Genomic DNA, 72089 nt, shown 5'->3' on the forward strand with positions numbered 1-72089 from the left:
AATCCCCAAAAATAATACAAAATCCAATCTTTTAACCGAGTTGAAAATCCGTAGAAATAGTAAAAATTCCAAAAACATTTCTATTTTGGGTTGAAATTCCCCTAAAATATTCCAAGTTCTATTTTGGGTTGATATTCCCTTGAAATATTCCAAATGCTATCAATGGGTTGAAATTCCCTTGAAATATTCCGAGTTCTATCATGGGTTGAAATCCCCCTAAACTATTACGAGTTCTATCATGGGTTGAAATCCCCCTAAAATATTTCGAGTCCTATTATGGGTTGAAATCCCCCTAAAATATTTCAAGTCCTATTTTGGGTTGAAATCCCCCTAAAATATTCCAAGTCCTATATTGGGTTGAAATTCCCCTGAAATATTCCAAGTCCTATAATGGGTTGAAATTCCCCTGAAATATTCCAAGTCCTATTTTGGGTTGAAATTCCCTTGAAATAATACAAAACCCAATTCCGAATCCAATGGGTTGAAATTCCCCAGAAATACTTCCAACGGGTTGCAAATCCCGGAACAAATATTCCAATTTCTATAAACGGGTTGAAATTCCCCTAAAATATTCCAAGTTCTATAACCAGGTTGAAATACCCCTAAAATATTCCAAGTTCTAATACCGGGTTGAAATTCCCTAGAAATCACACAAGAAGGAAGCCTCGACAAAAGAATGAAGCTCCTTTCAAAAACACTTCCAACGGGTTGTAAATCCTGATACAAGTACAAATTCTTATAAAAAATCCAATAGGTTGAAATCTCCTTTGAAATATTCCCAATGGGTCGCAAATCCCAATACAAGTACAAATTTCCAAAATCCCGAGTCTTTGGAGTGGCACTTAGAGTCAAGTCTAGGTCTCATTCATTGCATGCATATCATACCATATGTCGGGAAGTTCAAGTTCTAAATCCAAATCATGTGTCTAAATAGGTGCTTGGACTCATTCTCTCAAAATAAAATTCAAGATGACCTCATTGGCAACGGCTATGGCCGAGCTCTATGAACGTGTTGAGGAAGCTGAAGCTCGCATTAGGGCTCTCGAAGACAATCAAGAAACTCTTTTCAATGCTGTGGGTCCTTTATAGGTAGAGGGAATCTATTTTACCCCTGTGAGCCATCTCAACAACCTGGAGCTTACACTTGGCCCTGTGCAACCTAATGTGGCAAATGAAGATTCAGTGTCTGGGCTCATTAATGGGTTACCTCAAGAAGACATATGTGGAATATGGGCTAGCAACGATGAAGATGTATACCATTGTCCTCCTATCGAGAACATCTTTGATGATGAATGTCAAGAAATTGTGAACGCCGATTGGTACTTGGGCACTAAAGCAGAAAACAGTGTTCGGGTCATGACTCGATCCGGCCGAATTCAAGAGCCAATCAACAGGGCAATCCCGACAACTAATATCCCTCCTCTCACTAAGGAGAATCCCTTGATCAAACAATTGAAACGTACAAAAGCAGAGGTTAATATATGGCAGCTCATGGCTTCCTCTGTTGAGCATCGCACTCCTCTAATCAATGCTCTAGTCAAGCTGAATGTCACTCGGGAAGTTACTCCTGATGAACTGGTCGGGTTACTAGCAAATCTGGAAGAAGGAATTACCTTTACAAATAAAGACGTCCCACCTGAGTGTTAGGTTATGATACATATGAACAACATAAATCATGCGGATCGAAAAACCTATATGCCAGGATTCAAATTAATTGCACATAACCAATTAATATAGTTTAGGATGCATACTCTTTGTAGCGTGCCCTCCCTTGCTGCGCCCGAACCGAACAAGAACAATTCTTTAGGACTCCAAGTGTCGTCCCTCCGTAGAAACGTCCGGATAGGCCTATTATGGGGCAATTATTTGACTGAATTTTTGTTCTCAAAAAGTCACTTTGAATACTTGAATGTTCTTATTATAAATTGTGAACCAGGGCCACATATTTATAGGGGTATGGAAAGGAAATTGGAATCCTACTAGGAAACTAATTAACTTAATTAGAATTTTATTAAAACTCTTATTAACTAATTTATCCATTAGGATTAGGAATTTAATCTTTAAACGAATCCCATTAGATTCAGGATTTGTATCGGACACAAACACACACACGAGCATGGCCCGCATGCGCGAAGGCCATACCCACGCACAGCCCTTGCAGGCGCTCAGCCCACGCAAGCCTTGCGGCCCACGCGAGCCTCGCAGCCCACGCGAGCAGCCATGCTCGCAGCCCATTGCGCGCGCAGCCATGCTGGAAGCCTTGGCCTGCTGGGCCTGGCCTTGCGCTGAGCCTGGCGTGGCCTTGGTTGTCTTGTGTGGCACGCTGGCTTCGTGCTGGGCCTTCGTCTAGCAAGTCTCGTCCGATGCTAATTCGTGCGACGCGCTTTGATTGATTCCCGATTCCGGAATTCATTCCCGATACGAACAATATTTAACATTTCCGATTCCGGAATTCTTTTCCGTTTCGAACAAATATTTAATATTTCCGTTTCCGGAATTATTTTCCGATTCCAATAATATTTCTGATTCCGCCAATATTTCCGTTTCCGACAATATTTCAGATTCCGGCAATATTTCCGTTTCCGATAATATTTTCCGATACGTACCATGTTTCCGTTTCCGGCAACATCTAGGACTTGGATAATATTTATATTTCCGATACGATCCATATTTCCATTTCCGGTAATATCATCGTTTCCGGTATATTCATTATTTGCCTTTGATGATCTTAGCTCCCACTGAAACCAAGATCCGTCGATTCCGAATATCCATAGATGGAGTATTTAATGTCATTAAATACTTGATCCGTTTACGTACTATTTGTGTGACCCTACGGGTTCAGTCAAGAGTAAGTTGTGGATTAATATCATTAATTCCACTTGAACTGAAGCGGCCTCTAGCTAGGCATACAGTTCACTTGATCTCACTGAATTATTAACTTGTTAATTAATACTGAACCGCATTTATTAGACTTAGGATGGAGCAAGTTCCTTCACAGAAGGAACTCTCTGAACTGATGGCTCCTGGACTAGAGCAGTGGACTTGTTCCAAAACTTAACTACCATGTCAAGTTCCTCCTTCTCAAAGAAAACCGTAACTCCCCTTCCTCCTCTTCTCCTTCACCTTGTTCCACCTGGTAATTGATACCCTCCACAACTACATCATATCCTGTGATGTCCATGTACACAGCACATTAATTCTTGTTCGCTTGACTAGCCACACACATACTCTTTCTCTTTCCCTCTGACATCACAACCCCCTTTTTTCTCACAAGATTTATTATGAACTCGAGAGAGTTTCGCTTTGACAGGGGTGAGTTCCTCTTCCTCCTCCTCATCCTTGTTTTCATCCTTACTGACTCGAATCACCTTCCCTTGCACCACCTTGAGGTTCAATAGGGTCAGCATCTCCAATTGGACAATTTGAGTTGATTTAAGAGGTATGGCCTCATGTTTGATCAAATCGACTGAAAAGCTATTAAAAATAGTGGTGAGAAATGAGGAATAGGAGATTTTGTACTTGGGGATGCAGGTGGACAAGTGTTTAATCATTATGGTCAGAAAATTGATCGGGATTTTTCTTTCTAGACAGTATATGAGACAAACATCAAAGAGACTAGTAATGCTCCTCTTTTGAGTACGAGGAACAATGCCTCTCCACACAATATTAAACAAAAGTTTATGAAGAGGGGAAAATGAGTTTTGTTGTGTATAGGTGGAGATTGAGCTATTTCCCCAATTGAACCTATAATGTCGTCCTCATTCACATTCCCTACCGTCACCTTATTTTCACCTTTCAACCACATATCAAACCCTCTATTGGGGGTACCAATTAAACAACTGTTCTAAATACACAGCATCTAACTTAATTTGAGTTCCATTCACCATACTCGAGAAAACATTATCAACACATTTAAAATTGTTGCAAAAAAATTTCAATGCATCAGGAATTAGTGGCGATTTTGCATAATTACTTAACAAGCTTACCCACTTTTGATACTCAAGAATGTCCATAAGCTTGTCTAATTTCAATGCCTCACACCATGTTGAATTGATGGTGAATCTTCAACCAAATTGTTTGCCTAGCCGCGAGTTTCTTCGATATCCCTTCTTCCCCCTAAGATCGAGGACTCACCACATAGTCCTCTGTTTCCTCGAGTTGGTCGTCGGAATCCTCGATGTCGCGTTTCTTTGTCTTTCGGTGTAAGGATCGTGGTTTGGTGGTTGGAGTCACTATCTCAACATCTTGATCGACCGTTTCCCCTTGAGTGAGAGCTAACACAAGGGTGTGCATCTGTAATGGAGTTGGGGAATGCATGGGTGAGTTATCTTATGGTACGGTAGATGATGAGTTTCTTTTTCATTTGTTGTTGGAGAGATCGGTGTTTTGGCTTATGAGAACCATGGTGGGTGGTTTTATAGGTGGTGGTTGGTTGGGAAGCAGTGGTGAAGGCGTGTAAGGGAGGTGGAGAGATTTAGAAGGAGGAATGAATGGGAATATGATGAGTTCTCTTATTTATGTTTAATTGGAACGGAAAAAAATAAAAATAAACATTGAATTGGGAGATATTTTTGAATTATGAAAATTGATTTTAAGTTCTAACAAATAATTTTGAAAGATAAAAATATATTATAAAAAAAATAAGAATTTACTTGCTTAATTTCATATCTCGTATTACTAATTTATAAGGGAGTTTCTTACCGAGCATGTTTGTTGAGTAAGCTGATCATTTACGATGGTAAACTTCAACTATGTTTTCACACGTAAAATTGTGTTGAAATATGCAGTATCATGCACCATAATTTTTGTCTATACCTTGGAGGAACTTCAAATCGCGCTTATATTAGCTTGATCATTCCGAGTTCCAGTCTCATTTTCTCATGTTTCTCCCTACTTAAAGGCTTAGTCAAAATATCTTCAATTAGGTTATCAGTTTGACAAAAATCTAATTTGATTAAACCTTTTTCAACATTATCCTTAAGAAAGTGATGCCTAATATGGATATGCTTGACCTGGGAATGATGAACCGGGTCTTTTGAAATACAAGTAGCACTTGTATTATCACAAGATATTGGAACACAATCATATATGATGCCAAAGTCTTTTAACTGTTGTTTTATCCATAGTATTTGAGAGCAACAAGCTGCAACAGCTACGTACTCAACTTCAGTTATGAATAGAGTAGAAATATTTTGTTTCTTGCAACCCCAAGAAACCATGCAGGGACCTAAGAATTAAACGATACCCGATGTTCTTTTTCAATTTACTAAGTCACCTACATAATCTGCATATGCATACCCTTTCAATTTGAATGATTCACTTCTTGGATAAAAAAAACATAAGTCGTTTGTTCTTTTGAAATACCTAAGTATCCTCTTCACTGTAGTCAGTTGAGACTCCTTTGGGTTGGACTGAAATCTTGCGCATAGACCTATACTGAAAGATATGTCAGGTCTACTAGCAGTTAAGTATAATAATGATCCAATCATTCCTCTTTACTTCGTTTGATTCACACTCCTGCCAATGGGATCTGCATCTAGTCTTGTGGTAGTTCCCATGGGTATATGATTTACTTTGGCATATTTTATCTTATACTTCCTTAGGAGTTCCTTCACAAATTTTTGTTGGTGGGTCATGATTCCTTCTTCAGTTTGTTTGATTTGCAAACCAAGAAAGAAATTTAGTTCCCCCATCATACTCATTTCGAACTCACTGCTCATTAAATTAGTAAATTCCTTGCACAAATTTTCATTAGTTTCTCCAAACATTATATCATCAACATAAATCTGAACAACTAATAGATCAGTTACTTTAGATTTTAAAAATAAAGTATTATCTATTCTGCCTCTTTTAAAACCATTTTGCAAAAGGAACTTTGATAATCTTTCATACCACGATCTAGGAGCTTGCTTCAACCCATAGAGAGCTTTGTTAAGCTTATAGATGTGACTTGGAAATTCAGGATTTTTTAAACCGGGAGGTTGTTCCTCACAGACGTCCTCTTATAAAAAAACCATTTAAAAATGCACATTTGACGTCCATTTGATACAATTTCAATCCCATAAAGGCTGCAAAAGCGATTAAGATTCTAATGGATTCTAATCTAGCAACATGAGGAAAAGTTTCTTCAAAATTAATACCTTCATGTTCATGGTAACCTTTGACAACTAACCTTGCCTTGTTCCTGAAAATTGTTCCATGTTCATCGACCTTGTTCGGGAACAACCACTTTAAACCAATCACCTTCTGATTCTTTGGCTTGGGTTACAAGTGCCACACCTTGTTCCTTTTGAACTCATTTAATTCATCTTGCATGGCAGTTATCCAATCAGCATCTTCTAGTGCTTCAGTGTGGTTTCTTGGCTCAATTTAGGAGAGGAACGCAAGGAAAGCACATAATTTCCTGAGTTGTGACCTTGTCCGAGTTCCTTTTCTATGTCATTGATGATCAGTTCCATTGGATGGGAACTCTGATGTTTCCATGGCTTAGGTTGAAACTGAGCCACATGAATTATTACAGTTTCCTCAGTTCCTTCTGTTTCCTGAGTTCCTCGTTCCTGTTGATCGAACAATGTGGTGTTCCACAGGTTTAAGAATCTCTTATGGTTCGTCTAGATCAGGAACTCTGGGATCAGTCACTTGTTCCTCTCAATCAGGAACTCCCTGATTTTCTTCCTCTCGGACAAGAACTCCTTGATTATGTTCGATTTCTTGAGCTCCTGGTTAAGCAGTCTCTTTATGTTGTCTAGCTTGAGAATTTTCCTCATCATTATCTGTAACACGAATCAAACCAATTTCGAAATCCTCCTGTTCCTGAACTTCATCAATATTGTTAGTTTTATCAAAAATAATATGTACACTTTCCTCTACGCACATTGATCTTTTATCACTAGTAGAAAAAACCTCAAGTGCTTGGGGGAAAATGCCCTCAAGTGCTGGTGATTATGCCCCCATCACTTGGAGGTGAAGCACTTGATAATATTTCAAGTGCTTGGGGTTGACCCCAAGCACTTGACAAATTAAGTGCTTGGGGTTTTCTTTATAACCCAAGCACTTGACATGTCAAGTGCTTGGTTTATAAGAAAAACCCCAAGCACTTAACATGTCAAGTGCTTGGGTTATAAAGAAAACCCCAAGCACTTGAGTTGTCAAGTGCTTGGGTTCTGATAAAAACCCCAAGCACTTGCGTCAAAGTTTTTATAAAAAAATAATATTATTTTCTCCGATTTTTTAAAACTAAATCGACGCATAAAATTAAATTCAGATTCAAATAAAACTTAATATTACAATATAATAATAAAAACTAGAATATCGATCTTGAATATAAAGTAAACTCAATTCAATTGTAATTCACAAAATATACAAGTAAAGAATTCAATATTTAATATTGTATAACACTATATGTAGAGAACTAACACGAGCATTTTAACAAACTATATACAGAGAGAAAACACATCATAAAGATGGCCAATGCGTTATATCTCTTCAAACATCTCAAATGATTATTATGCTTCCCATGAAGTTAGTTACTTATACACCAAAATCCAAGGAAAAACTCCCCACCGAAATTTTAACCCTTAACGGACCCTTGCTCGGTCCATCCGCACCACAAGGTACAGGCCCGGTCCACAAAACCTTATCTAGTGCTGCTAACCTTTCTAACCTTCTGCCTACCGGCACAGTCCTTGCATTCCAAGCCATCATCCCTCCCTTCTCCCATAATGGCTTATGTCATCCTGTCAACAGATCAGCTTACCTGCAACAATGCATTTTACTGACTCTTTTTTTGAAACATCGGAAGTTAGTATAGAACAGCTTGAAGTATGAGAACCGTTCTTTATAAGTTTCGCAGCAATGAAGTTGCTGTCAAAGAGAACCCCGCAATCCAGGTGCCGAGCAAAAAAAAGAAGCAAAGAAGAAACAACAAAATACAGAGAAGCAGTTGAAGCAAAGCAGAAACAACAACACACAAAGCAGCAGCATAAGCAAATATATCAGGGTCACACACAAAACACACCCAAAACTCGAAAAGGAAAATCGAAAGAAAAAGAAGCTTATTACGGTCTCAATACTAGTTCACTCTTCCCATTAACCAAAGACATGGCATCACCTAAATTAATTTTCAGATGCATCACCTAAATCAGCTAACTTATACCCATTAACCAAACAGGCGAAGATTATGGGCATGAAATTAATTTACTGAAAATCCCTAGTATAAATGAAGAATAGAAGTTCCAACATATTTCATGTTTGCCATTGTCAGGGCTATAACTTCCAGAACCACATTCCTGTAAGTATTAAGTAGAATTCAGAATAGTGCATACTGCATAGCTAAGAATGTCTGAGACCGCACCATGATTTTACAACTTTAGACATCATGGAAATTTAGTGAAAAGTCTAAGAGACCAACCTCCCCGTTTGAACACCATGGACATTATTTGTTTGTTAATGTTTCTTAATCAAGGAAAAGACAAGGTTTGTAAGATGAAAAATCACATGGAGCAACTGAACATAAGATATTCAAGTTGACTTCACTAATGATAAACAAATCAAAGGGAGATAAGTAACAACTGGTTTTCCACATGCGTCTAAGTGCTACGCAGGTAAGTTGGTAAGATAATGCAAACTCACCCAAAAAAATAATATCGGGTACAAGACTCTTTGAAGTTACAAGGGCTAGCATACCGTATCTCCAATGTGTGCAAATGCATCATGATCAATCCTCTGACTGGTTAATGTAACATCCTACAAAATCAGCATAGCTACACAACTACTCATAACATATTTGCTAAAGATGTAATAGCTTTAGAGTTTAAGATCAACCAACATAAAGGCGATGATTCGATTTCAGCAGACATCAACACTTAACTACCTGTTCTGTGACCCCCGTTTTTCTACATACAAATTTCTACAGCTTGAGTGTTATAAGTAATACTCTGACAGCAATTAAGGCAACTCCATGACATTATAATAGGAAAGTTGAAATTTCAGAACTGACGGGACTAGGCATTGATCACCAATATTCTAACCATCTCATCCCGATTCCCAACAGACTAGTCTTTCCGACTACAAAGTTTACAAAAGTATTTGGACAAGGAATGAAAGGAAATATGACCTTTTTCTGTTTATATAACGAACCTAAGCTAACAGAATTTCCTGGCAAACTAGAAAATTAACCAATTTAGCAACTACCCTTCAACTAACCCAACTACCAACTAACACACTCCAACATCAGACATGTCATAAAAAAACCAGTTCCTGCAAACTACAACCAATATAGTCAGGTTTTCGTCACACCAAACCACAATTCACACAAATAAGTTCAGTCAAGCAACTAAATAAGCACCTTAAGGGCACAAAAACAAGTAAGACACAACAAACAAAACCATAGGGAGGAGTTTGAGTTGTAATCACCTAATCGCAAACATTTACTGCCCGATCAAGTTCATCCCCTAATGCATCTTCATCTCTCAACAATTTCTTCTTTAACTCAATCTTGAACTTCTGCGTTCCTGCAATTCCCAATAAAGACAATAAAACAGAAGTACTAAAAACTGGTAAAATTATTACAGAACTTGATAAAATTACAAAAATTCAATTATTTTCATTATAGAAATTCAATTACATAAATCCAATATGAATTAATTTGACAAATTAATATTTATCAAAAAAATATTCTCTAATTCAAAATGGTTAATAATATAATTTGAATTGCAAAAATACATAATATGTAGAAAACCTAGAATACGAGAAGAGAATAGGGTAAGAACTAACCTCTTAGCGGTGTACAGAAGGGGTCAAGTCGGCGGCGGTGGCGGTGCACATTATTCTTTTCCCAGGAGAGGAGGTGGTAGCGGTGCACGTTGGTGGTGTTAAGTGGTAGCAAGTTGGTGTCGGCGATGTTAAGAAGTAGCAAGTCGGCGTCGGCGGTGTTAAGAAGTAGCATGTCGGCGTCCTGACTGTTGGAGAGGAGAGAAGATGGGACGCAGGAGAGGAGAGGGCAACGACGACGACGGTGAGTTTGGTGTGGGTTGTCGTGGGAAAGAATGGAGGAGATGCAGAGGGGAAGAAGCCAGGGGTTTAATTTCAAAGTTCATCTCACCGAAAATCAAATTAACCTAAGAATAAGGTGCAAAGTGCTTGGGGTAAATACTAAAACCCAAGCCCTTATAAAATTTGCAATTAAGTGCTTGGGGTGAATACTAAAACCCAAGCCCTTATAAAATTTGCAATTAAGTGCTTGGGTGAATAGGTAAACCCAAGCATTTGACTCAAAGCACATAAGGTTTTTTCTACTAGTAGACTCTGTAAGCTTTGATGTTTAAGGCATATCCTAGGAATACTGCCTCATCACTCATTTCGTCAAATTTCCCTAAGTTTCTTTTTTCATTATAGTGGACAAAAAATTTGCACCCAAAAGCTCTAAAATACGAGATGTTGGGTTTAATTCCTTTTAACAGTTCATAGGGAGTTTTGTTTAATATGGCACGAATCATTACTCTATTAATTATATAACAAGTTGTGTTTACTGCTTCTGACCAGATGTTCTTTGGTAAGGAACTGGCAATTAACATGGTTTTAGCCATTTTTTCCAAGGTTCTTTTTTTCCTCTCAACGACTCCATTTCGTTGAGGAGTCCTAGGAGCAGAAAAGTTATGATCCATGCCTTGTTCCTGCATTACTCGTCGAACTTGTGATTTTCAAATTTTGTTCCGTGATCCAATCTTATGTGTACCAGTTGATGACATGTGGTTCTTTAATTTGTATTTTCTTAGAGAAAGCAACAAATTCATTAAACGTTTCATCCTTACTGGCTAAGAAAATAAGCCAAGTAAAACGAGAATAATCATCAACAATTACCAAAAACATATCTTTTTCCTATTCTACTTTGAATTCTCATTGGTCCACACAAGTCCATATGGATGAGTTCCAATGGTTTCGTTTTGCTAACCATTTGCTTAGGCTTGAAAGAGATCCTGACATGCTTGCCTTTAGCACAGGCATCATAAACTCTATCAGTTAGGAACTTGATTGAAGGTAAATCTCGAACCAGTTCCTTTGATCTCAGTTTGTCAAGTAGTGAAAAGCTAGCATGTCCGAATACTTATGCCATAATAGTGGATCATCTTCAATAGCACTTAGGCAGGTTAAGTTGTTCTTTAGAACTTTATTGAGATCCACAATATATGTGTTCCTTTTACGAGTTCATTCCAAAATAACCTTCCCAATGTCATTGTTAATAATTTGACAATTTTCAGAAGTAAAACTTACAGACTTTCCCTTGTCACAAAATTGGGAAATACTTAGTAGACTGTGCATGAGACCCTCGACCAAAAATACATTGTCAATAGCATGGGAACTTCACCTTCCAACTTTTCCAATGGAAACAATTTATTCTTTCTTGTTGTCTCCAAAGGTCACAGTTCCTCCATTGTAGGCTTATAGTGAGAGAAACTTTGATTTGTCCCTTGTCATGTGTTTGGAACACCTGTTATCGAGATACCACGAGCTGTTCCCCCTCACTAGAACCTGTATAAAAATTAATGATTAGTTACAGGAACTCGGGTTTCCTCACTTCCTCTTCCACTACAACATCTGACTTTTTAACCCATATTTGTTTCACATAATTTTCATTTTTCTCATCTCGTTCCTTTTTCTTGGAACACTCAGTACTGACATGATTACCATTCCCGCAAAAGAAACAGAATTTCACACTAGGAAGTTCCACATACTTTTTAAACTTATTGTGCCCCTTTTTATATGAGAACCCTAAGCCTTCTGTCCGTTTAGATTGAGCATTTTCAATCCATTTGGGAGGGTCCTTATGTGGTTGATTCTGAGCCTTGGCCTTAGCTAATTCCTTTCCAACTTTTCATTCTGTTCCTTCAATGTAATCAAGTCACTGTTTAATTTTTCTAATTCGATATTAAAAATTCCCATAATAATTTCCATGGATCAAGTAGGGTCTAGACTCAAATTAAACGTCTTATATTGACTGAGTCCCACCTAGAGTAGAAAGTTCTCATTTTTAACCTTTTCAAATGACTCAGTAATGGTGGTGTTCCTCTCAAGCAATTCAAAGAACATACCCTGTACAACAGATCTAAAATTGTTTTGGTAGGTCATATGTCCCTTACTAAGTTCCAAGGCCTTATCACTTTGGCCTTTTAATATACTAAGATTTTTGTAATATTCTAGTGTTTCCAGCAACAATTCAATTAATTTAGACTTTGAAAGGCATCGAAGAGAGGAGGAACTTACTTCATTTAATGGAACTTATTCAGTTCCATCTATCTTAGTCATAAGATAGAGATTGACAGTCTCTTCACTTGGTTGTTCCTCATCATCTTCAGAATCAGTTGTTTCACCCCACGCAGCTATATATCATGGCCTTCTTGAAGTTATGCTTGATAAAAGTTAATTTGTTGTATCATTCTTTGGACTGTTCCTTGCCTTTGCATTTTCCTTTATCATTTTCCCACTGAGGGCAGTCACGAATCTGATGATCAGATTCCCCACACTTGAAACAACCTTGTTTGGTTTTGGAATTGTTTGATTTTCTCACAAAGTTCCTTCCCTTCTGGTTTCATGGCTTGAAGTTCCTGTAGAGCCTTTTGATCCTCCTTACTAGCATGACAGCTTCCTCTTCATCTCAGTCTAACTGATCGAGTTCCTCCGCTTTTTGAGCTAACCCTCGGTTTCTGGAACACTCAAGAACAACAGCACCAAGATGCAGTTTGTGGGTCATAAAGGAACCTGCAAGTTGTTCAATGTTAAACTTGGTAAGATCCTTGGTTTCGAACAATGTAGTAACCTTGGTTCTCCAACGGTCATCTTGTGGCATGCTTCTTAGGATTTTACTCACCCGTTCATCATCAGGTATAATTCTTTCTAGAGAAACTAATTCGTTAGTTATGTTAGTGAATCGAGTAAACATTTTCTAAATTGTTTCTTTTGGCAGCATTTCAAATAGTTCATATTTGAACATTAAACGATCATTTTTGAAACGCTTGACTTCATTGGTTCCTTCGTGGGTTATTTGAAGGAGATCCCATATCTTCTTTGCACTCTTGCACCTCATGACCCTATTATGTTCATGTGGTCCAAGGCCGCAATGCAAGATCTTAGCAGTCATGGCATTGATTTCATATTTTTCAAAATCTTCTCTTGCAAAATCAGACATTGGTTTAGGAACTACCTCGTTTTCTGCTTTGGTTGTTGTTATCTCGAAGTCCCCAACATCTATGACACGCCAGACTTGGTAGTTCTCTACCTTGATGAATATCTCCATCTGGTTCTTCCAGTATGTGTAGAATTTTCCATTGAACATTGGTGGCCTTTGTGTGGAGTAACCTTACTCTAGTTTCTCTTGTGTGTTCATACTTTCAGGAACTTGACTCAAACAGGGTTTCTTGTATTTTTTGTGAGTAGTGGCTCTAATACCAACTGATATTCCAATAGGAACACGTACAAGAGGGGGGGGATTGTAACTCGAACTTTAGTGAAGTTTCTTCCAGAATTTTGAAACAACAAAGGAACTTTGAATCAAAGAGACGAGAGATAACCAATTGAGGAAACTTCTTGATACTAATCAAGAAAGAAAAACCTCAAACACTTTTGTATTAATGCAATACCTCAATTACAATAAACTCTATAACTCGAGTTCCTCTCAAACTCGAGTTCCTCACAGCAATCCCCTTTGATTACTGTGCTGCTCTCCCTCTCTTTAACTTAACTCTAACCCCCACAAGGATCACTGAACCCTTTATCACCCAAAATACAATTCTTGTTTTATACGAAAACACATAGTATTAATAAAGCTTAGATATATTAGAAACTTAGAAACTTGAATTTAAATAAGACACAAACTGGTTTTTATGAAAAATCTTTAAAACTCTTTTAGGCAATAAAATGCTCTTTGTATGTATTTCTTCAAGATTTTGTTATTTTGTTCATCTACCAAAAAGACAATACATGAACTGTTTAAAAAAAAATCATAAATCTTTCTCAAACTTTTCGTGTCTGCAGGACCACATCAGTTTCATGAAAGATATATAGGGTATCTTGACAACAAGATTTAAAAACTATTATAGTTTTCTTGGTCATATTTTCTTGTATTTCTCCAAAAGGTATGCGGGCCTTTAATGGTCAAATGTCCAGACTTAAGTCATGAACCTATATCGACTTGTAACCAAAAGTCAAGGGTATATTTGGATTTCAACCTATAACACCCTTGATAAATAATTTTCTTCACGAAAGAGCAAGACCACATATTTAAGTTTTTCAATATTTCTAGTAATTCTATTATAAATTCTTTACTTGTTTCAATAGACCAATACCCTTTTTCTCCACAACGGTAACATACATTGGTCACATTTTCTTTTTATCTCTCTCTTATTTGTTACCATCTTTGTCCCACTTCTGGTGGGAATATGAGTTCTTGAGAGAACCACCTCGGCCTCGACCACGACCATATTCGTATCCACGCCCAAGTCAATGACCACGTCCTCGACCACTTTTGTTGTGTGGTATTTTCTTTGCCATATCATTATGGTGTCACATTCGCTTCAAGGAATGGAGAAAAACAAGTTGGATGCATTCTTAATTTTTTTCATCAATAACTCGTTATTTTTTATCAACCACAAGGAGAGAAGATATAAGTTCGGAACATTTCTTAAATCTCTTTTCACTATATTGTGTCCGCATGACAACATTATTTGCGTGAAAGGTAGAATATGTTTTCTCCAGCATTTTTACATCAGTGATTTTCTCTCTATATAATTTCAACTGTAAAGTAATTATGATCATAGCTGAGTCATATTCACTTATAGACTTAAAAGTCTAGTAGTATTAAATGTAACCAATCATAACGAGTTCTGGGTAATATAAAAGTTTTCTGCTGGTCATACTTGTGGATCTTTTACGGTCAAATACTCAATCTTAAGATTTTCGGGGAGGTGATGACGAAGAAATATCATAACCTTTATCTTATTTTGACTGGTTTCTTTACTTATTTCTTTAACTAAATTACCAAGTTCTTTCATATCTAGGTGAATTTCAGCATCTAACACCCAAGACATATAGTACTTTCCACGAATATCAAGGGCCACAAATTTAAGTTTTGTAAGGTTTGACATATTTCACATCCACTACAACTGAATATTGTAAATTAGGACTTAGATAATAAACACATTCATATCAAATTGTAACTCACTATTGTAGTTCAAGTATTCATAAAGTAGGGATAGTAAGAAAATAATTCGAAAAATAATGTTCCTAATATCGCTATACTCATAGTATAATAAGACACTTGTTTTTATCGCAGGAACAAAGAAAAGCAAGTCCAATAGTAACCAAAGTGACGGAGGCTTTCATAAAAACAAGTTTGACATAATATCACCAAGTAGTAAACTAATAAAAGTCAAGCAAAGAAAATAGGTTGCTTAAATGAATAAAGATGGTTTTCGGGTATCAGGTATGTAATCGTCTCTGTAACACGGAGTAGTAGTTTCAAATTGTAATATTATTTTTTGAATTTCCCTGGTTATTGGACCAAAACAACAACATATTGGTCTTGTCAGGTTTTGAAAAGCAAAAACTTTTTGAATAGGAGTATGCTTGTTGCACTAAAACGAATTTTCTACTGAGTTAGCAAGTTAGACTTACTCGTTAGAGATTAAACTATTGTTAGCTGGAGTGTTCTGGTCAAACTTATCTATATTCCCTTTATTTACAAAATGAAATCAAGTGAATCAAGAGCTTTTAGGAATACAGTAACGAAAGTTCTTGTAGGATTATATAGAGGCATAAAGCGGAATTTCAGGAAACAATTTCCTAACATCTATCACAGGATCACATGCATAACAATAGTATAGATCAGATTATGACGAAAGAATAATCACCTTTGTAGCGTGTTCTCGCGTTCGTATGCAAGCTTCGAAGATTTGAGAGCCCCACTTGTTGCTCCTCTACTTAGTCCACAAGCACCAATTGAATCCCACATATGCTCGTACGGAAGAGAACGATCACGATCAATCTCTTGTTTTGTTTGGGAAGAACGGCGTTTCAGAGAATGAGAGTTAGGGTTTTTGTGTTTTCCTTTTTGTGCCAGATATTCAAAATGAACGTGATATCTAGATCCCTGACATTATAACTATTATAATGCGAGATTTTTAGGTTAACACAAAAAACAAAGCCCAACATGCTTTCCCTTAATGGACCGGTTGTCATAGGGCCTTTTGGGCCCATTCCAATTAAAGCTTATATGTGTGACCTTATAGGATTAATATATTTTAGTTGTAGGTCCAATCAGTATTGTCCTACTAATCACATTTATTCTCTAGCAAGAAAATATGATTACTATAATAATTAACTTATTATCTTCATAATTAATTTCCTATTTATATTTAGTAATTTCCGGAAATGTCTAAGGACATAATTCCTTCAATCTCCCACTTGTCCGAAGACAAGAACGCAATGCTAAATTCCTTAAGTCTCTTAATTGTAATACCTCGTATTTTTCTATAATTATAAATATATTTTATTATATTTATAAAGCATTTCGTCGTATTTATAAAGTATTTTTACAAGTTAATTTCATTTAATGAGAATTAAATGCGCTTTTATTTTTAATTAGAACGGAATTTTATTAAATAAATTCAGCGAATTTATTTAAATCGGGAATTGTTGGGTTGTATTTCGAAAACGAATTTAATAAACTTAAAGCCCGGTGGTTTTGTCTTAATCAAACCCAACAAAGCCTGCAAGGCGTAAACTTAAATGAGCCCGGTAATGAGCCCAACTAAAAGTTACCCTAACCTAGCCCACAAGGGAGAGAAAACCTATAAATAGACCTCATATCAAACCCCCAAAATCAAAAATTCCGAAATCTCTCTCTCTCCTCTTTTTCTCTCCTTGCGGCACACTCCACCCACGCCCCTCTCTTCTTCGTGCGCCCTTGCCTGCAGCCCAAGGCACTCGTGCCCAGCCTTTCTTGCGCCCCTCGCTGCCCCTCTCTCTCTTTGTGCCTCGCCCCGCAGCGCAGCCCCATCGTTGCTGTTGTGTCGCGTGTGTCGCGTCCCGCCCAACAGCCTCGCGAGCCTCGTGTCGCACGCCCAGTGCCCCTGTCCCTTTGTGCGCACGCTGTGTCGCGTGTGTGTGTCTCGCCCGAGCCAGCGCCCTCATCGCCTGTCCCTTGCGCGCGCGCGCCCTGCTGTGGTGCGTTGCGCTGCTGCGTGTGTTGTTGTGTTACGTTGGTCGGCACACACACACACGATCAATTAATCGTTGTGTGTGTGTGTGTGTGTTGATCAATTGTTTAAATCAAATTTTTGCTTTAAAAATATTAAATTTCAGTTTTAAATTGATTTAATAATTGTAATTAGTTTAAATTTTTGGGTTGTTTAAATTAATTAAACCGGTTATGAACACCGTATTGGGTTAGTATTATGTTTTAATTAAAGAGATTGGTTTTGATGATTGAGTTTATAATTTTCAGATTTTATAAGGTTATAAAGTGTTGATTTTTGGAGTCAAAACATGTTTTGGAATAAACTATTGTTAGGGTTTTGATTTTAAATTAATTAAGCAATTGATTCACATAATTTAATGACAATTTAAGTTATGGGAATCAAATTAAATTTTCAGATTGTTTATAAGCTTTAAAAAGTCGATTTTTAAGGGTTTTAAAGCTAAAAAGTCAATGTTTTTATCTTAGGACTTGAGTTGACTATTTGAGACTATTAAATCAATGATTAATGATTGATTTCTAATTAAACTAAGAGTTTTAGAATCTTAATAGTTGCTGGAAATTTAGTAAACATGGATAATAATTTAGTTCTCTTGTTTTGTTTATAGGACTTGATTTCTAGTGAGTCGTGATTCGCACAGTGGCCCTCGTACTTAGGTATTCCAGGTACGTACAAGACTAGGGTGACCACCCATTCCTTGAGGAATTTGTGAAGTGAATCGAATGCGAATCATGTGAACTTATGTGTGTTATTATGAATTCATGTTTGATGATAGGGAATGAGTATGCTATTATGAATTCATGTTTGATGTTGAGAATGAGCATCTTATTATTATTGTTGAATCTATATGAACGAGCATGTTATGAATTGAATTATGCTTTATAGATTCTATTGAACTATCATGTTATGGACTTTTATAATCGTTGAATTATGTCAAGCATGTTGTTCAAGTTGGTTTGCATGTATGAGTAATGCGCATGCAAGTTGTTATTATTATTATGCTATAGTACATGATGTCTAGCATAATTTTTGAGCCAGCCGAATATTGCCAGTGAGCAATATATATTCTACCAAGGGGTAGAATATGTTAGAGAGTCTATGTGAATTGATTTAAGGACAATTCGTGCTAAGGGCACACCCCGCTTGTTAATAGGCAATGTCGGGTTATCTCAAACAGTGTTTTTGAGAAGGAACAATGGGAGTAATTTCACTTGAGTCTATGTTTGATCACCAGTCCTAAAGAATTAAAATAATGAAGTGTCATTGTTGAATTGTTTAATTGTTCAATTGTTTGTATGCTGTGTCTTGAGTAGAGTCTTGAGTCGCCTTGAACATAACATATTAATTAACGTAAAGTGTAACCCAAAGAGCTTCAAAACTCTTGGAACGTATATACCTTGAGTATGAACAATGGGGGAGTCTTGCCGGAAAACTTGTACTCCTAGAATGATACAAGACGTTGTTTCATTCTTCTTTTATGCCGTTGTGCATTAGATTCCTGTCGGTATGGCCCGACTGTCGGTAGTATCCCGACTTATTATTTTGGTGTATGGTTGGCTCCCATCACCATTTTCTTTCCTTTTGAGGATACTTTACTTTACCCGTTCGAAGCTACATTTTATTAAACTATGAGTCAAGTGTCGAGTCTTGTCTCCATGTTTATCTGTTTATCATATGGCTTTTGCATGTGGATTGTTTATTCGTCGAGTGAAGCATGTTAGAATAGAACGTTATTCTAGCTTGTTCGTACTCAGCTTTTGCTTACTTCGTGCTTCATGTCTTCTGGTCATGGCCTTTGCCTTAATGACCCTATGATGATCCATCAATTGCATTTGCGTTGTTGGGGAGTAGATTTTCAATAAAGCAGGTTTGTAGAGATAACTTGCGGGAGAAGTTATCATGGAATTTGAGTTGAGAGTTTTATTCTTCCGTAATTTATAAACTCTATTTTTATTTAAATTCATGACTACTATTTTCAGTTAATGGATTTGAAATGGTTTAATACTTTGAATTTGGGCCTCAACAGTTCCAATTTGTTTTAATGACCATTTACTATTTATTTATTATGTTTTGAAAGTTAGTTAATTCCGCTGCGTAATTCTGGTAAATAGCCTTAGTCGTTATCACGGTGGCGGTAATATCTTGGTAATTCCTGTGTTTTAAGTCGGAAAATGTTTTATAAAAAGCAAGGAATAATTCCTGTGACCTTATAGGATTAATATATTTTAGTTGTAGGTCCAATCAGTATTGTCCTACTAATCACATTTATTCTCTAGCAAGCAAATATGATTACTAAAATAATTAACTTATTATCTTCATAATTAATTTCTATTTATATTTAGTAATTGGCGGAAATGTCTAAGGACATAATTTCTTCAATCTCCCACTTGTCCGAAGACAAGAACGCAATGCTAAATTCCTTAAGTCTCTAAATGCCAAAATTTTATAACATAATGTTATTCTTAAATTTTTGTTTCTTGATTGCCGAGTTCAAACTGTTCAAATAAAGATTAACATTTTAACCCATTCCGCATGGCCATGCAATTTTTCAATTCTCGCTCATCAAGAGGCCCATACACCATTCCTATCAAATAGGAGGACTTATTCACTCTTGTATGACCATAACTCCCACTCAATTCTTCGCCCACCTGATCACTGCTTTTATAACCTCCTTTTAAGGCGCGGCATTTAACAGCGTCAAGGTTAAACTAATTGTCTCATGGTTATTACGACATATTCATGTCTAAGGAATCCACTAAATATAGAAGTTTGATTCTACTTTTAGAATCTAGTTAGGTCAAGTCTCAATGCATCAAATATGCATCCATATAATCAATTAGACATCTCTATGTCTCCATAGCCCATGGAACTCTGCTATCAATTAATTACACGCTAGTCTTTACATAAATCACTTATGTCCAATTTAGTGATTTAGACTAGGAACTTTAATAAGTTGTGATTTTGGTTCACTTTATAGGGTTCCATTATCAAAACGTTTTCGATAATCCTATTTAAAAACACAAGTTATTTGGACATTTTATTTAATACTAAACCAAACAATTAAATAAGAATGAACTTTTATTGATAAACATTCAAAGCATAGTAAATGTCTTTACAATTGTAAACATGAAGTAAATAACCTAAAGCCATTCTCCCATATTCCTAATCCCCATAGACCTAGTATGACTCTCATGCTTAGGTTGAGCAAGCGGTTTAGTCAGAGGATTAACATTATCCTTAGTATGAACCTTGCTTACTTTCACATCTCCTCTTTCAACGATCTCTCGAATAAGATGGAATCTCTTGAGCACATGTTTGGATTTTTGGTGTGATTTGGGTTCCTTGGACTGAAAAATGGCACCATTATTGTCACAATACAACTCAATGCCATTTTCAATGCTAGGAACTACACCAAGTTCGCTTTTGCGGCATCACTTGCTGCAATATACTCAGCCTGTGTTGTAGAATCTACGATGGTACTCTACTTAGAACTCTTCCAGCTCACAGCCCCTCCATTGAGACAAAATATGAAACCAGATTGTGATCGGATATCATCTTTGTCACTCTGGAAGCTTGCATCGGTGTATCCAGTGGCAACCAACTCATTATCTCCACCGTAGACCAAGAAATTATCCTTAGTCCTTCTCAAGTACTTAAGGATATTCTTTGCTGCCATCCAGTGCGCCTCTCCTGAGTTTGACTGGTATCTTCTACACATATTCAAAGCATATGCAACATCCGGTCGAGTGCATACCATGGCATACATAATGGACCCTACTGCAGAGGCATAAGGAACATTACTCATGCGCTTGACCTCATCAGGTGTCGAAGGACACTGAGTCTTGTAAAGTGATATGCCATGTTGCATGGGAATGAAACCTCTTTTGGAGTTTTCTAGCGTGAACCTTGCAAGAACCTTATCAATATAAGTCTCTTGGCTAAGTCCAATCAGCCTTTTGGATCTATCTCTATGGATCCTTATTCCCAAGATGTACTCAGCTTCTCCTAGGTCTTTCATGGAGAAACAACTTTTAAGCCATTCCTTGACTGATTCAAGCATGGTCTTGTCGTTTCCTATGAGAAGTATGTCATCTACATACAAGACCAGGAAAGAAATACTAATCCCACTCAACTTCTTGTATATACAAGATTCCTCTTCAATTCTAAGAAAGCCAAAAGATTTGACTGCCTCATCAAATCTGAGGTTCCAACTCCGGGATGCTTGCTTAAGCCCATAAATGGACTTCGTAAGCTTGCAAACTTTCCTTGGACTGTTTGGATTTTCAAAACCTTGTGGTTGTGTCATGTACACATCCTCTTTCAAGAACCCATTCAAGAAAGCGGTTTTGACGTCCATCTGCCAAATCTCATAGTCATGAAAGGCAGCAATCGTAAGGATTATCCTAATGGATTTGAGCATAGCTACTGGTGAGAAGGTTTCTTCATAGTCAATACCATAAATTTGTCTAAAACCTTTTGCCACTAGTCTTGCCTTAAAGACATCAATCTTTCCATCTTTGTCCTTTTTCAGTTTGAAAATCCATTTGCAACCAATGGGTTTAACCCCATCAGGCAAAGCAACCAAGTCCCATACTTGATTTTCAAACATCGAATCCCTTTCAGGTCTCATGGCTTCAAGCCATTTCTCGGAGTCTTGACTCGTCAAAGAATTTGTGTAGCTAGTAGGTTCCTCATGTTCTAAAATCTCTATTTCAGAACTTTCAGTGAAAAGGAAATCAATATATATCTTTGACGGAATGACGGTCCTACTAGACCTAAGTTGGGGAACAACAAGAGAAGTTTCCACCTCATTAGGTTGAGGGACTTCGCATGGATTATCTCCAAGTGGGGTGGTAGAAGGCGCGTGAATGGAATGAACCGCCTCCTGAGAATTTTCATGCTGGGTCGTCTCTGACGAGGTGTAAACCTCATCCATTTGTTGCTCATCTCGAATTTATTCGAGATATACATTACTCCCACTTGTTTTTCTGGAAATAAACTCCTTTCCCAGAAAGACACCATCGCGAGCAACAAACACTTTGTTTTCGCTTTGGTTGTAGAAGTAGTATCCCTTAGTCTGTTTTGGGTAACCCACAAAAAGACATTTATCAGACTTGGGTAAAAGCTTGTCAGATAGTAAACGTTTTACATAAACTTCACAACCCCATTTCCTTAGAAAAGACAATTTTGGAACTTTTCTAGTCCACATCTCATATGGCGTCTTCTCTACTGCTTTGGATGGAGCTCTGTTGAGTGTGAATGTCGCTGTTTCAATCGCAAATCCCCAAAATGAGGCAGGAAGGTTAGCAAGACTCATCATGGACCCAACCATATATAATAGAATTTGATTCCTTCTTTCAGAAACACCATTCAACTGTGGTGTCCCTGGTGGAGTCAATTGCGAAAGTATGCCACAATCTTTCAAATCGTCACCAAACTTATGAGATAAATATTCACCACCACGATCGGATCGTAATTCTTTAATTTTCTTTCCAAGTTGGTTTTGTACTTCATTTTGAAATTCCTTGAACTTTTCAAAGGATTCCGACTTATGCCGCATGAGGTAAACATATCCAAACCTGCTCACATCATCAGTAAAAGTAATGAAATACCCGTACCCTCCCCTAGCCAATGTACTCATAGGTCCGCACACATCAGTATGTATTAGGGCTAAAATATCATTGGCCCTTTCACTTGAGCCTGTGAAAGGAGACTTTGTCATTTTCCCCATTAAGCAAAACTCACATACTTAAAATGATTCAAAATCAAATGATTTGAGAATTCTATCCTTATGAAGTTTCTCTATGCGCTTTGAGCTTATGTGGCCTAATCGACAATGCCATAGATAAGTAGGGTTCAAATCATTTGGTTTGTGTTTCTTGTTTTCTATGTGATATATATGGTTTTGTAAGTCTATTACATATAAACCATTTGATAATTTAGCAGAGACATAGAACATACCATTCAAATATGTTGAACAACAATTATTCATAATTTGAAATGAAAAACCTTCCGAATCAAAAATCGGAATAGAAATTATGTTCTTGGTAATAACTGGAACGTAATAACAATTATAAAGTTCTAATATTAAACCAGAAGGCAAGCGTAAACTATAATCTCCTACAACTAAAGCAGCAACTCTTGCTCCGATCCATTGCCTACTCGGAGATCCACTTCACCTTTGCTCAAGCTCCTACTTATTTTTAGTCCCTGCACATTACCAATAATGTGAGATCCACAAGCGGTATTAAATACCCAAGAAGCAGTTGTAGCTAAATTAACTTCCATGACATAGATACCTGAAGTTGAAGCACCAGGCTTCTTATCCTCCAGATACTTGGGGCAGTTCCTCTTCCAATGACCAATCTTGTGGCAGTGGTAGCACTCATGTTGAGCAGCTACCTTAGCCTTAGGAGTGGCCTTTGGCTTGGTTGAAGAGTTATCATTGGCAACCACCATGCCCTTGTTCTTCTTCATGGAAGCCCCCTTCTTCTTGAACTGCTTACCATTACTAACCATTAGAAATCCTTATGTTTAGGTTTACTTGGTAAGTTTCGCTCAGCCTGAATCAGCGAACCATGCAACTCTTGCAGGGTAGCCTCCCTCCTTACATGTAGAAGTTCAACTTAAAGTCATGAAAATCTTCACGCAAGGATCTGATGACTATGTCAGTTGCCATGTCCTTAGGATAAGGGAAGCCTAATTTCTCCATGGTCTGAAAATGTCCAATCAAATCGAACACATACGGACCAACGGGCTTCCCTTCTTCCAACTTGGAATCCATAAGTTTGCAGTTTGCTTCAAATCTCTCTAATCTAGCATTTTTCTTAAACAAAGTTTTCAGTTGCTGGATTATGTTGTAGGCATCCAGACCATCAAAACATTTTTGATACTCTGGTTCCATGCAAGCAAGCATCAAGCATATTACTTGCAGGGAGTTATCCTCTAGAGTTTGTCTAGCTCGCTTTTGAGCTGCAGTAGCATTTTCGGGCAGGGGTTCAGGGAGAGGATTGTCAAGAACACTTTCTTTTCCTTTCACTCTGAGAACAATTCTCACAGCCATTTGCCATTGTAGGAAGTTGGTAGCATTAAGTTTGTCTTTTTCAATTAGAGGGCGCAAGTTAAAGGTAGAGTTGTTGTTTGCACCAGACATGATAACTACAATAAAAGGTAAAGCAAGATTCAATATAATGTTTATCAAAAGTAGCAATTAAACAAATTTAATTAACTACTACCTTTTATTCAAAATTAGAAGTCCCCATTGAATAAAGAATTAACCAAGATCCCCTCCCACTACAATCAAACGGACTTTGGCCCTGCTACTTTAATTTATAGTATTTGAGGTAAGTAAACATTTTACTAATTATAACTGATATAACTCTTGGTAGACAGGTTAACAACTCTTTGTATTTTCCTATCTCTTAGCTTCAAAACCCAAAACTTTGTCTTTCAATAGAATTGTTGAGTTAAACCAAACATTAACATGCAAGTTTCAAAAACCTACCCTACTATCCCCGAAATTATAAGCAACACCCTGCTTTAGCAGAACCTATAACTCTTGATCTAAGGGTTTATAGGTGTTGTATGGAAAAGCACTTAAACTCAATATTATTTTGGGACCTAAGTTTACTATGTTGGTTAATTAAAAGTGAACACATAGCTTAACTAACCACATACATAAACTTAATAAGCATTTTGAGGTAATATAAAATTCATAAGATTAAATGTGATCCTAGTATGGCCCCTAAACTTAAGCTCAAATCTTCTTGGGTTCCTGTACATCTTTCTTGGATCTCCATCCTTGAATTTCAGATTGAACCTTTGATGAGCGACATTTATGTCGCTCTTAGCTTAGGATTTCATGTTAGTTTATTATGCTTTTTCATAGTTTTTATAGGTTTTCGTATGATTTTTATAAGTTTCTTTCCATCTTATGCTTTATAGGTGATTATGGTGAAAAGTGATGGAAAACAAGTAGAATTGAGCCAAAACAGGGCTTGTGCGACCGAACGAATTTTCGTGCGCCCGAACAGAGGAGAGCTGATGACACTAAGGAAGAAGGAGCTTTGTGCGACCGAACAGCCCTTTTTGTTCGATCGCACAAAAGCCCCTTTGTGCGATGGGGTTCTGTTAAACGGTCGAACACAATTAGATTTGGGAGGCAGAATGCCCCAAATTTGGTAAACGACCGCACAGAATTTTTTTCGACCGCACAGGAATTCGTGCACCCACACATGTTCAGCTGTTTGACCAAATCAAGTGCTCAAGGAAGACATGGCCAAGAAAAGACCATTCGACCGAACATGAATTCTTATTGGGTCGCACATGACGAAGGAACTGGTCTTCGCTTGGTTTGCTCGCACAAGACTTAATGGTTGCTCGAATTGGTTTTCTGTGTTCGGTCGCACAGAGGGTATGTGCGACCGAATGGCTGCGCGGGCTGCATATTCTCGAATTTCGGCTTCTTTAATTCTTCTTTGCCTTGACTTTAGTTACTTTGATTCTTAATTTTCTAGTTGATTGTTCAATTGGTTGTTCTACTCTTTGATTCTCTCTTTCTAATCTTTCAATTTTATGCTTGCTAGCCTAGAATTAATAGATTTCTTAATTTTTGAATTATTAGTGAGTAGAATTAGGTTAGGAAAAAGGGAGAATCTAGGGGCTTAATTAGGGGAAATTGATGATTGATTGTTGATTGATTAATGTGATTAAATATGATTTGGTGATAGGATATCCATGCCTAATTGAGTGGTAGTTGCAAATGCTATTCGATTAGATTAAATTGGAAGCATAATTTAGGTTTGGCAAGAGATTGTGTGCCTATCTTGTGTAAGAAAATAGTTGTGCCTATTATATGCAAGTTTGTTTAGTCTAGGATTAGGCGAAAGCTCTTCCGTAGATTAGACGCTTAGCGTACCCCATCCGAGAGGTGGCGGGTTCGTCATTCGATGTTATTTGCCTATTCGCCAAGTCGTTGCATGATCATCATTGCTAGATAGTTTAGTTCATTTCTCCCGATTTCCCTAGCCTATCCCCGACTCCCTAGCGTTCCCCTTTATTGATTCAATTTCGTTTAATCGATAGCTTTAGTTTCCTAGTTATAATTCAATCAAATTCTTGTTCAAGCTAGCTTGATATCTAAAACTCGATAACCACCGTTTCTATGGGACGATCCCTATACTTGCCGCTATAGTCCATATAGCCGGTTAGTTTAGTGGTTTATAAATTTTGTTTGGTTTGGTGAATTTCTATTCAACAACGGAAAAACACCTTATCAAAATGGCGCCGTTGCCGGGGAACGGTCGTTGTTATTGAGTTTTGTTGAGACTAATTTATCATTAGAAAATACAAAAACATTGCATTCTTGCTTAGCTTTCTTTTCCTTGGCAATACTCACGGTTTTGTTGAGTATGTATGCTTGATAGGGGTCGTGCTCGTCAAAGGACCCTCCATCCTCTTGACCTTGAATTGGAGAGGACACTAAGGAGACTAAGGCATGTTCGAACTAGCTCATCAAGGCACAACCGATTCGAATCCTTGAGTGTGGGTGTGGAACAAGAAGAGAGTGAGGTATCCAAGCCACCACAACTAGTGCTAACAACTTTGAGATCAAGCCCGCCTTGATCAACTTGGTTCAAAGCCACCCTTTTTGTGGGAAGAGCAACGAGTCACCCCACGAGCACCTTAAACAATTCGAGCACTATTGTGACACAATCAAACACAATGGTGTGACATCGGACTACGTAAGGTTGACATTGTTTCGTTTCTCTCTCCTTCGGGGAGCTAGTGATTGGCTTGACAAGGAGGTCAAGCCCAACTCACTCCGCACTTGGAACGAGGTGACTAGTGCGTTTTTGAGCAAGTTTTACTCGCATGGGAAGACGGCGGAATATCGCCACAAAATCCAATCCTTTGAGCAAAAGCGACACGAGTCACTTTTCGAAGCTTGGGATCGTTTTAAAGAGTACCAAAGGGAGTGCCCTCACCATGGGATCCTTAAGTGGTTTTTTCTTCAAACCTTCTACTTGGGAATGAGCCCATCCTCAAAGACGAGCCTAGATGTGGGCGCGGGTGGTCCCATCATGAACAAGACCGAGGATCAAATTGAAGAGATAATTGAGGATGTGGTCCAAAATTATCAAGCTTGGCATGTTGGTGCAAGGGACTACGATGGCAAGGTAGGAATGATGATGGTAAAGGGTCGGTATATGCTATGGAGCAAGCTAGGATCATTGAAAAGCTTAGCTCGAGATTGGAAAAGCTAGAGCACACCAAGTCAACCACCATCATCATCAACAATTCCACCGCCTTCGGCTACTCTTCTTACTAAGGGGAAGAGCAAGGTGAGTTCCTATGACACTATGCCTCCGGGCACTTCTTTTTGTGATAATTGCCAAGATTATAGTCATTTCCCCAATGCTTGTCCCTTGGTTCATAATGTGTCTTATGTGGACTATGGCCCTTCTTGTGAAGGAGAATTTGATATGGAATATGCTCATGCCTTGAATGATAGGTCTATAAATGATAACCCCAACAATTAATACTTTGCTAGGCAAGCACCTAGAGGGCCCCCTATGTATGGATCCCACCAAGGCTATGGCCAAGGAGGTGGGTATGATAACCAAGGCCAAGGTGGCTATAGGGCGCAAGGCTATCAAGGCCAAGCACCCTATGGTGAATCTCAAGGTCTTGGCAATCAAGGCCAATACAATCAAGGTAGTTATAATCCCACCCATCAAGGTGGAGGGGGTTACAACTACTCTTATGGGCAATTTAGGGGTGCCTCTAGTGGGGGTTATCCATTGAAATCGGGAGGTCCATATGGTGTGTCTCAATATCCACCTCCCGGATTCAATGGACCGAGGACCTATGGCAACCAATTCCGACCAAACCTTAGTGGTTATGGCAATGCACCTCCACCGCTCCCGTCTCTCAAGTCTAATCTTGAGGCTCTCATGGAGTCGTTTGTGGGGGCGCAAGTCAAGAAGAATGTTGAGTTTGATGATGGATTTAAGCAATCCAACACTCCCTTGAAGATGATTGAAACCCAATTAGCTCAACTTGCTAATACCATTAAGGAACATCATGTGCATGCTAGTCTCCCACCCCAAAGTCAAGTTCCTAAGAAAATGAATGCCATAGTGACAAGGAGTGGGAGAATTTTAGATGATGTTCCTAGAACTAATAAGGTTTCTAAGTCCAATGGGAAGGATCAAGAAGGAGTCGTTGAGTCTAGCGACAATGATGTGGTAGAAGAGGAGTCTCCCATCGATGACGTGGGTGATTCTCCTATACCAAAAGAGGCAACTCTTCTACCTCTCCCCACTCCTAAACTTCCCTACCCCCAAAGACTCATAAGGCACAAGTTAGATGTGCAATTCTCAAAATTCCTTGATGTTCTTTGAAAATTGCATATCACTATCCCCTTTACGAATGCGTTGAAACAAATGCCAACCTACTCAAGATTTCTTAAGGAAATCTTGGGTGGGAAGCGAGATTGTGACGTAAAGGAGACGGTGAACCTCACCGAAAATTATAGTGCTATTATTCTCAACCAAATGCCACCCAAACTCAAAGACCCGGGTAGTTTTTCTATCCCTTGTGCTATTAAGACACTTGAAATAAGCAATGCTTTGTGTGATTTGGGTGCTAGTGTTAGTCTAATGCCTTATTCGGTGTATACCAAGCTTGAAGTTGGTGATCTTGTCCCAACCAACATTACATTCAACTTGCCGACCGTTCGGTCAAATACCCTATTGGCAAGATTGAGGATGTACCCTTGAGAGTTGGTGGATTTGTGATCCCCGTCGATTTTGTGGTCCTAGACATAGATGAGGACGTGCATGTCCCTATTATTCTTGGTCGCCCATTTTTGGCCACGACGGGGGCCATTATTGATGTCAAGCAAGGGAAAATTACTTTGAAAGTTGGGAAGGATAGTTTATTTTTTTACTTGAATAAGGCCATGAGTTATCCTAGTTCTACTAATGAGAAATGTTTCTTGGTCGACTATCTTGATCCCTTAGTGTATGACATGCATGAGCACTTGCTCACTACTAACGATCCACTTGAGTTTGCTCTTTTGAATAGAGAAGGCTTAGGTGATTTAGGGATTGAAGAGGCGAACTACAAGGAACTATTGGATTCTACCTCACCTTGCGCTCAACCGGAGCAATGCTTGATTGTGCTTGATCAAAATGAAGCTTCGGTTAATCATGAATGCCGTATAGGTAAGGAAGCTCCTAAGGTAGAGCTAAAACCTCTACCTTCGAGCTTAAGGTACGTCTTTCTCGGTCCAAATTCTTCTTACCCCGTTATTATCAACTCTTCTTTTGACGACGAGCAAGTGCTCAAGCTCACTAATGCTTTGAAACGTCATCAAAGGGTTTGGGCTACACCATTGACGATTTGAAGGGTGTTAGCCAAAACTTTGCATGCATCATATCGAGCTTGAGGACGATGCCGTCCCACATCGTGAAAGGCAAAGAAAACTTAATCCACCTATGGCAGAGGTGGTTAAGAAGGAAATCATGAAACTTTTGGCGGCCGGGATTATCTATCCTATTTCAAATAGTCGATGGGTATCCCCGGTCCATGTTGTCCCCAAGAAGGGTGGGATGACGGTAGTGAAGAATGTACATGGAGAACTCATTTCCACCCGGACCGTAGCCGGGTGGCGCATGTGTATCGACTATCGCCAACTCAATCTTTCTACTAAAAAAGACCACTTCCCTTTACCATTTTTTGATCAAATGCTTGAACGGCTAACCAAACACAAGTATTTTAGCTTTCTTGATCGGTATTCCGGGTTTTTCCAAATTCCCATAAACCCGGAAGACCAAGAGAAAACTACATTTACTTGCCCTTATGGGACATTTGTCTATAGGAGGATGCCTTTCGGGCTTTGCAATGCCCCCGGGACGTTCCAAAGGTGCATGATGAGTATCTTTGGTGACATGCTCGAGGAAGAAATGGAAATGTTCATGGACAACTTCTCGGTGGGGGGTGCTTGTTATGATGAGTGCCTCATCAATCTTGGAAAGTGTCTTGAGAGGTGTGAAAAGGTTAACTTGGTGCTCAATTGGGAAAAATGAAACTTCATGGTGGAGGAAGGAATTGTTCTCGGGCACAAGGTCTCTCACCGTGGTATTGAGGTAGATAGAGCGAAAATCGAGGTCATAGAGAAGCTACCTCCCCCGGTCAATGTTAAGGGGATTCGGTCCTTTCTTTGGCATGCCAGATTCTATAGGCGGTTCATTAAAGACTTTTCATTGATTGCTCGGCCTCTCACAAACCTCCTCCTAAAGGAAAGTGACTTTCACTTTGATGCCGCGTGTCTCAAGGCCTTCAACACAATCAAGGGTGCCCTTATTTGTACTCCTATAGTTCAAGCTCCGGATTGGTCTCTTCGTTTCGAGTTGATGTGTGACGCAAGTGATTTCTCGGTTGGGGGAGTCCTTGGTCAACGAAAAGACAAAAAACTTCATGTGATCTATTATATGTCTAAGACTCTTAATCAAGCACAAGCCAACTACACCACGACCGAGAAGGAATTTCTCGCCATTGTGCATGCCTTTGAAAAGTTTAGGACTTATTTGGTGGGGTCGAAGACTATTGTGTACACGGATCATGCGGCAATTCGATATCTTTTGGCAAAGAAAGAGGCCAAACCTAGACTCATTCGTTGGGTGCTCCTCCTCCAAGAATTCGACATCGAGATTCGTGATAAAAAAGGAGCCGAAAATGTGGTGGCTGACCACCTATCTAGGCTAGAACTTGGGGGTGAGGCTACGGATGAGGTGCCAATTGAAGATGCTTTGCGAGATGATACCTTGTACATGATTGGGAGTTCATCTCTTCCTTGGTTTGTTGACATAGTGAATTATTTGGCTTGTGGGGCGATCCCCGAAGATCTCACTACTCAAGAGCGCCGCAAGTTGAAGTATGATGCTAGGCGCTATATTTGGGATGAGCTCACATTGTTGAGACGGTGCCCGGATGGCCTTTTAAGGAGCTGTGTTCCGGATGAGGAGTTCACTAGTGTTCTTCGTATGTGCCACTCTTCCCCTTGTGGTGGGCATATGGGAGGTGATAGAACCGCTTCCAAGATCCTTCAAAGTATGTTGTGGTGGCCCACCCTTTTTCGAGATGCTTGGGCATTTGCCAAGTCTTGTGATCGTTGTCAAAGAACGGGAAATATTTCCAAGAGACATGAGATGCCACAAAATCCCATCTTGGAGTTGGAGGTGTTCGATGTGTGGGGTATCGACTTCATGGGTCCTTTCCCCTCTTCTTATGGAAATCTCTATATTCTTGTGGCGGTTTATTATGTTTCAAAATGGGCGGAAGCCATTGCCTCTTCCACCAATGATCACAAAGTGGTTATCAATCTCTTCAAGAAGATCATCTTTCCGCGTTTTGGGGTTCCTAGGGCCTTGATTAGTGATGGAGGATCCCACTTTGCCCATGGGAAGTTTAAGACCCTCTTGCGGAAGTATGGTGTTCATCACAAAGTGGGCGTACGTAGCTTACTGATATGTTTATATTTTATAGTGTTTTTACCCCCGTCCCTTAGTACTTTTTTATCTCAAATGAGCTCTTCGGAGCGATTTTTAGTACTAATGTGCTCCTTGTAGTGTGTTTGTAGTTTCAGGCTCATCATTATAGGAATTAGCATATTTTTGTGCATTTCCTACTCATTTGAATCAATACAAGAGATTATGTACTTTCGAGAGCACACACATTGAGTTGGAAGAGTTTGCGAGCAAAGCGGATAGTGAAAGAAGTAGAAAACCGACACTCGTCTACTCTTTTGATCATAACTCAAGTTCTACAACTCCAAATGCAGTGATTTTAATTGGGTTGAATTCTAAATTTCAATATCTTTCCAACGAGTGGTCATTTGCCTAATTCCGATAAATAACGAAGGAGTTATGACGTTTTGAAGATAGAGACTTTTTGCAGTTTTGCACCGAAAACCGGCCGGGTTCTGAAAACCGGCAGGTTTTGAGAAAAGGAGGATTTTAATTTTAGGCGCGAAACCGGCAGGTTTTCACAAACCCGGGTGCCAGGTTTTCGCTACCTGTAGGTTTTCTATGCTGGGAAGGACCGAAAACCGGCAGGTTTTCACAAACCGGGGTGCCAGGTTTTCGGCCCCAAACCGTATTCCTTTGTTCGTTTCTCTCCGTAGGTTTAAGGGGAAGGCTATTTATATTAAATTAGTGTTTTAGTAGCCACTTCTCTCCGAACTTCGTATTATTATTATTCCTTAGTTTAAAACTTCAATTTTTATTTTTCCAATTACTCAACTTTTATTAATTTAAGGCTTCAATCTTTCAGCTAATTCTTCGTTCTTCGTTTAGGTATTACTTTATTTATGATTCTATTATTCAATTTCAATCATGCTTTTATTTAATATGTTTACTTGGTTTAATTTAAATATGTGTGAGTAGTTGATTTTCTAGGGTTTTGGGAATCCATGAACGAATATGAAGGGATGATTAATTGTTGTTGATTGTTGGTTTAGCTGTTAATTCCTATTGATTGCTCCTATTTACTTTGCAATTAGATTTGCGCAGGTTTGATTGTATTAGTTTCGCAATATCAAATTAAGATTCGAGAGATGCAATTTGATGTTTAGGCTTGTGTCAATAGGTGGAATTGGGATTAATACGTAGCGAGAGCCCGTTAATTCTAAGTCTATGATTAGTATCGATTCGAAAGAGCACGCTAGTCTAATTAACTGTTTTATTGATTATTATCGATTGTTGTCATCCTGGAATGTTGTCCATCGGTGAACCTATGCCCTAGACCTTTTAATATCTGATTTTTTCCTATTTTATTATCGTCCTAGTTATATAATACAAATCAATCCATATTCTTGTTTCCCAATAGTCTAGAATTGCCGATTAATAGTAGAAAGAACATTGTTTCCCTGTGGATACGATCCCTGCTTCCCTTGCTATATTTTTAGTTGGTGAACGTTAGGTTTATCTTTGATAGGAGTGCGATTTAGCCTGTCACTTACCATCCTCAAACTAGCGGCCAAGTGGAAGTTACCAATCGGGAAATAAAATCTATTCTTGAAAAGTCGGTTGCCAAGAACCGCAAGGATTGGTCCATCAAGCTTGATGACGCCTTATGGGCGTATAGAACGGCTTTCAACGCGCCGATAGGATGACTCCTTACAAGCTTGTTTATGGTAAGAATTGCCACTTGCCGGTAGAGCTTGAGGACAAGGCCATGTGGGCCATCAAAACTCTGATTTTTGAACTAACTAGTGCGGGTGAGCGGCATTTGCTTGACCTCCATGAGCTAGAGGAGCTCCGCATGAATGCCTATGACTCGGCAAGCATCTACAAAGCCCGGTCTAAACAATATCATGACGCTAGTATTGGAAAGAGAGAGTTCAAGGAGGGGGAGAAAGTTCTTCTTTATAACTCCCGATTGAAGTTGTTCCCGGGAAAGCTTAAGTCTCGGTGGAGCGGTCCATTCGATGTTGTTCGGGTTTCCCCACATGGTGCAATCGAGATTCGGAATGATGATTCCGGTTCCTTCAAAGTGAATGGGCATCGCCTCAAACACTATTGCATGGGTGATCCTATTGGCTCCTTTGCTTCCTTGGACCTCAAAGACCCCCCATGAATTTGGGGGGATTCGTCAAGCTAATGACGTTAAACGAGCGCTACCGGGAGGCACCCCGCGGACCTTATGCATGTTTTTGGTATGTTTCTTTGCGGTGGGTTCACACTTTCCACCATTGCCTTGTCCGTCGATTTTTCGGTGAATTTGGTTCGGTTTTTACCGGTTCTTTGCGGGACTTGCTCCCACGACATATCCGTACTATCTTTCTATCTCACATGCATTCTTTGGGACGGGCATTTTGCATATGGGGCATTGGTTGGATGGGTAGTTGTGCCCCTCCATAGTTTTTTTTTTTAGGCCTTGGGGACATGGCCTAATTCAAGCTTGGGGGAGTTTTGTTGCGTGGTTGCCTATTTGTGATGCTCATGTCTTGGAAATCATGCCATTGTGTGCACTTGTATATAGTAGTTTCTTTGATTTTAATTTGATTTTAGTTTCTTTTAGTTTAATTTGTTTTCTTTTGTTTCTTTTTGTTTTCCTTTTGTGTGATTTCTTCTTTTCTTCCTTTTTCTTTCCTTTTTCTTTGTTTTCCTTTCCTTTTGTCAATGGCATTAAATACTCCATCTATGGATATTCGGAATCGACAAATCTTGGTTTCAGTGGGAGCTGAGATCGTCAAAGGAAAATAATGAATACTCCGGAAACGATGATATTGCCGGAAACGGAAATATGGATCGTATCGGAAATATAAATATTATCCAAGTCGTAGATGTTGCCGGAAACGAAAACATGGTACGTATCGGAAAATATTATCGGAAATGGAAATATTACCGGAATCTGAAATATTGCCGGAAACGGAAATATTGTCAGAATCGGAAATATTATCGGAATCGGAAAATAATTCCGGAAACGGAAATATTAAATATTCGTTCGAAACGGAAATTAATTCCGGAATCGGAAATGTTAAATATTGTTCGTCTCGGAAATGAATTCCGGAATCGGGAAATTAATCGGAAGCGCGTCGTACGAATTAGCATCGGACGAGCTTGCTAGACGAAGGCCCAGCGCGAAGCCAGGCCCACGTCCAGCAAGCCTGGCGCGCCTCACAGCAGCGCAAGGCCACGCCAGGCCCAGCGCGCGCCTAGGCTGCGAGCACAAGGCAGCAACGCGTGGGCTTCATAGCTGCGTGGGCTTTGCGTATGCGCGGGCATGGCCTGCGCGCATGAGGGTCATGCTCGTGTGCGCTTGCGTACGAAACCTAAACCATGTAGGATTCGTTTAAAGATTAAATTCCTATGTCTACTAGATAAATTAACTAAATTGAGTTTTAATTAAATTCAAATTAATTAATTCGTTTCCTAGTAGGATTCCAATACCTTTTCCATACCCTATAAATAGGTGATCAATGCTCACAATTTATAACGAGTTTTCTAAGTATTCAAGAGAATTTTAGGCATAAAATTCAGTCACTTATTTGCTTCATAATAACCGAAAATACATAGTACCTTTGGGGAGATTCTAATTAATTAAACCTAAGGCGGATCCGGACGTGCTGTGGACTTTCTATGGAGGGACGACACTTGGAGTCCTAAAGACTTGTTCTTGTTCGGTTCGGGCGCAGCAAGGGAGGGCACGCTACAAAGAGTATGCATCCTAAATTATGTTAATTGTTATGTGGCAATTAATTTGGAATCCTGGCATTTATGGTTTTCCCGCATGATTTATATTCATTTATATGTATCATAACCTAACAGTGGTATCACGAGCCTCTAATTAATTCCATAATAATTTCTTAACATGGTTAAATTTTATAAATTTGCAAGGAATTAAAGGGGTGATTAATTTTCGTAATTGTAATTAATTGCAAATTTGCGTTTATTTAATTATATGTACGCAGTTTTTCGGCAGTTTCTTCGTTACTCAACGAAATCGAGTGATTTTTGTGTCAATTCCGCATGTAAAAGGCATTCTAAAATTTTGACAAAAAACTAATTTCGGTCGAACCTAGAATTCCCAAATTCGAAGCCTAACTATGACTTTTTGGAGGTTTTAGTTTTTCGAATGCAATGTTTGTAAATTTTAAGATGTTAAATTTAAATATTTGCGATTCTTGTTGTTAAATCTTGAATTTTTGATTGACCTACTGTATATGTTTAACAAATTTGAATGCCTAAGCTTGTTAATTATACAACCTAATTTGAAATTGTAATTAATTTGTTGAAATTCGAATAATTTAGAATTGATTTGATTTTCATAATTAATTGACGATTTAATTAGGCATCCATGATTAAAAACCACCATAAAAATTGTTAATTTTTGATAAATTTTAAATTTCTATGACCTAGACTTGTATCCACAATAATCGAAAATTAATTAATTGATAATTTTTCGATTTTTGCCCCTAAATTTATGAAATTAATATGATTTATTAATTTGTCAATAAATTTGAATTAAAAGTTTTAATTTTTATGAAATTCTCTCATGAATGTTGCACGCACAAAGCAAAGGACGCTACGTGTTACCCTTAAGGGGTGTTGTATAGTGCGGGCACGCGACGACGAGCAAGGGAGCTCGTCGCCCGTGCGGTACGAATGCAACGAGCAACAAGCAAAAGGCGTGCGCGCGAAGCAAGGGAGATGGGCGTGTGTGGCTCGATGGGCGATGGGGCGATGGGCAATGCGAGTGCCAGGCGAGCAGTCGCGTGTGGGCAGCGAGCGTGCTGCGACACAGCGCGCGCTGCCTCGCCCAGCGAGCAGAGCACTAGCGTTGTGCAATGCGGGCTGCCCGCAGCGTGGCCTGGCATGGCTGCGATGCGTGTGACCTGCTCGTTCGTGCCTAGCGATCAGTCGATGGGGCGTTGTTGCCTCATGACTCGATGGGGCTTGGGCGCAAGCCCAAGTGCCTCGTCGTGTTACGATTGATACGTTTTGAATTTAATTTTGAATTTTCAGTTCGGAAACGATTTTAATTAACTTTAAAATTCGTAATTTAAATTGTTTTCTCGGAATTTAATTTTGAATAATCTAATTATTATAAATTCTAATTTATACTAATTATTTTACTAAAATTAAAACCTTGAATTAATTTAAATTCATTCATTTAATTCAACTGAAAATAAATTAAAGGATTAAATTATAAATTTCTATGAGCTTTAAATTTTAATTAAATTTGTATGTTTCCGGTTAGACTAGGAAATACAATTTATGTTTAAAATTAGTAAAGCATGTAAATTTATTGGTTGAAGTGGGAGTCTTTTAGTCATAAACTCTTAATTAGGTCTACAATCCTTTAAGGTTAAAACAACTTGATTAGAATTAATAAGGATTGAATAATTGGTAGATTATTGGAACCCTTGATTAATTGCTGCAAATGTTTATGTGATGCATAATATGTTCTACTAACCAGCTATGTGGGCCATTCATGATAATGAATGGGTGAATGGTATATATTGTATATGTATTGTTTTGCAGGTTATTGAAAGTGACTAGTATGGCCCAAATAGGATTGTAAATATGGTCTGCGTACCATTAATTTGAATGTAATATTGGTCTAATGCACCAAAGTTTTTTCAATTTAAATATGGTCTGCGTACCATCAAATAGTTGTAATTAGTTTAATTATAGCTTATCCTATTTGAAGAATGGCGCCTCCCATGGTGAAATTCAAGACGGAGTTTCCAATCCATTTTCAAGACGGACTTTGAAGTTGAAGCTTCAAGATGAAGTCGGGCCATACTAGATCACATTTATATCTTATGCATGAGATTATGGCTTGATTATGTTGCATGATTAAGGATTTTAGGTCACTTAAAATCTAACCAACATAGTAAGAGCCTTAAGTTCCAAACTTTAAAATTGAGGTAAAAGGTGCCATGCCAAAATAACACTTACTTGGATAAACCTTTACATCAATCTTAGTAATAGTTTTCCGCCATAGCGAGGTGTTACTTATTGATCCTAAAGGGGTAAGGTACACAAATAATTGTGAGTACATGTTAGTTTTGGTGAAACTCAACGATAAAAGTAAGGAGTCCTTTTATGTCGTGGCAAATGTGATAGGTTTACCTAATAAGTTCTTAGACGTACCTATCAACCAAGAGTAGTTTCTAAACTATTAGCAAAGGCTTTTCTTACCTAAAATATTTTAGAATTGAGTCTAAATACATAATGTGCTTAATTCTTCAATGATTAAATGATCTTGGAATCATTTTATTCACACCTGCTGGAACAATAAATTTGAATAAAATGCCAATAACTTGTCTAAATTGCATGATTTCTTTAATTTTCAAGTTATTACTCATGATAAATGTTTTAGACTTTGCATGCTTCAATGGATGTGTGAGGGGGTCGAAAAATTGCGAGGCTAATGCGTGACCTCGTCCCTCGTGGGTGTGACGATTCTTTTTTATTCAATCAAGTGTAATTGGATTTCCTGTGAGTTTACACCCAATTGACTAGTAATATAGGAGTCGCCATTCAGTTTTTAACGACAATGAGAAAAACTGACAAAACCCGGTTATCCTGACATAAAGGGAGTGCAATTATGTTTGACCACGACGGCCGTAGGTTCCCTTGTGATCCCTGGTGTGGGGATCTCTCAACATACACCCGCAAGGTAGAGATTGAGGGTTCGGGGGACTGTAACTACCGAGAGGAGTACTTCGCTCGTCGATAACTCCAGAGGCAGGATATCCTTACTAGCTTAGCATAAATAATTGAAGGGACATGCGTTAACTATTAAAATAATCTAAGTTGATTTTAGCAATATGCAACATATAATACTAGTTCGATCGCGATTATCTGATTTAGATTGCATTAAGGGACCTAGCATGATAATCCAATTTCCCAAAAATATTATATTTGTTAGGCGTGATAGAACAATCAGATTTAGTTAGTTTAACAGTTCATAAAAAGGGCGAGGAAAGCAGTTAAATCATCGAAAAGGGACACATTACGACGCACCCTTGAGAGGTGCGTCACGGTTCTCAGAAAACTAACCACTTTGACTTTGCTATTTCTCCTTTTTATTTAACGAATCTTAAATTATGGGACAGGATACGTTCTGTTCGATTTATGGATCGATTGCGACAGAACGCGTGAACAATTTCGCAGCGTGAGGCTTAGGCTAAGGGTTGGAGTCAATACTCAGAATATAAATTGTGTGTTGTTGTGTCCTTTTCACGTCGAATTTGGGGTTGTATTTATAGGGGAGAGTTCGTGGAAAGATAGAATTGCAGAGTTCTAATCCACAAAGAATTAGGAAAAAACACGTACCCAGGTATTTTCAGCGCCCAGGCCTGGGCGCCGAAGATTTCGGCGCCCAGAGCCAGGCGTTGAAAATAGGGTTTGGGCTGTTTTCTTAATCAGATTCGGATTCCAGAAATCCGTAGCGTTTGAGACTTAATCGAGTCTTTTAGTGCGTATCAATTTCATGACGGAATGCGTCTGGGCCCGTTACGAACTCTAGGCTCGTTAGGATTTTAATTAATACGTAACTCTTATTTCCGAATCATATTAGGAATAGGATTCTCGCAGTTTTCTATCTCGTTTAGGAATTACGTCGGAGTGCAATACCTAATTCTGACAGGTTTCTATCTTTTATGTCTTGCCACTTTTAGAAGCTACCCTTTACGGCAGTTACTATTTTTAGCAGGTTTCCATAAATAGCAGGTTTCGGGTGAAATGAAAAGGGGAATTGAGATTCGTTTATTTTATAGGAGATGCGTTGTCAAGTGGAGATTTATGTTTTCATCATCGAACCTTTCCCTTTCGGGAATGGGGACAAAAGTAGGTGTCTACAGTTAGCCCCCACTTTGACTAAGTCTTGGAGTAAGACGATGGTCAAAGTATTAGACGGAGTGCGTCGCACAAGCCATAGTGACCTGTTTTGGCGAGGGTCTCATGAGCCCCCGAGTGATAACATTTGACTTAAGGGTCATCACTTGAAATGTCGACATATCCCTCACGTGTCATTGGGATTTGTCAACGGATAGTATAGAATACTCCCTCACTTTGTCATTGGGAGTATCTAAAGAGGCGTAGAAACTCCCTCACTTTGTCATTGGAAGTAGCTACAGAGGCGTAGAAACTCCCTCACTTTGTCATTGGGAGTAGCTACAGATGTTTTCGAAATCAAAGCTATAAAGTGTAATTGGGCCTGGCCAAACCCAATCACGAGGTAAAAATATTTTTAAAGATCCTCATTTTCAGGGCTAGCTAAACGAGAAAACCCCCTTGTTTTTATGGGACGTAAAACGAAGGAAAATCCAGCACATCGCTCTTTTTGGAAAAAACGGAAAACCAATCTTTTTAATTTTTGGAAAAGGGAAAACCAGAAAAAGTTATCGCTGCAGCGACTAAGGACCTGCGCGGCTAGTTACGCAGACCCCGCCGGCTAAAGATGGCGAGCCTGTCCGCTAAGGGTGGACACCCCGTCCGATAGAAGTGGACGAATCTGTTTTTTGAAATTTGAAAATAAGGACCTACGCGGTTTGTGACGTAGACCCTGCCGGCTAAAGATGGCGAGCCTGTCCGCTAAGGGTGGACACCCCGTCCGATAGAAGTGGACGAATCTGTTTTGGAAATTTGAAAATAAGGACCTACGCGGTTTGTGACGTAGACCCCGCCGGCTAAAGATGGCGAACCTGTCCGCTAAGGGTGGACACCCCGTCCGATAGAAGTGGATGAATCTATTTTGAAATTTGTTTGTGTTTTTTTGAAAATAAGGACCTACGTGGTTTGTGACGTAGACCCCGCCGGCTGAAGATGGCGAGCCTATTTTGAATTTGAAGACTTTATTTTTCGAAAACTGAGGACCTGCGCGGCTAGTGACGCAGACCCCGCCCGCTGAAGGTGGGCGAGCCCTGTCCGCTAAGGGTGGACGCCCCTGAATTCGTCTTTTCGATTTGGAACTCGCGTGGTTCGTGGCGCGATCATGCCCGATTGAGGTGGGCAAGTCGTGATTTCTTTTGAGAATTTCTTTTATTCATTCTTGCAAGAACGAATTCTTTCGAGGGATGCTCGGATTTAGTTGTAACCTGAATGTGGGTTGACAACGTGCTTAGACGGACCATAGTCTCGTGGTCATCACCTTTTCATGGTTTTGAGCTAGTCTTTTTGGCTCAATTTTGCCACTACCTGGGTCCTTGATTAGGGGACTATGTATGAGTATCAACGGCGACCTTTGTCTCGAGGTCGTAATCCGGTTTTATTTTTTGAGACATCCAAACACGGGACTTCGTACAGCGTAGTCTGGGAATATTGTTTTAACTTTGCATACTTTCTTTTAAGATATATGTTTTTCTTTCGAGCCCCCAAGCACTCGTGCTTGACGGTCATTTTTTGTCAAAGAGGTTCCTACGCACTTTGTAATCTCTTTGATCGTGTTTGGGATCGTGCTCGTAAGTGCGAGCGATTTTCGTAGTGGTGTGCTACTCTTGACAAAGTCGTGAGGTGCGACTTTCAGTAAGGAAATCGGCAATTTTCGAGTCGAATGGATGCGGCAGGGCCCAATAGAAGTTAGGGCCCTTTTTTTTTAGCCTGGGTTCATTTTCGGCGCCCAGGCCTGGGCGTTGAAATAATTCACGCCCAGGTGGGGCGTTGAAAGTGTTGTTTGGGCTGGTCTTTTGATGACACAGTTGGCCTTTTGTTCATTCGTTTATGTCACTTGGAAATTCTATGTATTCTCTTCTCTTTTATTTTTTCTTTTATTTTTAGAACGTGATGATTTTCTTGAGAAGCCGTAGCCGATTGGTGGACTACGGTGCTTGTCGCTTTGGGGCGATTATTTTAAGGAACTGTTGCTCTTAAGGCGTACATTTATTGCAATTGTTGGGCGAGTCTATTTGGCCCGAGGAACATACCTTGAGGCGTAAGATTTTGATCGCTCTTGTATATATATTTTTTTTCTTTTGAATGCGTTCGTGAATGATGACATGTATGTGCGAACGAGTGTTCATAGAATGGCCGTTGTGTGCGGTCCATTAATCAGTTTGCTTGAATCATTTTTTTTTTTGAGCAATGACTGATTGTGAATAGTTTGCTTAGAAGCTTGATAGGGTTCAGGCCCGTTCATGAAGTGGGCTCAAACATCGTGCCCTTTCGATTGTTCAAACATTTGCTTCGAGACCTTTTTTTTTATTATGGTTGTTTCGTAGCTTGGAGCCCCCAAGTATGCATGTTGGGATGCTTTCTTTTGGCGTACGATTTTGTAGGTTCTTTAGAGAAAGATGCCTTGGGGTTCCGCTCGTATAGGTGCGAGCTATCCCTTCCGTGGTAAGTAATATTTGGTTACCTTTTAATCCTTAATGTAGAAATCGTGTGGCTTGCATTTTGAATTTGGGCGATGAGTAGTTTTTGCCCCTTTTACACGTGCTCTTGGTCGTGCCTACATTAGTGCAATATGCCTTACTCTCCTTTTTTAGACTTGTACCGTGGGATGGTTGAACTTATGGTGCGACGTAGGCTTGTGTGGCCTAACAACGTGTCTTAGAACATTCCTCCAGGTGTTGGGATTTATTTTTTGCATTGGAGTACTTCATCACGCCTGGCTCAGGTGCTCGAACAAGTGTAGCACCTTCTGCGTGGGTTTGCACGGCTTATTACTTCGTTTGATGCGAGGATTCATAGGTGTTTATTTCTTATTTTTATATCTGGGTAAAACATGGCTAGCAGAAAGATTCAGCGCCCAGGCTGGGGCGTTAAAGATATCGGCGCCTAGCTCTGGGCGTTGAAAATGATTTTTGGGTATATTTTGACAGTTCTTTTCCTTGATTTTTTTTTCTTTCGCTTTTGCTTTGGAACGATGTAGACTGTGTAACGGGCGCTTTATAGGGCAGGCGTTATGTGTAGTGGTTTGATCGGAGTTTTGCGGACTCGCGATTTTCAGTTACCCTTGATAGTGGGGTGACTTTATATATTCTAAGTAGGGCTTTAGAATTTGGGAGGGGTTGTAGCCATTCTAAGGTTCGTTTTTCACGATTAAAGCTTAGGATTGAGCCCCTGTGACATATGTATAGCATTAGCGTCGAGAATTTGCGATGAAATCGTCATTTCGAGCATTTTTAGAGTGTTTTTCTCAAGCCTCTAACTGTAGCTACGGGATTGGCTTGGTGCTATAATGCCTTGCATACGTTTTTGTGCATTCATGGTGACATGGATCATGAATAGTTTGAACCAGACTCGTTTAGTGCGAGGTACGTTCGAGTAGTGACCTGCTACTTCTTTTGTAAATGTCGTATTATGCGATATCGCCATGGTCAAGGTAGTAACATGTGGAAGTGTGCCTTGACCAAAAGTTAGGTGCCTTTCTTTACCCATAATCATATTTAGAAATCTTTTTGACTCACTTGCAACATCGGAAGAAAAACGCATACTTAGATTAAACCAACGACACTTTATTATGTTCGAAGAAGTCTTTAAAAATCATTTGGAAATTATTTAAAATCCGAGTCCTATTGTGTACAATCCGAGGTGTCCTAAGTAGGTTGACTTATAGAAGGGTTCGTACAGGATTACATGAGTGAATCAAAATACTGTAACGATTTTTGGAATGCTGTCTAAGGATTTGCTGGAAGCCAGGGTGCAGGCGTCAAGATATTACTTGTGCCCGTTTGGCATATGCTTTAGGCTTTTAGGGCCATCTTTTCCAAAATTGCGGGAATATAAACCGTTGTCAAATTAGATTTACTTGGTGTATGTCCGTACAAAAGGTCAAGGTATACTTAGTTCTTTCCCGAGCTCTTTCACTTCAATTTTTTTAGCCCCCAGTTGGTATTATATCTTCCCATTAATGATGCTTTCAGATTTCGATTTTAGATGCCCGTGTCATATGTCTGAGTAGGGTGAGCCTTGGTTAGGTGCCAAGTCCTATTGACAATGTCTGATTTTTTTCAAAGGGGATTAGCAAGCATTCGAATTACCATAAATGGGTGCCCTGAGTTCAAAGGAACGATTGGGTGATGCCGTAGAACAATCCTCTTCATTGCAAGCTTACTGCCTTTACTACTTGTTGGCGATTATGACTGTGTCTAGTGGTGAAAGAAGGTCTTTAAGCGAACGACTATGTCTAGTGGTGAAAGAAAGTCTTTAGGTGAGTTAGTTCGCTTTAGGGAGGGTCAAGTTGAGTACTTTAGAGGTCATGGACGCTTGCGCTAGCCCCCTATTCAATTGAGGCAAAGCGATCTTTTTGAGTCTTGGCTAAGTGCCTAGGAGTGTGAGTGCTCCTTCTGGCAAGGGTACGTGCCCTTATTATTTTTCGATGTGTGCTCATTAATTTTGGCATTTTGATGACTTGGATTCTTCCTTTGATTTAAATTTTTCTTTCGACTTGGATTGCAAGTAATTAAATTTCAATAAGGGACTCTATTTCTTATTCTTGTTATTCTATAGGCTTTAACATTTTTGCAAATTGGTTGGACCGAATCATGGATTGCCTACGTATCCGCCTTAAATAGATTTAATTTGGATTCAGGTCTTGCGTAGTTCTTAGCCTAGAAAATGGTTTCTTAGAATGCCGAATTCGATACGTATGTTCTGAGGTGGAAACATATTATTTGAAACGGTAGAATAAGTGAAGTTTATTATTATTTTAATCTGCTGCTTTGCCGTAAGCCAAAGATTTGTTTTATATTTTTTTTGAGTACATTTAGTTTTTGGTGGTACGTATATCTAAATACGTGTTGTACCCCTCCAAGTGTTCGTTATTTTTCCGTGCATGTGCGGATAAAATGACGAGCACTTCTGGACAAATTTTTAGCAAGCAGAGAGAATCAGCACCCAGGCTGGGGCGCTAAAGATTTCGGCGCCCAGCTCTGGGCGCTGAAAATGACTTCTGGGCGGATCTTTTTTGGTGCGCTAAATGCTTCGTTTTTCTATGTAGACTTTTAGAGGCGCTTTTGCAAAGTTTCTTTTTTATTATTCACATTTTATTATTTTTTTGCAAATTTCATTTGTTTCCTTTTTTTTTTGTGACTCAAGACGGCTTGAAAGATGGGTTAAATGAGATAGGATAGGTTGTATAGGTATTAGTCGAGCATGAGGATTACATCAACCAAGGCCAATGAATAGCATGGGGACGGCTCAAGGGTATATCAACGGGATGTATCTAAACGAGTTATATGGTCATTATGCCAACGGTGGTGTAAGAGCGGGTTTGGGCTTTGGAAATGATGGGTATGACGCACGTGTCAATGGCCGTGCGTGGTTTGCAGTTGACAACAAGTTCAAGAACAAGAGTTGAGGTAATGGTTTCTTGGGTTATGGCAATGAGAACATGGATGGGTTAAATGAGCTGAACAGGGGCCCCAGAGCGAAGGCGTCTAAGAACATAAGGACTGGAAAGGGTAGACATCGTAGAACTCTATGTAGCTTTTGTGGCATGATTTGGATTGGTTGACTCAATTCTTTTCCTTCGTTGTTTGGGTAAATTCCGCACTTTGGGAGGTACGGGCTAACTCAATTCTTTCCCTTCGTTTACTTGGGTAAATTTCGCACTTTGGGAGGTACGGGCTAAGTACTTCATGGCTCGCTCTTTTCGCTCTCCCTTTCCTCTTTCTATTTTCTCTTTTTGCTTGGGATTTCTCCCCAACATAAATCCTTCAAAAAAAATTTATTTGGGCTAAGAGGTAGATGGTTGTGGTGTTTGAGTCACGAGGCGAGACTGAGTGAGCCTCGTTCGATAGGCCTAGGGTGGACCTTTAAATTGTCTTACTTTGCAAACATATTTAGTCGTTTCTTAAAATGTGCAAATAGCGTAGATTCAAAATGTTGTTTTTACCCTATTGAAATTTAACGAAAGAATTACATCGAAAATAATTTTTTTGTTTCTTTTCAGACTTCAGTTTCTGGGATTTAATTGAAAGTTATGATTTAGACTCGAACTTTCATTAATCTTTCTGATTATAACCCGTGTATGAATATAAGGAGGTGGCCTAGACTCAAAATAATGACGTGGCATAAGCCTATGATACTTGACCAAGCAACTCTCAGACTTAGGCTAATTGGACCAAAACTTTTGTTAGTTGACACTTTAGATCTTAACCCTTGGGTGTTCATTTGTCATGCGCCATTTGCTTAATATTGGCAAGGTAGTTAGTTGGGGAGATCGAATTTTTATTTTTGCAAGACTAGAATCATTAGTGCGGCTTCCCTCTTAGTGTGTATTGCTTTACCCCAATGGTAGCCTTATGGTATGTCGATTTGGGTATTTTCATGGTTCGTCATGTTGCATTCATGGAAAATCTTTTAGTCCGTACTTAGGAGTATTTAAAGGAGCGAGTGGCTCGAGAGGACTATGATAGTCATGACCCAATGTGATCATAAGCCTTGAGGCCATTAATTTTTGCTAATGGTATTGACACCTTAGGTTCACTTTGGGGTTTTGTGCGACTATGGGGGAATGATTTTCAGAATGTGACTGTTTCCATCTTGCAAATACTATAATATATTCTTTTTATTGGTAAGAGAGAGTATTGAGGCCGTGGATTCTTAGCAAGGGATGACAATTACATATGGGTGCTTATTGATTTAAATGTTAGGAGGGGAGACTCAATATGGTTTAACCTTTTAACTTGCAGAACGACACGAAGCATTAGGACCGATTCTATGGATAAGACAACTAAGACTTAGGATTTAGATTGTACTTTGGCATAGCCTAGTCTAGACTCGGATTTATTTGAACATTTATTTTTTTTCTTGAAGACTTTATTCGAACATATTTTTTTGAATATTTTGCCCATGTGACATTCAAGGTCCTTTAATTAGCATGCTCGGTTTTGGTGCCGAGAATTATCGTCGTAGGAGGCCTAACAACGACACAAAGAGTTATTTATTTTTTTAGTCGCTTTTAGAATCGAGTGCTTTTTCATACGCCCTCGTAGCAATTTTAACGAAAAGTTTTTATTTTGCTACGTATATTTTTTCATGCGCGGGCACCGAGGCTGCTGTGCCTGACCAATAGGCCAAGCAGCAACTTCAGCGCCCAGCGTCGGGCGTGAGAAATTCTGGCGCCCAGCCAGGGGCGCTGAAAATGCGTCCCTGGCTGATTCTCGTTTTCTGTTTGCGTCTACTTTTGTTTATGCGACTTCGATTTGCGTGCTTGCCTAATAACGTCCTTTACGCGTTGTGCAGCGTTTGTGGGATTCGTTACAGGCCATCCCGAGCGTCGCTTATTTTTGTGGCGATCGTTCGGGTTTGTGGAACACGTATTATGGTATAACTCTTTGGCCAATTGGTTTATGAATGTTTGGGCAATTTTTAAAGTCGTTGGTTTTTCTAGGATAGTTTGTCTAGCATTATTCGTACGCACAATCATAACATAGTCACATAGTTCGCTACACATAACTACATTACAAACATGGATTTGAAAATTAAATATGTCACGTAGTTTATGATAGGCTTCTATGGGTAGTATTTGCGCCTGGCTTGGTACCGCTTCTATCGTAGATCCAACACATGCCCCGGTCGAGGTAGTGTCTTCAACAGACGAATTTCGCTCAAGAGGCCAACCCGCAAGTGCAAGCCAAGGGGGCATGCAGGCGAGAGGGACCTAATGAGCGAGCGATTGGGTTCGGGATAGGTGTACTACCTGCACAAGTACCGAGTGGGCAACATGCGCGGCGTATGCACCCCCCTATTGACGAAAAAGGTATCCTTAGTCCCAACTCCCGAGGGAGCCGAGATTCGTTATGCGGTTCTGCCCGTTCACATTAATATGCTGATTTTTCAGGTCGTCCCAACTTGATGGGGAAATAAACGCGAGGTAGGATCGTTTCACCCTTCGGCTATTTTGATTATCTACAAGCACGAGTATTTCCTTCACTATCCCCAGCAGAGTCGCCACTGTGAGGGAGTCGAAAAAGCACGAGGCTAATGCGTGACCTCCTCCCTTGTGGGTGTGACGATTCTTTTTTATTCAATCAAGTGTAATTGGATTTCCTGTGAGTTTACACCCAATAGACTAGTAATATAGGAGTCGCCATTCAGTTTTTAACGACAATGAGAAAAACTGACAAACTCGGTTATCGTGACATAAAGGGAGTGCAATTATGTTTGACCACGACGGCCGTAGGTTCCCTTGTGATCCCTGGTGTGGGGATCTCTCAACATACACCCGCAAGGTAGAGATTGAGGGTTCGGGGGACTGTAACTACCGAGAGGAGTACTTCGCTCGTCGATAACTCCAGAGGCAGGATATCCTTACTAGCTCAGCATAAATAATTGAAGGGACATGCGTTAACTATTAAACTAATCTGAGTTGATTTTAGCAATATGCAACATATAATACTAGTTCGATCGCGATTATCTGATTTAGATTGCATTAAGGGACCTAGCATGATAATCCAATTTCCCAAAAATATTATATTTGTTAGGCGTGATAGAACAATCAGATTTAGTTAGTTTAACAGTTCATAAAAAGGGCGAGGAAAGCAGTTAAATCATCGAAAAGGGACACATTACGACGCACCCTTGAGAGGTGCGTCACGGTTCTCAGAAAACTAACCACTTTGACTTTGCTATTTCTCCTTTTTATTTAACGAATCTCAAATTATGGGACAGGATACGTTCTGTTAGATTTATGGATCGATTGCGACAGAACGCGTGAACAATTTCGCAACGTGAGGCTTAGGCTAAGGGTTGGAGTCAATACTCAGAATATGAATTGTGTGTTGTTGTGTCCTTTTCACGTCGAATTTGGGGCTGTATTTATAGGGGAGAGTTCGTGGAAAGATAGAATTGCAGAGTTCTAATCCACAAAGAATTAGGAAAAAACACGTACCCAGGTATTTTCAGGGCCCAGAGCCAGGCGTTGAAAATAGGGTCTGGGCTGTTTTCTTAGTCAGATTCGGATTCCTGAAATCCGTAGCGTTTGAGACTTAATCGAGTCTTTTAGTGCGTATCAATTTCATGACGGAATGCGTCTGGGCCCGTTACGAACTCTAGGCTCGTTAGGATTTTAATTAATACGTAACTCTTATTTCCGAATCATATTAGGAATAGGATTCTCGCAGTTTTCTATCTCATTTAGGATTTACGTCGGAGTGCAACACCTAATTCTGACAGGTTTCTATCATTTATGTCTTGCCACTTTTAGAAGCTACCCTTTACGGTAGTTACTATTTTTAGCAGGTTTCCATAAATAGCAGGTTTCGGGTGAAATGAAAAGGGGAATTGAGATTCGTTTATTTTATAGGAGATGCGTTGTCAAGTGGAGATTTATGTTTTCACCATCGTACCTTTCCCTTTCGGGAATGGGGACAAAAGTAGGTGTCTACAGTATGTTTTAATTATTGTTTATAATTAAATATCTTGCACTGCAGTAAATCCTTTTAGAAAGGTAATAGTAAATTTCCTCGATTGGTAGTGAATCCAAGAACGATTCACGGAAATGAGAGAAAATGAGCAATTTAAAATGTACGTTTCTTTTAGCAACTTTTATGGTTGTTTTCGAGTATCAAAGTCGAATGGAAAACTGATTGGTGCTTGTGAATTCAAAATACAATGTAGTTTTGAGATCATAAAGCATTGAGTTTAAACGCTCAGCTTTACCAATGGTTAACAACCTAACATCTTTGTCCATTTAATTCTCGAATGAGTCTAGTCCCTAGACATTCGAATAGATCGATGCTTAGAGAACTTTAGAAGCTTCTGGTAAGATCATATAGTTGAAAAAGAATATTCAACATAAATAAAATGGTAAGAACTTTGTTGGAGTGACATTGGACATGTCTAACAAAATATAAAAGTTAACACTAGAGAATTAAATTCATAAGGCTATAAGAAAGGGTACAAGAAATAGGAAAACAAGGAACAAATAAAAGGAATTTACGATTCCGTTTCTACCTATAAGTTTATGTTTAAAGAGAAGTGACCTAGCAATCAAACTTCCTTGGTATCATATACCGCTTGAGGTTCTTACTTCGGTAATAACTCAAACAATGGAAGCTAGGCTACACATATGGCCTACAAGTGGGAAATGAAGCATGGTAATGCTACAATAGTTGTAGGGTCATCTGGTTTGTTTTAAGTCCTCTCAAGGCTGGAACTTAATGGCTATTTTGTTCCATAATCAGCATACCTAAATTTCTGTTTTCAAACACAGAAAGACTCACATTCAAGAAAAAAAAACAATGTTTGTTTGTTTATTTGAATGAAATGGTCATTTACGGGTTTAGTCAATATGCTTGATTAAAACAAACAAACTCTTTAACAATAAGAACTTTACTAGGTTCAAATCAACCCCTTGATTTGAGTTCTACTAATCTTTGGCATTGTTGCTTAGACCATATCAACAAGTTAACGTTCTAAAGCTCTATTATGATGGACTTTTGAAAGTTGATTGATTTCTAGATCAATTCAAGACAAGCTAGTCTTACTTGTTGAAAGTAACAAAAGATATGAACTATTGTTAGAACGCCTAGACAATAGAGTTCAAAGCTAAAGAGATATTTTATGACTTTATTATATCACCTGGATTTGAGTGAATATAGGTTTATTTACTCAAATGTGATATAAGTTTAATCTGTTTGGCTAGTTCAAAGATTCAGAAGTATAAAATCCACTTGGCAAGAAATCATAAAAGATCTAGGCTAGATCATGACGATGATTACTTTAAGACCAAAAATGATCATCAATGATTCTGTGTTGTAATTTCACGATGTAGCTCCATAAGATATGACATATCTACGTTGGAATGATCGAAGTCAATTAGTACTTGAATCTATCAATGATGAATCATAAAGATTTTTCCTATAATTTCTAAACAAAAATGCTCAACTACCACCAAACTAAACCAAATTCGCCAAAGCTATTTGAAATGTAATTTCAAAATATCTTTTCAACAATATATATATATATCTAAAGAGTTGCAAAACTCAGTGGGAGCTTAGTGTTTGTTATTCAACAAACTAAGGCCCAAGTATAGATATATGTTTCATTGTGATTTATTCAAATGAGACACAAGGGTATTGTTTCTACCACGAATTTTTGAGAACATAATGTTTGTTTGCTCGAAATAATGTCTTTTTGGAGATTTGTTTCCAAAATGACAAGTGGGAGAAAATAGACCTCGAAAGTCTTCGAGGCGAACAACAAACATAAACGAACATTCCGGAGGCTTTTCGAAGTTCTTCAGAAAATCCGAACACTTATTCTTTAAGGACTTTAGAAGTGGCTTTAAAGAATAGACATCTCTTAGAAGACTTTACAAGCGCTTCAAGGAGAACATAATATTCAACAGACTTTCAAGTGTCTGTTGATATTCTATTGTTTGATGCTCTATACCCAAGTAGGCATAGAGTTCAAGTCACTGAAACTATGATATTCTTCTATTAGATAGTGAAGAAACATGGAGTTCGGGTCACTGAAGCTATGAGATTCTTTTAGATAGTGAAGAAACCTACAACTTGCAGTCAAACTATTATCACGCAGATTAATGAGTTGTGACTTGTAAGAAAGCTATGACGAAACCCAGATTCCCTAAAATGGTTAGAGGCCATATATAGACTCAAATGTTTTAGATGGTTAAAGGCCATAAAACATAACCAAAGTTTTGATGACAAAATTGAAAATTTGTTGATTTTCAAGAATAGGTTAACACCTATTGGTTGCAAATTGGTTTTAAGGATAAAAAACCATTAAACATGGAATTGTGTTCACACACAAAGCTAGATTAGTTGCTAAAAGGTTACAAGCAAATTCATGGCATGGATTGTGTTGAAACCTCATGCATAATCGTAATACTCAAGTCTATAAATCAAGCAATGATTTCATATTGGTACATATGGAAATTGGATGACAAAACGTATTCCTCAATCAAATGTTGGAATAAACTATGTACATGGTATGTCATAGGATTTGTGGATCCAAATAAATTCTTGAAAAGGAAAGCTAGCTTATGAAATCTAAGTATGGATTTAAGCAAGCAACTGGGAATTGAAACTGTATTTTAGTGAAGCTTATAAGTATTTTAGTTTCATAAAATGTACATGATTCTTATAGATATATAAGAATTTTAGTGGGAGTACGTAAAACTCAATTGGTCCTATGTGTATCACACACATATCTCTTTATTGTGAAATAACATTCAAATGCTAATGACTTAGATTTGAAATTATTCATCAATGATGGACCAAGGCGAAACTTATTACATACTGGGTATTAAGATCTATTTACAAAGATCTTATTATATTGTATTGGATTAGTAAATGGAATTTACTAAATCAAACACGAAAGACTCCATTGGAGATATTCAACCCATGTGAATAAATCTAAGTAAAGGATGTTTGAACTATGTATAAGCATTTACTAAGTTAAACATCAAAGAGTCTAAATGAGATTCCTAACCTATATTATATGTCAAAGAATTTAGCTGGATTTAGTATTTACTGAAATTGGATAGCTAAAGTTACACGAATAGAATTCAATTGGGAATTATTCTGCAAAAGAATTTATCATGTATGATATAATATGAGGATCGCCAAAAACGTATCGTAAGTCTTTAGGCATGACGAACATATACCAATCTCTATTGATCTAAGTGAAGATCAACTTGATTGAGATCAAGAAAAACTTATGGTACTTGAAAAGGTACATAGGAATAGTTCTTGATTCAAGGAAATAAAGATATGCTAAATATTGATGCTACACGCATAAACACTGTCAAAGGATCAAGCAAGACCCCTTGGAGTTAACCATTGTCAAAGACGAGCTAAAGAGCATCGTGTTTTGAAATGGCAACATGGATTGAACACCATGAGTTGTTGCGTGGCAAATTAAATATTAATTTCTATGTTCTAAGATACAGCTGGAAAGTCTTCCACATATCCATGAACTGCTTGGATAAGAAAATCCCAACAAAGCATCACTAGCAACGTAAACAGTTGAAGTAAAAGTACTTATTGCCTAAGAAGCAATAAAACAGAGTTGTTTATGTTAAAGAGTTCTTCACTGAACTTGGGTGGATCACATGTTTGCTGACTTGATGGATCTTCATTGCAAAATTCGTAGAACCACTATTGTAGCAAGAAAGACTAGATCAGAAAATAAACATACTCAAAAGATCTTATCATCCTATTTCGAAGAAAATTCGTTGAAAAGGATATTAAGATTGGCAAAGCATGATAACTAAACCTATGCAACAAATGAGAAGCAACACTCACATTGTAGCACTGGAAATCAAGCATAGCTTTGAATTCCATGAACTGTTTTAAAGATGGGTTTGAGGCCCAAGGTTGTAAAACATTAGGGTTGAACATTTATCATATATGAAATGTATTTTCATATTCCATTTAATCTTGTTTTAGTATTAAATGATGAGTCCCTTCAATTTGACGATATATTCAAGATAGACTGTCAGGACCAGTCCTAAGACTAAGAAATTTCTATCAAGTGAACTTGAATGTCAAAAGTTGAAAATGGTCCCTGGTCGCAGTTTTCTATAAAAATGGACGCATAGAAAACGTTAGACGACTAGAATGCAAGATGACTAGTAGTTCTGTTTCTTGAACTATGTGGACATGGAAATGTCGCAATCATTTGCATAGATACTTACTTTGGGAAGACTAGTATCGGACAGACTTATGAAACTTAACTGTAAGAGATGAAAATATGTCATAAGTAAATTTCATTAAAATTATTAGACACTAATCCTCAATACCTGAGTGATTTGAGATTACTTGTTTGAGAACTGCTTACTTTGACGTTGTCAACCGTCGCACCGTAAAAGGAGGCTATAATGGCAACGCTCGGGTAATCACCTATCAAACGAAGTCTAATCTCAAGATCGCAAGATTGGGATTGTCCTCCCATAAATCGGGATGAGATGCTGAAAGTTGTACAAGGCCAATCGGAGAGCTAGAAACTGTAAAATGCATGGTCGTGCTCAGATGAATCATAGGCTATGATTATCTGTTTATTTGATCAGTTGAACTCTGAAACCGAGAAACACCTCTAGACATAATAAGGATGACAACTCTGACCTTATGTTAGAGAGCAAGCATCGTGTGACAAAGGAATTAGGAAATGCACACTTGTCCCTAAGGACAAGTGGGAGACTGAAGGAAATAATGCCCTTGGTCCAAGTATGCATTTAATGGTAAGTCTAATAAATGCGGTTCAGTATTAATTATACAAGTTAATAATTCAGTGAGATCAAGTGAATTGTATCCCTAGCTAGAGGTCGCTTCAGTTCAAGTGGATTAATGATATTAATCCACAGCTTACTCTTGACTGAACCCGTAGGGTCACACAAATAGTACGTAAACGGATCAAGTATTTAATGGCATTAAATACTCCATATATGGATATTCGGAATCGACGGATCTTGGTTTCAGTGGGAGCTGAGATCGTCAAAGGCAAGTAATGAATACTCCGGAAACGATGATATTGCCGGAAACGGAAATATGGATCGTATCGGAAATATAAATATTATCCAAGTCGAAGATGTTGCCGGAAACGGAAACGTGGTACGTATCGGAAAATATTATCGGAAATGGAATACCGGAATCTGAAATATTGCCGCAAACGGACATATTGTCAGAATCGGAAAATAATTCTGGAAACGGAAATATTAAATATTCGTTCGAAACGGAAATTAATTCCGGAATCGGAAATGTTAAATATTGTTTGTATCGGAAATGAATTCCGGAATCAGGAAATTAATCGGAAGCGCGTCGTACGAATTAGCATCGGACGAGCTTGCTAGACGAAGGCCCAGCGCGAAGCCAGGCCCACGTCCAGCAAGCCTGGCGCGCCTCACAGCAGCCCAAGGCCACGCCAGGCCCATCGCGCGCCTAGGATGCGAGCACAAGGCAGCAACGCGTGGGCTTCATAGCTGCGTGGGCTTTGCGTATGCGCGGGCATGGCCTGCGCGCATGAGGGTCATGCTCGTGTGTGCTTGCGTACGAAACCTAAACCATGTAGGATTCGTTTAAGGATTAAATTCCTATGTCTACTAGATAAATTAATTAAATAGAGTTTTAATTAAATTCAAATTAATTAATTCGTTTCCTAGTAGGATTCTAATACATTTTCCATACCCTAATGCTCACAATTTATAACGAGTTTTCTAAGTATTCAAGGGAATTTTAGGCATAAAATTCAGTCACTTATTTGCTTCATAATAACCGAAAATACATAGTACCTTTGGGGCGATTCTAGTTAATTAAACCTAAGGCGGATCCGGACGTGCTGTGGACTTTCTACGGAGGGACGACACTTGGAGTCCTAAAGACTTGTTCTTGTTCGGTTCGGGTGCAGCAAGGGAGGGCACGCTACAAAGAGTATGCATCCTAAATTATGCTAATTATTATGTGGCAATTAATTTGGAATCCTGGCTTTTATGGTTTTTCCGCATGATTTATATTCATTTATATGTATCATTACCTAACACCAACTACCAGCAACTACCGGCAGAAAGACCGGCGTCGTGGCCAGCACAGCAGCAACCGAACAGCAGCTATGCTGGCTGCTCTTCCGCCGCGACGATAACCGACCGTCGCCCTGATAACCGCCGGAACGGCCCTAATTCAACCTCCACCGTAGCTCCATTATCGCAGGTGGGGCCACCCAGCCATGGTGGGCAATTTTTCAATAAATTGTGCAACAATTACCAATTTAAATTAATCATTATCCAAACTTTGTTTAAAGATTTAGAAATTTAATTAGGTGTGATATTATGAAAATTTGAATAAATTAACAAAATTAAACTGAATTTTAGGTTTGTTAAAAGTTAGATTTCAATTAGAATCTTTATTCAAATTAAATCTAACAAGAATTCAAAATTTAGGGCATAATTATCTCATTTTATTCAAATAATTCATAAAAATAACAATTATAATCCGAAAAATTCGAATTAAATTATTAGGTGGTTGTAGTGAATTTTCTTAAAAAATAAAATCAAAATATTTAATTGTTATATTCAAATTTATGATTAATCGAATTAAACATAAAAATTTACGAAATTGAATAATTAATATACAAAAATTCCAAAAAACAGTCAAAAAATTACCAAACAATTTCAGCTATTGTATAAAAATTAGGAGATGATCAGTAGATTTATTTAACAAATTAAAAATAAAATATTTAATTGTTAACAAATTATTTCCATGATTAATCGTGTTAACCAATAAATAAGTTAAAAACTAACGAATTTAATTTTGAAAAATCCGAAAATTTTTGCGTGCAATTAACAGTAAATTTCGGCCCTATATTAAAAAATTCGGAATTTTACAAATTTATTTTGAGCATAAATTAATTAAATCACGATTTATGATTTCCAATTAATTAATATCATATATCAATTATGAAAATTCAAGCCATAAATAAATATTCCCTTAATTGAATCAAAATAATAATGTTGCATACAACCATGATCATAAAATATTATGCAAGAGGCTAAAACTGATACCATTGTAGGATTATATAGATGCATAAAGCGGAATTTCAGGAAACAATTTCCTAACATCTATCACAGGATCACATGCATAACAATATATAGTATAGATCAGATTATGACGAAAGAATAATCACCTTTGTAGCGTGTTCTCCCGTTCGTATGCAAGCTTCGAAGATCTGAGAGCCCCACTTGTTGCTCCTCTACTTAGTCCACAAGCACCAATTGAATCCCACGTATGCTAGTACGGAAGAGAACGATCATTACCTTATAAGCACTCATAGGAACTGTAGGATTATATAGATGCATAAAGAGGAATTTCAGGAAACAATTTCCTAACATCTATCACATGATCACATGCATAAAAATAGTATAGATCAGATTATGACGAAAGAATAATCACCTTTATAGCAAGCTTCGAAGATCTGAGAGCCCCACTTGTTTCTCCTCTACTTAGTCCACAAACACCAATTGAATCCCACGTATGCTAGTACGGAAGAGAACGATCACGATCAATCTCTTGCTTTGTTTGAGAAGAACGGCGTTTCAGAGAATGAGAGTTAGGTTTTTGTGTTTTCCTTTTTGTGTCAGATATTCAAAATGAACGTGATGTCTAAATCCCTGCCATTATAACTATTATAATGTGAGAGTTTTAGGTTAACACAAAAAACAAAGCCCAACATGCTTTCCCTTAATAGACCGGCTGTCATAGGGCCTTTTGGGCCCATTCCAATTAGAGCTTATATGTGTGACCTTATAGGATTAATATATTTTAGTTGTAGGTCCAATCAGTATTGTTCTACTAATCACATTTATTCTCTAGCAAGAAAATATGATTACTAAAATAATTAACTTATTATCTTCATAATTAATTCCTATTTATATTTAGTAATTGCCGGAAATGTCTAAGGACATAATTTCTTCAGTTCTAACCTATTTTCATGAAATAATGTTACAAGGCAAAGGTGGAGAATAATTAATCAGCGCAAAAATTTAGGTTGACCATGGTTTAATTTTTAACTAGTTAGTGGCCCGGGCGATGCCCCGAATTTTATTGTTTTTGCTATTTGGTTTTTGTCCGGTTGATGATTGTTTTCATTGCAACCTTTATGTATTTTTCTATTTAATTTGTTGCCTATATTACAGAATATCCTCCAAATATATGAAGGTTTCCAGAATAGTTCATAAGTCAAATACTTTATTTTTTGCAAGGAAAATTTGGTAATATTAATCCAACCTTTGGCCGATTTTCTTTTATTAATCCCACCTACGACATATTTTTTAATAATCCCACATTTACTACCCAATGACTTTTATTGGGCCCAACATGTCATAAACCTATTGTAGGCGGTAATATGTCCCTACGTGGCAGTACTCTCTCTCGATATATTCAGTCATCACCGTCAAATCATCACCATATCGATGACTTTTTCATCGGTTACCGGTCACATAAGTCCAATAAAAGTCGTTGGGTAGTAAAGGTGGGATTTTAAAAAAATATGTCGTAGGTAGGATTAATAAAAGAAAACCAGCCAAAGGTTGGATTAATATTACCAAATTTTCCTTTTTGCAAATCTTACTTGATTGGTACTCCGTATAAAACTTTGTTTTTTCTAATTCACTTATAAACATAAGAAATTTCTTAAAGCATCAATTATAATAAATTTAATAACAAAAGATATAGTATATTTTTAGAAAAACACACCATTGATTAGCTAAAGAAATAGTACAACAATTAACTTTTTTTTTTACGTATGATATGATTAATTAAGAAAGATTAAGTATTTTTTTTTATAATAGGTTATTATTCAAATATATATTGGGTATTAAAGTTTTAATACTTATAAGAATGAGGTTTTTCTTTTTTCATTACTTTAGGGTCACATGTTATATCATTGTAGAGATGGTTAGAACTTTACATTATTAATTAGAGGCCGTGGGTTCGAAAACCAATACTAACATTTTTGGTGATAATAAATTTGAGTAATGCATGTGTGCGTGCATGACATGACACATCATTATTTTCACTTGCCAAATCACAGTGACACATGGCAACATGACATTTCTTGCTTTGGAGATTTAATAATAGTATAGATAGATTGATTCGAGATGGGCACCGACTCAAATTGCGATATATCTAAAACACTATCAAAAGTTCATGCTTTCCTTTGTTTGCAATTAATCAAATCAAGCAACAAGAATAATCATCAATTTAATGATAAGCTAATTTGATAATAAGAAAAGTGATAACACTTACTTCAATGACAAATGATTTCCTTGGTTTCTCGTTCGCTCAGTCGGCTAGGGTTTGGTGCTGATAACGTGTTGTGAATATAGAGAAAAGAAAGGAGAATTTGGGAGAGAACAACTGTGTGTATTATTACATGAACAATGAGGTATATATATACAATATAATAGGGTTTGCTTGGATAACAATAAACCTTAATATCTGGAATATTCTGGAAAAATAATAGGGGTATAATGGGCATCCACATAATATTTCATAACACAATCAGCTTTTAATTTCTGAAATAAATTGTCGGGGGTCTTTTAGTCTATTCTATAGGGGACATCAAAAGACCATTTCCGAAAATGACCTCAGGAGTTCCCTTATAGAATAGAGACTAGATTTTAGCCCGTGCGATGCACAGATTCTATTAATTGTTAAATTAAAATAAAACTCTTATATATACCAACTTCTATATATTTTATATTAGATTAGATTTTTTTTATTTTGGATTGAATTTCATTTTTTAATTATAGAGTGTTTGATTTTGGATAAAATTGTATATGTGTAATATTAATAATTAATTAATACAGAAATAATTTCAAAATCTTATTTTTCATTGGCCGAAACCATTAGATTTCCTACGTGACGCTCTAATATTGGATTAATGTTTGATTTTGGATTGAATTTTATTTTAGATTGGTGTTTGAATTTTATTTTAGATTTATTTTTTTAACTATTAGAGTGTTTTATTTTGGATGGAGTTGTATATATTAGTAATAAATTAAAATAAATATCGATGTGGCACTAATTAATTATCTACGTGACACTCGATTTTTTTAATTCAAAAATAAATTAGAAATCTTATTTTTCATTGGCCGAAACCATTTAATATCATACGTGGCGCTCAAATATTTCAGCAAATATGTCTCCTTTATATATACTAGAATTTGGATCGCGCGCTATCGCGCGCGGATGCCCGCTGGAATAAACAATGGTTTTTTTATCCCCAAAATCAAACACAACATAAACAAAAAAAACAAGAAAAGTATACAAGGATAGAAGTCCAATTATATTTGATATCTTGACTTTCAAAAGCTTAACTTTCAAGGATAAACCTATTCGCATCTCATAAAGTAAAGAAAGTAAAATTATATTTTATTTGTTATGTGAGTTGGATGATATATTCGTGGGTCCCGACATAAACCTTTAAATAGGTTTGTCCATTGTGAGCATAAAGTTAGTTGAGAATGAGGTTTGTAAAATAATAATGTGCCATAAAAATAAACTTTGTGAAGGTTTACTCTATTGTTATTGCTCCCACACACATAAAAATAAGAAAAAAATGGAAGAACAAGAGAAGATATATTTATAGATGTAGATAATAGCATTAGCATTTACTTGCCAAATAAAGTACTATTAAATAATTCTTAAAGTATTGGTGTATTTGCTTTGGTTTGTATTCATTTATGACAATTCGTACTTCTCACTATATACGAAATATGTATTATGTGTTTTACTACTCCTTATATATGAAAATATGTATTAATACATTGTTTCCTACTATTTGTATTTTATTTATTTTTTTGCCAGCTTAATGTTCATCCCAGCTCCATTCTCCGCATTTATATCAACAAAATCTTACCTGATATTATCGATATTGAAATGATCCCATTGTGTTACAACTGGTGAACACTCCCAGCTATTGTTTTTGAGGTTGAAGAGTTAGATAATCAGTCAAATAAGTAGGAAGCAACTTCTTAATTTTATTCTGAATAGTCCTAGCACCGTACTCTAGCTTGCTCGATGCTTCCCAAACTGGCACCACATTGTGAGCATCAAATTCATTGATCAGGCAAATAAGTAGGGAGCAAATTCTTAATGTTATTCTGATTAGCCTTAGCACCATACTCACCTACTCTCTTACAAGTTCTTCTTTAAAATCTTAGTAGCTACCAAAGCTGGCAAGCTAGGTTGCCAACCCAGTGGATTCATCATCCATGGGACGCACGTACGTACTACAATCTTAAAAGTTACTCCCTCCGTATTTATTTAAGGGATACACATGCTTTTTCCGGCCGTATTTATTTAAGAGATACACTTGCCATTTTTAGTAACTTATCAACCCCACCATCTAATTAAATAATACATCTAATTTACCCTATGACCCACCATCCTATTAAAAAAATAATTTTATAAACCCAACCCACCTCCTACCTCACCAAAATGACATGGTCCCCACTTGTTTACTTATTAAAATATCCACTCAACCCCACTTGCTTTATTATTTTATTTCATTCAATTGTTCTTCTTAATACCCGTGCCCGGCCAAGTGTATCTCTTAAATAAATACGGAGGGAGTATATGAGTAGAGATGAAATCCAGTTATCCAAAACCAAATCATTTCAGCCAAGAAGCAAGCAATGGAGCAGTCCAAAAAGAATCCAAAAAGAATACAGTTCGAGCGCAGAGCAAAGCATAGTATTATGTATCTTAATAAAACCATGTTCAAATATGTGGTTTCCTGTACATCCCATATTTATAAGATTGTACCTTACTTTGTAAAAGCGAAGTGTTATTCAAGGCATAATATTAAAATATCAAAGCACTAAAAACCAAAATAAGATGTTCGATACAGGCAAATGAAGATAAATGCAAGCCTTAATTCGTCGTTATCAAACGAGCACTACTATTGTAGTTTAATTTCATAAAGTAGATTGTATTTTACACACTAAGATATCACCTCATCTTTGTAGGATAGAAAATACATAGATACCAAATACTTATTGTCTCCGGTGAGTAACACACATTCAACATCATTCATATGGAATTGAGCATGATCCTGTTTTTATTGATAATTAATAAATTGCACTATTTGTAAATTTCCAACCAACATCAATATCTCCCCTTATTATTTAACCATTAAATACTTTATCACGAAAGCCTCCAAATCCCGACATTAAGCCTATCTGCACACAGACGTAGATGCAAAATGTAAGGGCTAAACTCTAGCGGACATTACTTTGTATACTTAACTAAGTAAGACATAATAAGAACAAAATAAACTTAGGAAGTAGCAACTGTGTGAAATAAGTGGATTTAAACCAGGTAAACAAACATATAAAAACCATTTTAGAATTTCTCTATGCAATAATGCATAGTAGCCAACTCATGCCAATACCCGACTTTTAAAATCAAAGGCATTTTACAAGATTAAGGTAGCATTTAAGTTTGTGATGGAAAAAAAGGTTGTACATCTAGTATAATTTGTATCAATAAAGCCCGAATATGAACAAAATTATCAGGCTTGAGTACATAGATACACTAGTAGAAAAAACCCCTGTTGCAGCCCCCTTGTTGCAGCGTACATGTATAAATACGCTTCAACAACCAGTCGGTCAACGCGGGTCAAACCCTTTAAAGGGTTATCGCAGCGTACATTTTAGTTGTTCGCAGCAAATGTGTTTGTTGCAGCGTACAAAATAAAAGCCCGCAGCAACAACCCGACTTTATTGCAGCGTACATGTTATTGCCCGCTGCAACAAGTCCGCGTTTCAAAATTTTTTACTTTCCTAGGTTGCAACAAACCGCGCTCAAACGAGCGGGCTCAAACGTACGTTGTTCCTTCTCTTCTAGCTCCAAGCTTTTTCCCTTAAACAAATATCCAAGAAGCCGTCGAACTCAGCCCTGCGTCGCCGTCGAACTCAGCCCTGCGTCGCCGTCGAACCCAAGCGTTGCTCAGCCCTGCGTCGCTGTCTTCGCCGGTGTGTGGTGTTCTCGCATCATCTCCCCCATCCCGTTCAATTCTCGCGCGGCCTGTCACTGAAAGATATATTCTTGGTCGGCCGGGGGTTCAGCATCTCCCCGTCGCGTCGTGGTTCCGGTGGTTGCTCGACGTCGTGGTTCCGGTGGTTTCTGTATGGTGTGTTCAATTTCTATTTTCGTTTTTTATTTTCGTTTTCAGATTAGGGTTCAATTTTAGTTTTTGATTTTCGTTTTCAGATTAGGGTTCAATTTTAGGTTTATGATTGACAAAATCACATAGTTTTGAGTTCGATGATTTATGGGTTTCTTAGGGTTTGTTCAAATGATGTTTATGGGGATAAAGTCATAGCAACCAGTGCAGTGTTTGGCACAGAAATCTGGCCGGCTGCTGAGTATGGTAGAACCATGTATACCATCCGTCAGAGGATTGGTCCTCTCTTCATGAAAATGCAGAAGCGCTTTGGAAACCTTGATTATGCTGGTGAGTTGTCTGAGAAGGATATTATTCGCGCTGAAAGGAATTCTGGTTTTATCAGTGACCGTGTCAGAGAGATTCAAGTAAGCCAACCCAACCTCTCACCACACTACTTAGTACCTATATCATCTATTCATCTGTAAACTTATATTACAGTTTTTATTTCTTTGCAGCGCCAAAATTACCAGAGAAAGATGGAGACTAAAGAAAGTAGGGAAAAGGACCTCCGGGAAGGCCTCCAACTTTACAAGTATTTATCAATCCATTCTTCTGTTTGCTGTTACTCAGCTGTTTAATTATGTTATTTCATCTTCTTTAATTTTCTTGTTTTTTATAACATCAAAGGAGCGGAAAATACGAGGAAGCACGAGAAAAGTTTGAATCTGTTCTAGGTTCTAGGCCTACTCCAAATGAAGCTTCAGTGGCTAGTTACAATGTTGCTTGTTGCTATTCTAAGCTTAATCAGGTATTACTCGTCTCCCTCAATCCTCTTCTTCCTCAGTTATTTTCTACTTTGGTTATTATGGGATATCCAATTATGAGTACCCTGGTTGATGTGCTGACAATTATTTTTGTAACACAATCGAGCCTGAAATAATTAATACCCTGTATTCCGTGGGTTTAGTCGAGATAACAATGTAATTTGATTAGGAACTGCATTGTGTCCTGAAGATTTAGGGTTGTGAGTCACGATTAAAGAAATTAAGTTAAGATGTATGTTTGCATTAAAGGTTGTTGTTGACTTCTTAATTTATATGTAGAGAATAAGTCAATCAGACATGTATGGCATGATTAATTTTCTAAAGTTAATGTAAACTTGTTTTCTTGCAGGCTATCACTTCTACTGGGACAAAGAAGGGCGAGTTGTTTTTGGCTGATGTCAGCACTAAGTTGACAAACAAGAATATTACCACCGATGTGAAAGTTGATACCAACTCCAATGTGAGTTTGTTTATTTGTATTACTACGAATTGATTCTATGATACATTACGGTTTCATTGGTTTATAGGTTTTTATAATTGGTAATTGTGTAAAATTTGGTGACAGATAGCATTGCTTTCTATGAACATCTTGTTTTACATAATTGGAATCTATTGTAATCTGATTCCAACTTCTTTGCTGTTTCCGTCTTCCGCTCCTAGCTTTTCACCACCATTACGTTGATGAACCTGCCCCTGGCTTGAAGGCTATTTTTAGTTTCCGTGTTCCTGATCAGAGATCTGGCAAGGTACCATACAATTATCTTTCTAGTATTTTCTTACCTAAAGAGGCATGGTTCAAGATACTACGGGATAATGGTTCTAATTTGTGGAGTATAAATTATGTTAACAGGTTGAGCTTCAGTATTTGCATGAGTATGCTGGCATCAGCACAAGCCTTGGTTTGACAGCAAACCCCATTGTCAACTTTTCTGGTGTTTTTGGAAACAGTACTCTTGCTTTGGGTACTGACCTCTCATTTGACACTGCTTCTGGAAACTTCACCAAATGCAATGCTGGGCTGAGCTTTACTAATGATGATCTCATTGCATCTGTGAATGTGTAAGTAGTTTTTGTTATACTAATCAGCAGATTATCACTTTGGTATATCCATGTGCAACATTTAATTGCTGTTCAGAAATTAAAGAAAGAGAATCACTCCTATTCTCATTTAACAATTTTCATATTGGTAATTCATATTATCTCTATATGCGTGTATCCTAGAAATAAATTTGGATTCTGCTTGTCGAAAACTACTTAATAATGTTCTAATCTTTCACCTTTGGCTGTTGTTGAGTGTATCATTTGAAAGCTTGATACTGAATATACATTTCTGATACACTTGTGATTTTGTTTACTTTTGGGTACTGCAGGAACGACAAACTGGACATCTTTATACTCATTTCAATCTATTTATTCACATTTAAGGCTTATTGGGTCGTTATAGGTCATATTAAGGCTAAAATGAAGCATTTTCCCTCCCAACTTTGAACTAAAGAACCTAAGGACTCATTTTATACTTATTACATGTTTAATATGAATAGTTTTAACTTTCTAACACTCATTCCAATCTACTTATGCAAATTTAAGGCTTGTTTGGTCGTTATAGGTCATATTAGGCTAAAATGAGGCTTTTTTGCTCCCAAATATGAAATAAAGAACCTTAGGACTCATTTTAAACATATTAAATGTTTTATATGATTAGTTTTAACTTTACAAGACTTAATCCAATCTATTTATGCACATTCATGACTTCTTTGGCCGTTATAGGTCATATTTAGGCTAAAATGACATTTTCGCTCCCAACTTTGATCTAACGAACTTAAAAACTAATTTCAAACTTATTACATGATTCATATGATTATTTTTAACTTTCTAGGACTCATTCCAATCCATTTATGCACATTTAAGGCTCATTGTGTCGTTATAGGTCATATTTAGGCTAAAATGACATTTTCGCTCCCAACTTTGAACTTAAGAACCTAATGACTCATTTTAAACTTATTATATGATAAATATGCTTAGTTTTAAGTTTCTAAGACTTATTATAATCTATTTATGCACATTTAATGCTTGTTTTATCGTTATAGGTCATATTTAGGATAAAATAAGGCATTTTCGATCCCAACTTTAAAATAAAGAACCTAAGGACTTATTTTAAACATATTACATGATTAATATGCTTAGTTTTAAGTTTCTAAGACTTAATCTAACTACTTATACACATTTAAGGCTTGTTTGGTCGTTATAGGACATATTTAGGCTAAAATGACATTTTCGCTCCCAACTATGAACCAAAGAACCTAAGGACTCATTTTAAACTTACTAAATGTTTTATATGCTTATTTTTAACTTTCTAGGACTCATTCCAATCCATTTATGCACATTTAAGGCTCATTGTGTCGTTATAGGTCATATTTAGGCTAAAATGACATTTTCGCTCCCAACTATGAACCAAAGAACCTAAAGACTCATTTTAAACTTACTAAATGTTTTATATGCTTATTTTTAACTTTCTAGGACTCATTCCAATCCATTTATGCACATTTAAGGCTCATTGTGTCGTTATAGGTCATATTTAGGCTAAAATGACATTTTCGCTCCCAACTTTGAACTTAAGAACCTAATGACTCATTTTAAACTTATTATATGATAAATATGCTTAGTTTTAAGTTTCTAAGACTTATTCTAATCTACTTATACCCATTTAATGCTTGTTTGATAGTTATAGGTCATATTTAGGCTAAAATGAGGCATTTTCGCTCCTAACTTTAAAATAAAGAACCTAAGCACGCATTTTAAACTTAATACATGTTTAATATGCATAATTTTAACTTTATACGACAAGTTCCAATCCATTTATGCATATTTAAGGCTCATTGTGTCGTTTTAGGTCATATTTAGGCTAAAATGACATTTTCGCTCCCAACTTTGAACTTAAGAACCTAAGGACTCATTTTTAAATTATTATATGATTAATAAGCTTAGTTTTGAGTTTCTAGGACTTATTCTAATCTACTTATACCCATTTAATGCTTGTTTGATCGTTATAGGTCATATCTAGGCTAAAATAAGGCATTTTCGCTCCCAACTTTAAAATAAAGAACCTAAGGACTCATTTAAAACTTATTACATGTTTAATATGCATAATTTTAACGATCTAAGACTCGTTCCAATCTATTTATGCACCTATAGGCTCATTGGGTCGTTATAGGTCATATTTAGGCTAAAATGACATTTTCGCTCCTAACTTTGAACTAAAGAACCTAAGGACTCATTTTAGACTATTAGGACATTGTCATTAGTTTCTTGAATGTTAAAATGTGATATTTAATTTGTATTTAATCTAATGTTTAATTTAAATTTCTGTTTTTGTAAAGGTCTACACTCCGAGGATTGCGCCTTATGCGAGGAATTTGATGTGGTTCGTGAGCAATGGGCTAAGTTTTTTACCAACAAGTATTTATTATTGGCTTTAGCGCGCTTGATCGAGTTGGTTTAGTTGTTATAGAATAAATTTTATATTAAAATGTATGTTTATGTTGAAATTGGAACATATATTTAAATGTAATATGTGCACTTTGGTTTTGGGATATATAGTATACAAAACTCCAGTTGTTGTTTTTATATTTGTTATACAGGTTGCGTTATTCTATTATTATTTTGACAGGTTTCTATATTTGGTGCAAGGCACTCTACGTATCCCTAAACAAAATTAGAATTTTCCCCCAAAAGTGCTTTTTTGCAGCGTACATATATGTTGTACGCTGCAACAAGGGAAAAAAATTTCGCAAAAATTCAGACTTGTTGCAGCGTACAAATAAATGTACGCTGCAAAAAATTGAGTAATTCAGACTTGTTGCAGCGTACAAATAAATGTACGCTGCAAAAAGTTGAGTCTTTTGCAGCGTACATATATATGTACGCTGCAACAAGTCCAAAATTTTGCCAAATTTTTGGCACTTGTTGCAGCGTACATCTAAAAGCCCGCTGCAACAAATCACTTTTTGCAGCGAACATTGTACGCTGCAACAAGTTCAGACTTGTTGCAGGCCCCCCAGTTGCAGCATACGATGTACGCTGCAACAGGGGTCTAAAAGCCCGCTGCAATAAGGGTTTTTTCTACTAGTGATAATAAAAATCTCTGCTACAATAATAGATGCATAAGTCATTAAGTCATTCGTATAATTAATCAGGTTCATACCTCAATCAAATAATAAAAGAAATTCTCTTAAACAAGAAAAGAGGAAATAATCTACACTAACCTTTCTTACTTGTATTTACAAGTCAGAGAACCCAACTAGTCTAGCAAAATTAATCACCATCTAGCATTGTTCATAATAAAGCCAATTCATGATCCGGCCATTGTCAATTTATGTCAATTCATTTAACCCTAACTTGACAAACTGGTATACTAATGTGAAATTCAATAAACTAAACATAAAATTGATTTAGATGTGAAAAACAAAATCAGGGTTTGGAAAGCTTTTCAATAAACTTAATTAACTCCAAAAATAATACAAACATATCCCTAACAGAATCTTGGAGAAAGAGTGATGCAAGAAAACATCTCTTTGCTTCAAACCTGGTAGTCAAATATATATACTGTTATTTTAGAGAAATAAATCCACCTCTGCGGTGGCACTGTAGCATAGTAACACTTCTCTAATCTCAGCATACACACTAATTTAGTAGGACGCAATAATTGGACCATCGAGTGCAATACTTCCAGGACAAAAGCTCATACTACATATTTTTATTATCTCAACATAGATGCTTCACCGTCTATTTTATTCATTTCAAGATGAGGGTTGATTTTTGTTTTAAACATTTTGTCAAGCTATATGGATTCTTAGGATTCAACTACCTAATCATGATCAGGCCAAAAAATACTTGTATAATGTTAAACATCTCTAATGGTTTATGAATTTGGCATCACAAGTGTTAAAAGTGAAAGAGTGAAACTAATATAAGAAGCCACCTAAAATGTTTGCTAAAGATTAATTCAACAACATTATAATTTTATGATAATAATCAATGAAAATATTGTAGGAAAGGTAAGACGCAGCGAGAAACTAATAGTTCTCCACTTGGATATTTTAACCTAACATTAATGGTGTATGTGAAACAATTTGATACTCCAGAAAAGATAAACAATACCAACTTCTAAAAGTTCAGAAACCCATCTCTTTAGGAAGTTTGGCAAGAACGCTAGTCCGAGAAGTAGATTTTATTTACCCATGAAATGATTAATAAAGAGCTGCATATATCTAAATACTTAGACGATCAAGTCATTATTCCTTAATCATTGATCAACCTACTCAACTGTGTGGCACTATGTGCTAATACTTGCCTCTAAGCAAGCACTTTCACAGTAGGTATTCACTTTTCTATAATGGGGTTGTAGAGAGAACTGGATGGTAGATCGTTCCCATTTTGGGGTTTCTGCATAGAGAAAATGGGATGTTGGAAGTTTCAGGAAAAGCCTTCTAGGAGGATGTAACAGACTGAAAATCCTAAATATAATAATGAGAATGAGTGAATTTGGGAAAAAATATTAGCTGATTTTAATTCGACACAATCAAATCGTCAAATTGGAGCCAATCCCAGACATTCGAGTGGATGGACACTGGACAATCCCTAAACAAAAGCTTAACAAATAAAATAACACCCAACAAGTTTCTCTTATCTCCCACTTAGTTTATCAACTCTATATATACACATATATCTTTCAGACTCCCTTTCCCTTTAAACATAGACAAAATAAAATAACACCTAACAAACTCACTACCAGATCCCCCAAACCGAATTATTTGCATTACCCAAAGTGCTCCTTCCCCCCTATACCTCATGTATTGTAGAGGTATTATTTAAAATGGCTTGTTGAGGGATACTTAAAAGGATTTTACCAGAAAAATGATAAAGAATGATATGAAGCGTACTAAGATCTAGCGAATTATCTAAAAATATTAGGATTTAATTGGCAACGGGGTTGTTTAAAGTTAGGACATGTAATCAATACCATTCCCAACAAATAAAAATGACAAATGTATATAACAACTAATAACATGACAAAATTAACAACTAATTAGCAAAATATATCAAAATTTCTCCATATCAGCTAGAGTAGACATCAATTTATTGTGATTAGGTTGACATGTATATCACTCCTAAAATGTGAATCTTGTTTCAAGAATTTGCATCTTAATTTTTGTTAGTTAAGAGCCACATAAAAAAATTAGAAAAGATCAGCATCAACTATATTCTGAGATTGAGAAGACAGGATGCTAGGATCTAATTCATATGGGTTCACACCTTCATAAAATAACATGAGAGAAATGACAAGCAAGAACCAATTATATAGGAAACTCAAATGGACGAGCCACAATTCAACAAATAATGTAAAAAGAACGTAAAGTCGTGACACGATTAAAAGTTTCCTACTGACATCAACAATCTCTGGCATGTATTTGACCATAGTTTTCTAGAAATTACAATTACAATTTCCAGAGATTGCAATCTCTGCAGTATGATGATTACTCTAAATAAGCACATTTAGAGTCACCATTCTAAGTTATCTTAGAATATTCATTTAGAGTTACCATTCTAAATATAATTACTAGTCTAAATAAGCTCTAATTACCATTCTATGTAAGCTCATTTATAGTTAACTCTAATTACCATTCTAAATAAGATTATTTAGAGTTACCATTCTAAATCAAAATTAATAGTTGAAATAAGCTCATTTAGAGTCACCATTCTAAATTTGTAATCCCCGTAAATTTATAAATTTTATTAATGTATTTTAACGAATAGTTATTTATATTTTAATAGAATTTACGAATTTTAGTAATAAATATATAATTAACGTATATTTATTTTATTTAATTACATTCCAAATATTTTAAAGATTTATGAAATCAAAAATAATTTTAGAATTTTATTATGAAAAGAATTTGAATTACGAAAACACTTTGAATTTTGAAAACAATCCTAATCGGTTTGGATTAAAACATTAAAACTCAATCCTAATCCTAGCCCAAGATAAATAAACCACAAAATAAACCCATAACGCTCTCCTTGCTTTTCACGTGAAACACAAAACTCTCAAACCCTCCTTCGAGGCTTTTCACGTAAACAACGGAATCTCCTCCCCTTGCTTACTGTTTCTCACGCCGCCACCAGCTACCAGCCACCTGCACGGCCCCGGCGTTATGCCACCCTTCACCACCGTTAACTCCTCCCTTCTCCTTCTCTTGTTCTTACTTTCTTGTTTTCTCTCCTTCTTACTTCTTGATTTCTACTTGCTCACAACAGCCACCACCTCACGGCCGCCTGCTGCCACCAGCCACGCCGCCTAGTCCTGCGACCACCTTATCGCTGTAACACCCTAATAATTCCTTGCTTTTATAAAACCATTTTCCAACTTAAAATAAAGGAATTACTAAAGTATTACCGCCACCGTGATAACGGTTAAGGCTAGTACCAGAATTACGCAGCGGAATTTAATATCAACTAACTTTTCAAAACATAAATAATTAAATTATCGAGGCCTCCTACAAATTGGAACCATGACGGCCCAAAAACCAAAGTATAAAAGTTCAACGAATTCAAACATAATTAAAGTATTAAATAAAATAGTTTCAAAGTACGAAAGCATGCAACTCTCTCAATCATCCCAAGCCACATGATTTCGATCTACCAACCTGCTATATTATTCTACTCCCCATCAATGCAAGTGCAAATGATAGATCATCATAGGGTCATTAAGGCAAGGGCCATGACCAAAAGACACAAAGCACGTAGTCAGCAAAAGCTGAGTACTTACAAGAATAGAGTGAAACAAAACTGAAAACATGCATCACTCACTAAGTGCTAATCAACATGCAAAATCCATTTAATAATTAACAAACAAATCATGAATACAAGACTCGACTCTTGACTTGACTCTTGACTCACAATTTAATTAGAATAAGCTTCGAACGGGCCAAAGAAATATTCCATAAAGGAAAAGGGTGATGGGAGCCAACCATACACCAAATAGTAAATAATAAAATCGGGCCATACCGAGTGTCGGGCCATACCGACGGAATTCCTGCGCATAATATAAATGAAACAACGTCTTGTATCATTAGTAGGAGATCAAGATTTCCGGCAAATCTCCCCCCATTGTTCATACTCAAGGTATATACGTTCCAAGAGTTTTGAAGCTTGTTCTGGTTGCACTTTACGTTTATTAATATTTTATTAAAGGTGAACTCGGGCTCAACAACATACAGACATACAATTAATAAACAACAACCAAAACAATCTTATTTTAATGCTTTAGGACTTGTGATCAACAAAGCAAGACACCTGTGAAATTACTACCAGGTTCCTCCACACAAAAGTGAGATTCCACATCATGCCCATTAACATGAGGGTTGTGCCCTTGCACGACAAATCCTAATTCATTCCATATAATATTCCCAACTGAATCCTACATGTGCGGTGTCTTACGTGAGCTAACCCTTCACATCTGGTAAAATAAATAGTACAACGAGGTATAGATAATTGACTCAAAGTATGCTAGACATCCCGTACAATAGCATAATAATAAATAATCCATCCCTTGCATGTGAAACAAACCATACATGCATAAATATTAAACAACATGATTGACAATGAAATCCATACTCATAATAATCCCAACATGCTTACTCAACAAATAATCCAATAAATCCAACATCACAATTCACATGATCGTTCACCAAAATAAACATGAATCCACATAATATAATTCACATCAACAACAATCATGTAATTCTCTTGACAAATGGTGTGGTCGCCCTAAACTTGTACGTACCTTGAATACCTAAGCGTAGGGGCCACTTTGCAATACGAGCACTCACTTAGAAATCACCGCCTACCACCAAAATAAT

The 72089-nt window shown here is 37.4% G+C and overlaps 1 protein-coding gene, 1 non-coding gene and 1 pseudogene across 2 annotated transcripts; 2 read left to right on the forward strand and 1 right to left on the reverse strand.

The window, feature by feature from the left end:
- Positions 1 to 27140: 27140 nt before the first annotated feature.
- LOC130464683 (small nucleolar RNA R71) lies at positions 27141 to 27243 on the reverse strand. The gene has a single exon (XR_008925043.1). It is a non-coding gene; the product is annotated as a small nucleolar RNA R71 (small nucleolar RNA).
- A 1453-nt stretch (positions 27244 to 28696) lies between these two features.
- LOC130463094 (uncharacterized) lies at positions 28697 to 29032 on the forward strand. Its single transcript, XM_056832131.1, has one exon. It carries the CDS (start codon positions 28697 to 28699, stop codon positions 29030 to 29032), a length of 336 nt encoding a protein of 111 aa, XP_056688109.1.
- A 33387-nt stretch (positions 29033 to 62419) lies between these two features.
- On the forward strand, positions 62420 to 66763 carry LOC130462662 (uncharacterized; annotated as a pseudogene).
- Positions 66764 to 72089: the final 5326 nt, after the last annotated feature.

The sequence above is a fragment of the Spinacia oleracea genome, chromosome 6 (assembly GCF_020520425.1).
Source record: "Spinacia oleracea cultivar Varoflay chromosome 6, BTI_SOV_V1, whole genome shotgun sequence".
Classification (NCBI taxonomy): domain Eukaryota; kingdom Viridiplantae; phylum Streptophyta; class Magnoliopsida; order Caryophyllales; family Amaranthaceae; genus Spinacia; species Spinacia oleracea.

What these genes read in the sequence shown, in the direction of transcription:
- LOC130463094 (XM_056832131.1), top strand. Translation starts at nt 28,697, where the DNA reads ATGCCAACCTACTCAAGATTTCTTAAGGAAATCTTGGGTGGGAAGCGA.